The sequence below is a fragment of the Elgaria multicarinata genome, chromosome 20 (assembly GCF_023053635.1).
Source record: "Elgaria multicarinata webbii isolate HBS135686 ecotype San Diego chromosome 20, rElgMul1.1.pri, whole genome shotgun sequence".
NCBI classification, from domain to species: domain Eukaryota; kingdom Metazoa; phylum Chordata; class Lepidosauria; order Squamata; family Anguidae; genus Elgaria; species Elgaria multicarinata.
Genome location: NC_086190.1, coordinates 7545807 through 7617377, shown reverse-complemented (window position 1 = coordinate 7617377; position 71571 = coordinate 7545807). Strand labels below are relative to the sequence as shown.

General features: G+C 45.8%; 2 protein-coding genes across 2 annotated transcripts; one reads left to right on the top strand and one right to left on the bottom strand.

Annotated features, from left to right (window-relative positions):
• The first annotated feature begins 33736 nt into the window (after positions 1-33736).
• GUCA2A (guanylate cyclase activator 2A) lies at positions 33737-37428 on the top strand. Its single transcript, XM_063145378.1, has 3 exons — positions 33737-33813; positions 35815-36004; positions 37357-37428. Exons 1-3 carry the CDS (start codon positions 33742-33744, stop codon positions 37419-37421), a joined length of 327 nt encoding a protein of 108 aa, XP_063001448.1. The 5' UTR covers positions 33737-33741; the 3' UTR covers positions 37422-37428.
• A 5379-nt stretch (positions 37429-42807) lies between these two features.
• Positions 42808-49821, bottom strand: GUCA2B (guanylate cyclase activator 2B). The gene is made up of 3 exons (XM_063145304.1): positions 49628-49821; positions 47857-48049; positions 42808-43573 (listed from the first exon to the last, which is right to left on the bottom strand). Exons 1-3 carry the CDS (start codon positions 49703-49705, stop codon positions 43512-43514), a joined length of 333 nt encoding a protein of 110 aa, XP_063001374.1. The 5' UTR covers positions 49706-49821; the 3' UTR covers positions 42808-43511.
• Positions 49822-71571: the final 21750 nt, after the last annotated feature.

Sequence of the window (71571 nt, the reverse complement as noted above, 5' to 3'; positions counted from 1 at the left end):
ATTTCCGGACATGTCTGGGCAAATCCGGTCATGTGGTCACCGTACCTACAAGGCCATTGAGTCCAACCTCCTGCTCAATCCTACAAGTGCTGGAGTGCTTCCACACACAATCCACTTTCAGCACAACAGGTACAACGGGGTATAGCTCTTTCCCAGAATTTTTAATGGGGGGGATGGTTCTTCCCTGAGCTAGCTCAGTTTCTACTGATACTTCAGTGCACCGTACAGTGTGTTCAGGCAGCACCTGTGAAGTCATAAGAGACAGGAACCCAAGTTCACTTTAAGCTTTTAGGGCCCCACTTAGACATAGGTGAATGATTTGAACTCTACTTCATCGAATGTCTCTATGTCATTACTTGAATTTTTCTATGTACTCACACTGCTAGGGATGTATGAGAATTTCCTTCCTGATGGCAAATTGTGCAAACGTGTCCCATTCATGAAGCCGAATGCATTGCAAAGGCAAGCAGGAGCAAAATTTCCAGGAAATATTTCCAAACCTCGCATTCATGCTCAAAAGTGTACTTGTTCAACAGCACGCTTCCAAAACTGTGCATTCCCTCCCCACCCTCCACTCCTGCAGTTTCATGCTTCCAGCTGTTCGGAAAAGTGTGTATTTGGGATGAGTTCTTAGAAAAGTGCACATTTTTCATGTTTGAAAATGTGCATTTCCCCTGTTTTTTTTTTTTTAAATGAGGCTCGTGTTTGTGAGTGAGAATGAGGCAAGACAAGTCAAGGTTGAAAATGAAGAGGTTTAATGAACTTGACAAGTACTCATCCTCCCATCCTTACTCTGTGCCACTGAGCAAGCCCCAAATGTTGTCTTGAGATGCCTGGACCCCTCCTTGCCAAGGGCTGGCTTTCTCCATCTGGCACACTGCGTCCCACCGGGCCATCCTCCACTTTCACCTGTGGCATGCATCACGACTTGGATGTTGTGGGTTGATTGTGTGGAAGGTGTGGTGTTAGGTCAGGAATGTGGACAGGAGGGCCTTCTGCTCTTCCCAGCCCTCTGATCCCTTTGGGGTGGAGGTTGGTGAGGCTGCTACGTTACACCCATTAAAACTTTGCCCTGACTTCTACGAACATCAGAAGCTGCCTTATGCCCAATCAGTCTTTATCCCTGGGGCTTAAATGTGGCAGCTCTGGCTGGCAGCACCAACCCTCCAGGCTCTGGGGCGGAGAAAGTGCTTTCCCATCATCTGCACCTGCTCCCTGATCCTTTTGGATGGAGATGGTTGGAATAGAACTCAGGACACTCTGCATGCAGAGCAGGTGCTTCTGCCACTGTTAGGGTGACCATATGTCCGGATCTGCCTGGACATGTCCAGAAATGGGGGGGCAAATCTGGGTCCGGCCGGAAATCCCTTCCCCCCCCCTTTTGTCTGGGAAAAGGGTCTTTTTTTTAAAAAAAAAAAAAACTGTTTAAGGCTCTCCCAGCTTCTATCAGGACCTCTCCTTGGTCATCGTCACTATGGCAACCAAGGAGAGGCCCCGATAGAAGCTGGGATAGCCTTAAACTGCTCGTTTCTGAAACGCAGAAACGCCCGGCTTAAGTCACGCCGACCTTGTCCATCCAGGCCTCTCCTATGATGTCGATAGGAGAGGCCCAGATGGATGAGGTGGGCGTGACTTAAGCGTGACTTAGATTGTAAGCCTATGCGGCAGGGTCTTGCTATTTACTGTGTAATCTGTACAGCACCATGTACATTGATGGTGCTATATAAATAAATAAATAAATAAATAAATAATAATAATAATAATAATAATAATAATAATAATAATGGCTCTCCCGGCTTCTTCCCGGCCATAGTGATGACGACCAAGGAGAGGCCCCTATATAAGCCGGGAGAGCCTTAAATCACGCGTTTCCAAAACAGAAATGCCGGCTTAAGCCATGCCCACCTCATCCATCCGGGCCTCTCCAAGACACAGCGGGTGTGGGCGACGGAACAAGAGGCAGGGCTGCAAGGCGGCTGCAGGCCGGCGGTAGCTGCAGAAGACGCAGCGCCGCAGCAGAACAAGCGGCACAGCGGGGGCACGGCTGGGGTGGAACAAGGCGGGTGGGATGGCAGCAGCAAGGACAAGGTGGCGGGGCAAGGTGGCAAGGCAGGGGTCAGAAGGCAGAGGGGCAGCAACAGCGCAGGGACCGGAAGTGGAAGGAGGACACCAGCCGGCCGTGGACCAGGCAGCAGCTGGACACGAGGTGCAAAGGGAGGAGGCAGCTCCAACATGGGAAAAGGTAGGCCAAGGCAAGTCCACCATTCTCCTTAATTTGGCATGGGGTTGGTGAGGTGGAGGGGGGAGAGGCTGGGACGTAGGGGGGGATAGGGCTAGGGAAAGGTGGGGGTGGCTGGAGCTTGAGAGGGGGGGCTTCATTGCTAACCATAGGCTTTTCTTCAGCCACTTTAAAACTGGCTATTTGCAAGTTTTCAAAAGAGTCCCTGAAAAAAACTAACCTTGGTTACCAGGAGGTAAACGAAGGAGGAAAATGCCTCAGGTCAGGTGCAAACAAGTATGGGGAAGTAAAAAGAGCTGGTGATGATGATAATGGATGCTGATGGTAATATTAATAATGCTCCTTCAGTTGCTGGCGATAGTGATAATGGATGCTGATGATAATATTAATAATGCTCCTTCTCTTGCTGGTGATAATGATAATGGATGCTGATGTTAATATTAATAATGCTCCTTCTCTTGCTGGTGGTGGTGTTAAAGGATGCTGATGCTAATATTAATAAAGCCATGGTGGATCCCCTGGGTGGGTTACGCAGACCACCAATTGGGAACCACTGTTCTAATGTGTACTATGACTGTTGTGGTTGTTTATTATGTTATAAAAATAAAGAAATGGTTTTATGTAAGTGTTCTTTTTTAGTATTTAGTATATTATTATAGTAGTTGTGTGCCTTTGCTACTCATTGGTTGCTATCATTTACTTTCTGTGAACTGCCCAGAGAGCTTCGGCTATTGGGTAGTATAAAAATGTAATAAATAAATAAATGTGACCGAGGCCATGCCCCCTTGGGGGGCCGGACATGTTGAGTTGGCTCCACCTTGGGGGTGGGCATGTTGGGGTGGCCACGCCTCCTGAGGGCAGCCAATTTGTCCTCCTTTTTGGTTTCCAAAATATGGTCACCCTAGCCAAATATGGCTCCTTCTGTTTGGCCCCAGGCCAAGTTTCAACCAGGCGTATAGAGGCCCTCTTTCCCAATCCCACCCTCACCCCTTCCCAAAATTCTCATATAGTCCAGCAGTCCCCAATGTGGGCCCTTCCAGAAGTCCCGCCCACACCTGTGACCACTGGCCATGCTGGCCTGGGGCTGATGAGAATTGTAGGCCAAAACTTTTGGCGGAACCTGTGTTGGGCAAAGCTGCCGTAGGAGAAGGGAGGGGGCGGCAGCAGCTCCCTGGCTCTTTACTGGAGCCTCCAGCAGAGTGCAGAGGCCGGAGTGAAGCAAATCTTCTGCCTGCCATGGGTGCCTGTTTCCCTTGTCGGGAAGATGCTTTGCCCCGGCTGACCCGGCAGTTGCTTAGCTTGCTCCAACTTGCACCGCCTCAAAATGGACGTGATGCTGCAGAACGCTGGACTCTAACTGCGGTGACCTGAATCTCAATGTTTTATCCTTTGGATAAATGAAAATCATAGTCAGAGGCCAAATCCTACAGTCCAGGCATGTCAACCTCAGGGCTTTGGGGGAGATTAAGAGATGAGAGATAATATGATGGGAATGCAATTTCAAATCACAGGATTAAAAAGAAGTGGGGGGAGGGGAGAGGCATGATTATGAATCTGCACCCAGCAAGGATTACACAGTGATATGTGCAATAACACCCATAAACCTCCTGGGACAGAATCACCCACTCGTGTTCCAGAGCACTTTTATTTCTTTCTGTTTTTTGAAAATGACCCAATATAACCTTCTCATCTAGACGTAATGGCAAGACTTTTTACGACTTAGTAAATCACCCACTTTCTGCAGCTCAATCTGCATGAGGCCCTTTGGGCTCATGAGAAACTTTGGCTGAGCTCAGTTTCACACTGAGGTGTAAAGATGAATGAAACGTAAAAGCGTAAAGGTGTAAGTGCTCAGGCTTTCATACGCTATGGACACAAAGGCGGATAATTTGAGGGCAAACATGTAGGTGTGATTGAGCTCTGTAACATTATTCAGCAGTCAATAATGCTCAAGTTAGGTTTTGTTGTAGCAGGAGGAAGGCCTTTTCTGCTATGGCACCTTGGCTGTGGAATGAGCTCGCTGGAGTGGTTTGCCTAGCAACTGTACTCTTTCCAGTGCCAGGTGAACACCTTTTTATTTTCTCAGTATTTTAGCATACTACCATCCTAGTCTTTTAACTCTGCTGTTTTAAATCTGTACTTTAAATCTATGTTTTAAATCTCTGCATTGCTGCTCATTTTTATTCTGGCTGTACTTTTCTATTATGGGGTTTTATATTGTGGTTTTAAGCTTCCATATTTTATATTTTATATTTTCAGCTATAACTTATGGTTTTAATTTTTGTGAACCGCCCAGAGAGTGGCATAGAAATGAAATAAATGAATGCATTAAGTAATGAAATAAAACTCCTTTCAAAAAACTTGATTTATTTGGTTTTTGGTTCTTTTGGAAGCCTGGCCAAAAACTAACACACCTCACTTCTGTATTGTCAGAAAGGTGCTGAGCATCATGGAATGAGCTTAGATAAAATGGCCTGAAACACTTTCGCTAATCTCTATATGGATTATCACTAATCAGTCTTACTCTGTTCTCTCTTCAGCCAAAAGCCCAGTCTAAATGGGAATGAAGTGTTAGCAGGCTCCAATTCACCAAGAGACAAATAGGAAGAGGAAGTGAACAATTCAGGCCTTGTCCCTCAAAATACACATCCACGTATCAAGAGCCAGCCTTCTCACAAGGCAAGTACTGAGTCTTGGGAGAGGAGCACATTTCAGGAATACTTTTTCTCCCTGTATGAAGTGCCCTCTTTCAACCCTTTTTTTAGTGGGTAGAAGTGAATATTGGTGAAAGAGTTTGCCTCTTCAGAGTGAGGACACTACTTCCTGTCCTCACTGCAAACTGGCTTTGTGATATCATGGAACCAACTCTGACTGGCAACATGGCATTGTAGTGACAGGCTATTCAGAGTGAGGTTGGGAAGCAACAACTTCACTCTAAATTTCTTTCACGATGTAAATCTCATAGTAAATCTAAAAGGGTACATCACAGGGTGACTATCCAGTTGGGAAGCATTGCTCACACTCTGAATTGGCTTTGTGAGACTGTCAGATTTGGCTATGAACTGGGGTTGAGACTAGGTGATCTCCAAGATCCCATCCAACTCTATGAATCCAAGATTAAGGCATACCTTCATGACTCTTTAAGAAAATAGTGCTGAAGGAACTGTCTCTCAGGCAGAACAGCTATCAAATAAAGATGGAAGAGCTAAGCCACTATTTATTTATTTATTTGTTGCATTTCTATACCGCCCAATAGCCGGAGCTCTCTGGGCGGTTCACAAAAATTAAAAACATTCAAAGTATAAAACAACAGTATAAAACCATAATATAAAATACAATATAAAAGCTCAACCAGATAAAAACAGCAGCAATGCAAAATTACAAATTTAAAACACAAGTTAAAATTTATTTATAGACTGTTAAAATGCTGGGAGAATAAAAAGGTCTTCACTTGGTGTCTAAAAGCATTAGGGAGCTCATTCCACAGCCAGGGTGCCACAGCAGAGAAGGCTATCTATCCAACCTGATATCGGGCAGTTTCAATTTCCTATATTCCTAAACCTTCTATCCAGTAGAATCATAGAATCATATCATAGAATAGTAGAGTTGGAAGGGGCCTCTAAGGCCATCGAGTCCAACCCCCTGCTCAATGCAGGAACCCAAATTAAAGTCTACCTGACAGGTGGCTGTCCAGCTGCCTCTTGAAGGCCTCTGGTGTGGGAGAGCCCACCACCTCTGAAGGTCATGGGTTCCATTGTCATACTGCTCTAATGGTCGGGAAGTTTTTCCTGATGTCCAGCCGGAATCTGGCTTCCTGTAACTTCAGCCCATTATTCCGTGTCCTGCATTCTGGGTTGATCGAATAGAGATCCTGACCCTCCACTCTGTGACAACCTTTCAAGTATTTGAAGGGTGCTATCATGTCTGTGGGTTCTCATGTAAGAAAGGGACACACCTACCAACTCTCAGATGGTGCAAAGTGTCAACTCTTTGTGGTACAGAATGAACAGCACAAATAGGCTTCCTTGGAGCATCACTTGTTCCTGTTTCAGCAACTGAAACAGAGCCAGCAGGATTTTATCTGATGCATTAAGAGATTTAACATTTTAAATGCAGTTTAAGAACAGCTGTTGTTGCCTTCCTCGTGGCATGCGTGGAAGCAAATTAATTCCTGATGATCTGTTCGGGTTGGAGAAGGCCTTCCCTAGTGGCAACCAGCCCAGGATCCTGGCAACCCCTTGACAAAGCCCAACACCCATATTATCATGCTCCAAGCTGCCTGTCCCTTGAGAAACACATGTGTTGTCCAAATGCCAAGGGGAGAATTCTGGGAATTGCTGGTGCTCTCTCCAGTAATCTTGGGAGGTATACAATGGGAACCAGTAATGAGGTGTGTTGACTAGAGGCGTTTTATTTATTTAAAGTATATTTTTTATCCTGATCCTTAGCCAAAACATTCCTGGATCAGCTTGCTTACAATCCGCAAAACAAGACAGTCCCTACCCATCGGCTTACAATCTATTTTAAAAACAAAAACAGGGCACGCAAGGAAAAAGGAATGGGGATGGAAGAGGAAACCTAAGTCCTTCAGTAGGACTGGTAGAAAGGCCCAACTCTCATCTCCGTCAGTATAGTCTTCTGGAATAGCTGCTGGGGGTGAGCATGTTGCTTGTAGAGCAGTGGAAAGTGGGCACTTCTAGCCCTGTTGTGGGTGGAGAAACAGGGTTGTATCTTGAAAGATTCTTTGACTCAGGATGGTGAAAACACACGCAGCCAATGATGAGCTCCAAAAGGAACTCTCCAAATTGGCAACCAAAGTAGTTGGTTAATGATCCAGGATATCAAACTGCAGCTTGATCCTGGTTTGTTTTAACTAACCAGAATCAGAAGAAACCATAGTTTCCTGTGTCTACACGTAAAAGGAAACTGTGGTTTACTCAAAAGTGAAAGCATACTATTTCAAATGCTTCTTTTCACATATGGAGGAAGGGAAAGCAAGTAAAAGGCTGGTTTTTCCCACAACACGCTATTGTGTTGTCTGAAAACAGCCTGTTTTCCACATGGTGGCTTGTTAAACATGCAGTGTAGTTTATTTTTCTCGAACAAGCCAGTTTGAGAACCAATGGCTTACTTTGGGGTTGTTCAGGGTGTTTGACAAGCCACACTGCATGGTTCATGAGCAACCCTATGGAAAATATGCTTCATTCAGAGCACCGCCCAGAGAGCCTTGGCTATGGAGCGTTATACAAATGTAATAAATAATAATAACAACAAGAACAACAACAAGATAATCCACCCTGCGGAAAAATTCTTGTGTTCAGACAACACAATAATCCACCCTGCAGAAAAAGTGCTGCATTCAGACAACATGATAATCCACAGTTCAACAACAACCCACACTGGCCGGGTTAGCATGCTGTGTGAACCCCGCCAAAGAAACCATGACTTGTGATAAAGCTGAGCTGAAATTTCTCACCCAATATTTTTTTTTTTCTGAGAAAATGTCTGAGATTTTGTTCTTTTTCTCATCGCCCTAGAAAAAGAAGGCCACTTAGCAGAATCTTTCCGGTCATTTATTCCTTGACATTCTTTTTTCTGATGGCAACCCCCTTCCCCAACCCCAGAGAAACCACTGGAGAAATGTGCAATAGTCTCCCCCATTTCTCTGCCCACAATTTAGAATTCTGAGAATTTTGACAGGCTGTTTTCACACAGCTCCGGTTTGTTATTTTTGACTGGGCTGGGAAATACCAGTCCACTTCAGCTCAGCAATAAATCTCTTAGGCAGCCTCAGTCAGACCACCATATTTACCACATCCCCCACCCCTGCAGAATGAGAACAATAAACTGGCCTATGTTACAGGTTGGGTTGCCCAGATGTAGCCATTCTCCCCCAAGCAGCTGTTAAGGGCATAGTAACATGCATCTGGAAAGGGACCGGCAGCTTAGCTGTGCGGGGGGCGGGGGGGAGACGCAGAGAGAAAAGAAGGAAGGAAGGCACAGTGGAATTGCTAGTTTGTCAACCTGCTTCTCCAGCTGAGCCTTTAACAGCAGCTTAACTTGGAGCAGCTAGCAGGTGACCGTGATTATCTCCATAGAGTGAACAATTCCACCTGCCCATTCCTCCATCTCAGTAGCATGTCGTTGTTCGAGGCACAGCCACAAGGGCCAACTGTAAAATTGGCAACCCTAAGCATCACGATCGATGCAGCCCTGGGAGGAAAAGGGGATCTAGACGGGACAGGCTCCTTCTTCAAGAAGATTCCAGGCCCTTTCCTTCGCTTTCAACTTGCTTCAACAGTATATTTTAAAACGCTAGTCCTTTTATTTGCCAAAACATTTTTTTTTAAAAAAAAAAAAAGGCCAGCAGTTAGGATTAGACCCAATTACTCAGTAAGAGGTTAGGCCTTGCAGTCCATTTAAAGGCTCAGGGTAAATGACATGCACGATGGAGCACCCCAGAACTGTTGTTTTTAAATGGATGCTGTTGTTTTTATACTGCCGTTTTTATGTTTTTGGTGGTTTTAAATTTTGTATGCTTTTTAATGTTTACTGTTTTTAACTTTTGTAAACCACCCGGAGAGCTTCAGCTATGGGGCGGTATATAAATGTAATAAATAAATAAATAAATAAATAAATAAATAAATAAATATTAATATTTAGTATAATTAAAGAACTTTAAAGGTATTGGGTTTCTGTACTGTAATTAATGTTGCTTTGCCTTGATTTCCTCCCCCCCGCCCCATTACAGGCCCCATTCTCTGCACCCTTGCTGCACCTTGCCATGGTATTTCCATCTAGATCATACATCTGTTGTGGCATAGCTGGGTCTGTATTTGGCTGTTCCCAGGTACTTCTATGGCAACCTGAAAACCCAGTTTCCTTTAAGATTTGGAGGAGGAACTGCTGTTCTACCACCATTTCTTTCTTTGTGTTGTTGTGCCATCTGCTGGGGTGAGACTGTCAAGGCAGTGAGCGATTTATTGCATGCTCACGGAAGTTTGCAGGTCCCTTTTCATGATGTCCTCCTCCTCCGATGCCTTTCCCGGCGTTTTCAAGCCATTTCCACAGCTCCTGACCTTTAAGGCATTAATGCAGCTCAGGATATCACCACACTGCCAACTCTATGGTGAAATAACTCTGTTGGAATATTGTATAGATGTTGATGAGGTTTAAGATTCATTTGCCTTATTAATTTGTAGGAGTCATCCATACGACACTGCACAAAAATATCTCGGTGCAACCATATATACGATCATATCGGCATTGCTTGCTTTTTTTTTCTATTTTCTTTTACTGTGTTTTATTAATGCACATATACATAGGTACAGGTTGGGGAAGGCACAGATGCAGTCTCCAAACTGGGAGAAGAGGCATTTAAATGGCAAATGAGGCTCAATGTCAACTTGATTTTGTTCTGACTTTATACTGTTAGTTTTACCCTACCCAGTGCCTGTTTACCCTACCCTGTGCCTGTTTGCTTTCTCTTCCCCTCCTTATTGTTTTATCATGGTTTTATTAGAATGTAAGCCTATGCGGCAGGGTCTCGCTATTTACTGTTTTACTCTGTACAGCACCATGTACATTGATGGTGCTATATAAATAAATAATAATAATGTCAGCAAGTGCAAAGTGACTGGAGTTGGGGCAATAAATAAATAAATCCCAGTTTTAGATATGCATTGATGGGATATGAGCTAGCTGTGACTGACCAAGGAAAGGATCTTAGGGTTGTAGGGAATAGCTTGATAAAAGCACTGTGAAAAAGGCAAATTTCATATTGGGCATAATAAGAAAAGTTATTGAAAACAAAGCTGCCAATATTATACTGTTCTTAGACACATTTATGGTGCAACCACACTTGGGGTCCTTTGTAGAGTTCTGATCACCTCAGCTAAAAATAGGTCTGCTCTCTCTTCCATAATACTAGAATCCCATGAAGTTGATTAGTGAGAGGTTCAGGACAGATAAAAGGAGGACTTCTTCACACAGCGCAGAGTTATACTATGGAATTCACTATCACAAAATGTAGTGATGGCCACTGATTTGGATGGCTTTAAAAAGGGATTAGACAAATTCATGGTGGATAAGGCTATTAATGTCTACTAGTCATAATGGCTAGATTTATCCGCCAGTGTCAGAAGCAGTGTCAGAAGACCATTTGCTGGGGAACATGGGTGGGAGGGTGCTCTTGCACCGTCTCCTGCTTTTGGGTCCCTGGTCAACAGCTGATTGGCCACTGTGTGAACAGACCGCTGGGCTAGAGGGACCTTTGGTCTGACTTATGGTCTTACTTAACTGAAGGAATTGACAGCTGCAGCCAGCTGTGCACACTCTCTACAACTCCAAGTATTAATTTTAGAAATGTATTGCGTTAAACCAGAATTCAAGAGGTGTGGGATGGAGGGCAAAGCAAACCAGGGTAGTAATGAAGGAATAGAGGTGGATGGTGAGTGAGAACCTTCTCATCCCTCATCATAAACATTCCCTTCCTGGGCAAGGTGCTTGAGTGGCTAGTTGCAGGACAGCTCCAAGCACTCTTGAATGAAATGGATTATCTAGATCCATTTCAATCGGGCTTCAGTGGGAGTGAGACCCTGTTGATTATCTTGGACCTCTCAGCAGCTTTCGATACCATCGATCATGGTATCCTTCTGGATAAGTTGTCTGGGCTGGGAGTTGGAGGCACTGTGTTGCAGTGGTTCCGCTCCTACTTGGATGGCCGACTCCAGAAGGTGGTGATAGGGGATTATTGCTCTGTGCCATGGCACCTAGGCCATGGGGTTCCACAGGGCTCTATTTTATCCCCTATGCTGTTTAACATTTACATGAAACCACTGAGAGAGGTTATCCAGAGATGTGGGCTGAGGTGTCATCAATATGTGGATCATAGAATCATAGAATAGTAGAGTTGGAAGGGGCCTATAAGGCCATCGAGTCCAACACCCTGATGACCCCCCACTCTACCTTTCCTTTTCATCAAACCTAGGTAAGGCAATGGCTGTTCTGAAACAGTGTCTGAGCATGGTAATAGACAGGATGAGGGCCAACAAACTGAGACTCAATCCAGAAAGACGGAAGTACTGTTAGCAGGTGGTTCATCTGTCCAACAAGGTGATGTTCAACCTGTTCTGGAGGGGGTTGCACTCCCCCTAATGGATCACATTCATAGTTTGGGGGTGCTCTTGGATCTAGAACTGTCACTTGAGGTGCAGGTGGACTCAATGACAAGGAGCTCCTTTTATCAGCTTATGCTGATATACCAACTGTGCCATTATCTGGACAGATCTAGCCTAGCTATAGTTATCCTAGCTACAGTTACCTCTAGTCTGGATTACTGCAATGTGTTATACATGGGACTGCCTTTGAAAATGGTCTGGAAACATCCGCTGGTACAAAATGGGCCCGATTGAAAGTGTTGCTACTAATACTCAAAGCCCTAAACGGCTTGGGGCCAGGTTATCTTAAAGAACACCTCCTCCCATATGTACCTGCCTGGACCCTAAGGTCATCCTCAGGGGTCCTTCTCCGTGAGCCTCTGCCAAAGGAAGTGAGGCAGGTGGCTACCAGGAGGAGGGCCTTCTCTGCTGTGGCACCCTGGCTGTGGAATAAGCTCCCTAGAGAGGTTCGCCTGGCACCTACGTTATACTCTTTTCGATGCCAAGTGAAGACCTTTTCATTTTCTCAGTTTCTCACCTTAGTTTTTCAACTTTGCTGTTTTAAATCTGTATTTTAAATCTGTATTTGTCCTGGTTGTGCTTTTATCTTGTACTTTTATACCGTGTTTTTATACTGTTGTTTGTTTTATACTTTTGATAGTCTTCATGGTTTTAATTTTTGTGAACTGCCCAGACAGCTTCAGCTATTGGTAAAGAAATGTCATAAATAAATAAATAAAGTGAGTGTGATCAACTACATCACAGAAAAGGATGCCCCAGTTACAGAACTGGGTCATGAACATTTTTCAGTATACAAATGAACAAAAACAAACACCCATATAAAGTAAGTAGCCATTGTCCATACTGGCTGAACAAACTCTTTCCACACCCCCCTAGAAGGGTGGAGCCCAGAGATTTACAGGTATGTTTTTAGAACCATCCCATCCCCTTCCCTGGACATGTGTGTGAGGGGAGAGAGGCTGTTTTTTTAATTGATGTATCTGTTCATTTGACCGCTAAAGGGGAAACCACCATTTTAGCTACAACTCAGTTTTCCAGTCTTGTACAAGCTGGCAAAGAGAAGTTGGTTTCCATAGGAACAAAGGCCTGGCAGCGGGATGGCAAACCATCTGCATTGTTTGCTGATAAGTACTGGGGGGGGGGGGGGCTTTCAAAAGACTTTCTCCCCCCTCTCCCCCCTCTGGCAGCCCTGGATTCAGTTCACTGCTTGTCCCTGTGAACGTTGTCTTTTAGGAGCCATTGTAGTAGATAACCAACGTGCATCCAAAAATGTTTAGAAACGAGACGGTCCCCCATTGCATTCATGGATTGATTCTCTGCTCCACTGTGCCCTGCATTCCACTTGGAGCTGAGGTGAAATTTCTGAGGAGACATTTTATCTGAGAAAATGTCGTGAGAATTTTCTTTTTTCCCCTCACCCCCCCCCCCCACAAGAAAAAGAAGCCCACCTTGCCACATTTTCTGCAAATATTCTGCACCATTTTTTATTTTTGGTAGCAGCTGCAAAAAATAAAAAAATAAAAATCTCCCACAGAGCCCTAGAGTGGTGCATTGGTAAACTGATGTTGCAAAAAGAAAATGCAAAAAGAATCTTTGATAGATTCTTTGATGAGAGACTGAAAGAACTGGGCCTGTTTAGCCTGGAGAAGAGAAGATTGAGGGGAGACATGATAGCAGTCTTCAAATACTTCAAAGGTTGTCACACAGAGGAGGGCCAGGATCTCTTCTCGATCCTCCCAGAGTGCAGGACACGGAATAACGGGCTCAATTTAAAGGAAGCCAGATTCCAGCTGGACATCAGGAAAAACTTCCTGACTGTTAGAGCAGTGCGACGGTGGAATCAGCTACCTAGGGAGGTTGTGGGCTCTCCCACACTAGAGTCATTCAAGAGGCAGCTGGACAAGCATCTGTCAGGGATGCTTTAGGGTGGATTCCTGCATTGAGCAGGGGGTTGGACTCGATGGCCTTGTAGGCCCCTTCCAACTCAGCTATTCTATGACTCTATGATTCTATGATCTTGAGAGAACCGATTGCATTGAGATTCCTTCATGAGGTGTTTTATTGGCAATAATAGCACTCTCGAGTGCTGCTGAGCCCCTATTTTGTTTTACCCACAAGACTCCAGAGTGAGGGCAGGAATCATTATCCTCACTCTGATCTAGCTTAATGATGGCACCACTTGGGTATATGTGAAGCCAGCTCAGAGTGAGGGCGATGCTTTTTGTGCAGGTTTGCTGCACTGCCACCAGGAGGTTCACCTCATACTTTGCCCATTGCTAAAATGTGCCTCCCACCTTCAAAGCCAGCAAACACGATGGCAACACTGGAGGAAGGGAGTTCAGCTCAGTGCCAGTTACTTAACATGCGTTTTTCAGTGATGTTTTCATCAGAACTGCTCTGATCTCTGCGTGCGCATTGCCTCTTCAAGGCTGGAGAGCACCCTGCTGCTTGAAATTTCGGTCAGGGACTGTCAGTACAGGTGCTTTGACTGCACCAGAGTCTGATCGGATTATGCTTGCAAAGGAACTGACCCGCGGCATTGCTAACAAACCAAGCTCAAGTGCCGGATTAATTTTTCATGCCTCCGTGTAGCTCTGCATGTAACCTGCTGACCATGTTGAACAAGGCCTGATGGATGATGAACAGGGCTGCTTATTCAGCTGCCATTCTCATTTGTGTTTAACCCTGCAGAGGACTGATAGGGATGCCTGATGTTTTCCATCTTCACAAATTCTGTTATGAACTGGCCTGATCCACATCTTCCAGGCTAATGTAGGGATTGGATTTAAATGTCCATCAGCTTTTGAATGCCCCTATGTAGTTCTCAGTTCAAAAGCTGTGTCATAATGCAATTCATTTTGCGGGGTGGAGGATACATTTCGCATGGTGTTTACCCAGAAAATACATGTAGATGTGTGTATTGAAATGCAATATTTTGTGCGGATTTGGGGGAGGGGGATGTAAAATTATAAATTGATGCAGAAATGCATGAGACACCCAGGATTTACGGCTGAGGGCATGCAAAAGTGACACAGACTGGGGGAAATCTGTGGGGGTACCGCAGGGCTCAGTCCTGGGCCCAGTGCTCTTCAACATTTTTATTAATGATTTGGACGAGGAGGTGCAGGGAACGCTGATCAAATTTGCAGATGACACAAAATTGGGTGGGATAGCTAATACCCTGGAAGACAGAAACAAACTTCAAAGTGATCTTGATAGGCTGGAGTGCTGGGCTGAAAACAACAGAATGAAATTTAATAGGGATAAATGCCAAGTTCTACATTTAGGAAATAGAAACCAAAAGCGAAGTTACAAGATGGGGGATACTTGGCTCAGCAATACTACAAATGAGAAGGATCTTGGAATTGTTGTAGATCGCAAGCTGAATATGAGCCAACAGTGCAATATGGCTGCAAGAAAGGCCAATGCTATTTTGGGCTGCATTAATAGAAGTATAGCTTCCAAATCACGTGAGGTACTGGTTCCTCTCTATTCGGCCCTGGTTAGGCCTCATCTAGAGTATTGCGTCCAGTTCTGGGCTCCACAATTCAAGAAGGACGCAGACAAGCTGGAGCATGTTCAGAGGAGGGCAACCAGGATGATCAGGGGTCTGGAAACAAATCCCTATGAAGAGAGACTGAAAGAACTGGGCATGTTTAGCCTGGAGAAGAGAAGATTGAGGGGAGACATGAGAGCACTCTTCAAATACTTGAAAGGTTGTCACACAGAGGAGGGCCAGGATCTCTTCTCGTTCCTCCCAGAGTGCAGGACACAGAATAATGGACTCAAGTTAAAGGAAGCCAGATTCCAGCTGGACATCAGGAAAAACTTCCTGACTGTTAGAGCAGTGCGACAATGGAATCAGTTACCTAGGGAGGTTGTGGGCTCTCCTACACTAGAGGCCTTCAAGAGGCAGCTGGACAAGCATCTGTCGGGGATGCTTTAGGGTGGATTCCTGCATTGAGCAGGGGGTTGGACTCGATGGCCTTGTAGGCCCCTTCCAACTCTGCTATTCTATGATTCTAAAGTCATTTTCCCATCTCTAATTTCAGATTCAGCATGGAACCATCTGCTCTCTTCCACTTGCCTTTAATATATCCTAGGGGTATGTGCTGCCTTGGTCCTGAATTCAAAATCTGCATCAGGACCAGATTGGCTGCCTCAGCCCGATGGCCAGCCGCTGCCCCTACCTGCCTGTCTACCTGTAGAACTTGCCTTGGGTAGGCGAGCCGCCCATCCTCCAGGACAGCCATCATCTTTAAGGGAGATGGCAGCTCCGGACTGCTGTAGAACTACGGCGACTGGAAAAGGCCATTTCCAAAGTGAGCCGGGGGTGTTTCCAAGGCACCCTGAGTTGAATCCGAATCAGCCTCCGAGGCGAATCAGGGGAGCTGTTCACTCCCCTAATATATCAAAGCAAATGGGGGGAAAGGGTCCACTAGAACTAGCAGAGAACCCAAATAGCCTCATCCACTTGGTATAGGTAGGGATGGACAAGCCTATGTGTTTTGGTTTCTACAACTTCAAACTTTTTGAAGCACAAGTTCGTCCTATCCAAATTTTCATCAGAACTCCTAAAACGAAGTCCCAGGAAAGGTTGCTCTGAGCCACCGCAGCCGGGCAGAGAGATCCGTCACGCACTTGTCAGTCTCAGCCTACCACTACTGAGCTGACCCTATTACCACGACTTCAGGAAAGGTTAAGCCTCATGCCCAGGAGTCCCATCCTTCTGCTAAGGACTGGGAACTCCCTGCCACCTGAGTCCGGGCACGAACACAGAATCCACAGCATATGCAAGTCCAAGTCTATGAAAAGCCTCACTACTTTTCATGGCACAGTTCTTTGATATCCAAAGTCCAAATAGCAAAGTGTCCATGTGCAGAGTGCATTCAAAGTCCCAATCAGAGATGTAATCCAAAGCAGGAGGGAGGTCAGGTGTTGCGCCGAGAGATGAAACCTAGCCAAGCTTTTTCAGCTTTGCACCCGCATTTAAGGCCTATTCAAAGCCACTTGACAGACAGGTCCTCTGACTTGTAAACCACGCCCATGAGCCAAGAGGGCGGGATGTTACAACCCACTTTGAAGAGTGGCTCCCACCTTTTCCAAAACACTCTGAAGTTCCCAGAGAACCAGCCGCTTCAAGGCTGAAGCAAAGGAGTGAACCAGCTACTCCCATGGGAACTGCTTACAGATATAAGCTTGCAGAGAACATCTGGCATTCTCAAACCATTTCCTAATAAGTCTAACTACTAGGTACAAGGCCGGCCTTGTACCTATACCTGACATTAGGTTTCTTGCACAAGAGCTTCCCCAAACCCAGGATTATGCTGTACTAACAAAATGATTTATTATGTGAATGGAGGTCATAGCTGTTCCTATTATTCAACTCGGTTAATTTCATTTCCCCCTTGTGTCAACACGGAGGCCCTAAAAAGTGGTGCAATTTGACACAGGTGACACAGGTGACTCACAGGTGACAATGCGCCGTATGTTTAGAGATGGACTTTGGCTCTGTGATTCAGTTAGACTTGGGTGTGTTGGGTGATTTGGACTGGGACTGCATTTCTTGACACCCAGCCCCATTGTTTGTTTTCCATCACATGTTCCTGGACGGTCCCCTGTGTGTGCCGACCCACTTCCCAGGCATTGGGACGTGGCTCCAAGTGAGCATCTGGAGGCAAAGCCAGGAATTGGCCTCTAGGTAAAAGACGAGATCAGCGGAGGGGAGCTAGAGTTTCCAATTCCCCCTACCCATCACATTGAGCAGGGATTATACTAGTGAAAAACAAATGGGCTCTTTGCTCTTATGATGTTCTTATTTTTGTCAACGAGTTTAAACATTAGAGGACACGTCCCTGGTCTGGGAGCCAGAGGAGTGTCCCTCAAACATCCCAGATAGCTGGTTGGCAGCGTAACGCCCATATCTGTAGACATGCAGAGGAGTCACAGGAAGAAGAACTGTGGGCGGGGACCCCACCTCCGAGCCCAGTCAATGGACTATAGTGAACTATAAATACAATGAAGACCATCATGACCCTACATTATTAGGGTGTGGGCATCGGGTGGCAACCAAGGGAGAGGCTTTGGGTACCCCTCTCCAGGATTGCAAGCAGCCAGTCAAACCCTCTTCCAGGATATCACATCCGACCACCGGCACCACCTGTTTGCCATTCATAAAATCATAGAATCATATTCTTTCCTTCTCAGCCATCTAGCAGCATCCCACAACCACTCAACTCACTTAGGGCCTTGCTAGACCTACCTTATAATCCGTCTGGGAGTCGGGGCGACGGGGCGCTACAGCTAGCGGACGCCGTCGCCCTCTTCCAGACGTAACACACGATGGGGCAAAGGGAAGCCCCGTCGCGTTGGCCATTTTGGTTTGGATTTTAAAGGGGCCATGTGCGCTGGAGCACCGCGGAGAAGGTAAGTGGATTTTTTAAAAAATAATAATAAAGGCCCCCCCGCTCCCCCCACCCCTGATCCCCCCCACAATTCCTGATGCCCCCCTGCCTGCTCGCTTGCCCATCCTCCCCCCATGCCCAATGCCTTGTCCCCCGTCCTTCCCCCATCCTTCCCCCATGCCCAATGCCCTGTCCCCCGTCCTTCTTCCCCACCACTTGCCATCCCCGATGCCCAATGCCCACTCTTCCCCCGCTTGCCCCCGCTTGCCATCCCCGATGCCCGCTCTTCCCCCGCCCGCCCCCCTTGCCAGGCCCGATGCCCACTCTTCCCCCCCCCTCTCCTGCCGGGTCTGGCCTTCCCCCGTGGCCCCTATCTCCCCCCCAGGATCCCCCCCGGCCCGATGGGCACAGCGCTACTATGAGCGCTGTGCCCAGTCCATGGCTTCGCCCAGCTACTTGTGAGTAAGCGAGCAGCCACAAAAAGCCATGAACCCTGCTAGACATTCCACAGCCCCGGCCTGAGGCCGGGGCTGCGGAAAACCCGGGCCATAAGTGAATCCGCTTATGCCAGGTTAAGGAAGGTTTTAGCGCAGCCTGACCACGGATTCCCTGGTGCGTCATCTGGATGCACAGGAGGGAAACCTGACCTCATGCCTGGTCTAGCAACGGCCTTAGTTTGGGGATTTTGGTCCCACCTTAATGCCTTTTCTAAAGGGATGGGTTGTTTGGTACTTTGGGGTTCCCATGGATAGTGCCATTTTGGCTACATAAGGACCAGCGCTTGGAGGATGAGTTCAATATAAGTAGATAGGACACTCAGAGCTCCATCGCAACAGTGATTTATCACACTCTCGTTTTGCAGCACGGTACTCACATGACTTTGTCCTTGTCCTGCACTCATCTCACCTCTTCCCCCCTTTTTCTATCTTATTTTGGAGTGGGGAAAGTCCTATTTTTTCCTCCATGAGCAATAAAATGGCCAACAAACTGAAGCTGAATAATAATAATAATAATAATAATGATAATAATAATAATTTTGTTACCCGCCTCTCCCTCTGGATTGAGACAGGGTACAACACAAATGCAAACACCATAAAATACATATAATTGATTTAAACATATAAAACTAATACATTATTAAAAGCAGCACATTATTAAAAGGCATCTTAAAATTCAGCCGGGTAGGCCTGCCGGAAGAGATCAGTCTTTATGGCTTTCTTAAATTCCGGAAGACTGTTAAGTTGATGAATCTCTCCCGGCTGGCCATTCCACAATTTGGGAGTGGCAGAAGAAAAGGTCCTCTGGGTAATGGTTGTCAGCCTTGTTTTTGTTGACTGGGGTAAATTCTTCCCAAAGGACCTGAGTGTGTGGGAGAAAGCGATCCCACAGGTAACCTGGACTCAAACCATGTAGGACTTTAAAGGTAATAACCAACACTTTATACTTCACCTGGAAACTAATTGGCAGACAGTGGAGTGGTTTTAAAGTTGCTGTAATATGGTCACCCCTAGGTGTACTGTTGACCAACCTGGCTGCCATATTTTGAACTAGTTGAGGTTTCTGGACTAGGCACAAAGGTAGCTCTATGTAGAGTGCATTGCAGAAGTCGAGTAGGGTGACCATATGAAAAGGAGGACAGGGCTCCTGTATCTTTAACAGTTGCATAGAAAAAGGGAATTTCTGCAGGTGTCATTCGTATATATGGCAAACCTGGTGAAATTTCCTCTTCATCACAACAGTTAAAGGTGCAGGAGCCATACTAGAGTGACCAGATTTAAAAGAGGGCAGGGCACCTGCAGCTTTAACTGGTGTGATGAAGAGGGAATTTCGCCAGGTTCTCCATATATACAAATGGCACCTGCAGAAATTCCCTTTTCAATACAGCTGTTAAAGATACAGCAGCCCTGTCCTCCTTTTCATATGGTCAGCCTAAAGTCGAGCCTCAAAGTTACCAGCGCATGCACTACCAACTTTAGGTCTTCCAACTCTAGGAAGGGGCGCAGCTGGCATCCCTGTCTTATCCTGGCCCGATAAGACAGAGACCTTGTAGGTTGGTGGTTCTCAGGTCCAGGAATTGGGGTGTTTGCCTGTTCTGGATGGGGTTGCACTCCCTCCAAAGGAGCAGGTCCATAGTTTGGGGGTGCTCCTGGTTCCATCCCTGTCACTGGAAGCCCAGGTGATCTCAGTAGCCTGGAGCACCCATTATCAACTTTGGTTGGTTCACCAACTACGCCCGTTCCTTGATAGGGACTGCCTAGCCACGGTCATTCATAGAATCATAGAATCATAGAATCATAGAATAGCAGAGTTGGAAGGGGCCTACAAGGCCATCGAGTCCAACCCCCTGCTCAATGCAGGAATCCACCCTAAAGCATCCCTGACAGATGGTAACCTCACAATTAGACTACTGTAACATACCCTATGTGGGGCTACCCATGTGTGTGGTTCGGTAGCTGCACCTAGTGCAGAATGAAGCAGCTGAGATGCTCACGGGGACACCTAGCTCTGCTCATATAAAACCTGTATTAAAAGAACAGCACTGGCTGCCTATTAGCTACCGAGCCACATACAAGGTTATGTTATTATTCTATAAAGCCCTAAACAACTTGGGACCAGCATACCTAGCAGACCGCCTTCCCTTATATACACCCAGATGACAACTACAGCCCTCAGAAGAAGCCCTCCTGGACGTTCTGAGACGAACGGAATGCTGCCATGAAGAGTCTCGGAGGTGGGCCTTCTCTGTGGTGGCCCCCGCCCTCTGGAAAACTTCCCTCGTGTGGTTTGGGAGGCGGAAAACTTAACATCTTATAAATGCCTCGTGAAGGAATACCTTTTAACACAGGCTTCCCCTGGTTTTTTTAATGTAGCTGGTTTTATATTGCCTTTTTAACTGTTTAATGTTTTAAATTTATACTTGTTATATTTTATGGTTTTTAATTGTGCACTGCCCAGAGAGCTTCAGCTGATGGGCAGTATAAAAATGTAATAAATAAATAAATAAATAAATACATAAATAAATACATAAATAAATAAAATCACTCCTCTGTCTCCGTGTAAAGGTGTCCTCACATTATCAGTACATCAGTACATTTTTGTTGGGGGCATGTGTGTTGAAGGGTGGTCTCACTGACACCTGACACCTATCCGATGGCTCAGCCAGGAAGGGGGAGAGGGCGTGGGCACATGAACGACCCACACAGCTCAAATGGCAGAAAGAGGAGCCCCCAATAAAGCCCCCAATCGCCCATGCTGTCTCCCGTTAAAAAAATCCTTTCCGTTTATTGTGTGGTTTCCCCAAAGACATCCATCACGGATTGCTAACAACCCCCGTTGCACTGACATTGTTTAATACGATCCTACGTGAAAGCGTTGTGTGTTGTTCTTCTGTAATTGCGCAGTTTCAGGCTGCCGTGATTGCACACAGTTGTATTTATGCAGAAATCATAATAAAAAAAGGTTTCTGCCCACCAGGAGCCCGTTTGTGAGCAGCAGGGGTACCAAAAGATGCTGCACCCCATGCAGCTCAAAGGCTAGAAATGGCTGATAAAACCCCAGACCCCTTAAATGTTAGATGAAAAACCAGAATGAGGTGGGGGAGTGAGCCCACGTCCCTCAATGGCCCTCACAGCCACAACAAACTGCAGGGGGAAGGAGAAGGGAGGCAGCAGGGCGGGCGCAAAAAGGAGAGAAAACAAGTCAGAGGAGATTTCGCTGGAATAGTAGCGAGACGAGGAAGTGCAAAGCCAGCACAGGTGAAAAGTTGCACGAGCTGAAATAGTGCAACAACGTGCACTTGTGAAAGTGGCCAGCGCTTGGCGCGCGAATGAAATGAAGGCGGATAACGCGGGGGCAGACCAGGACAAAAACGTAGGTGTGGTGGAGCTCTCAGTTGTGAATGCAGGCCTTGTCCCTTCCCTCTCCCATCTCCGTGGGAATGTTAATGGTTGTTGATTTCACCTTTTAGCTAGTTTTTGTTGCACAATTTTGTCTCCTGGTGAGCCAGGAGCTTTCCACAGAGACGCAGAACTGGACTTTGCCAAGTTGGCAATCTCATGTCCTGTGTTCAAACACAGACTCTTAAGGATGTCTCCTTGCATTGCTGACTGGCGAGTCGAATGGTTCAGGGGACACCCGTGGCTTGCCAAAGCCTCCAGATACAGGAACAGGGTCCTGTTCATTGCTCCTGCAGGGTGGGGGGGATAGAGAAAAAGATGGAAGGCGGAATGGGGAGTGGAGTCACTCCACTCCTCTGTCTATTGGAGACTAGTCTCCAGTAGAGAGAAGGAGACCTCCAGGGTTTGACTTATGGGAGAAAGGATGTGGGGCTCCTCAGTGAAATCCTCACCCTGTCTCCCCACATAACTTTGTTTTTTTAACGCTATCGAAGTCATTGCAAAAGATAAGGGGGGGTCTTCTCCCTCTGGTCCTCTGTCATTAGAGGACTGGGGGCCTCCCCTTGAGTAATAGCCTACTCACGGGTGAGGGTGTATTCGTGAGCAAGGCAAAGGAAGGCAGGAAGCAGGCATATAAAGGATAGAGGAAGAAAAACGTGAAGGAGGTCTGATGCTGTGAATAATATTTTCTTCTGACTGATCCTTTCCTTATACTTGGGTAAAATTTTAGGGCAGCCGGATTAGCTTAATTTTATTCTTGGTGTGTGCAAAACCAATGCAAATTTAGTGTTGCCTGTGCACCCCAGGCATTGACAGGACCAGCAAAAACTCTTTGAGAGTAGTGATGTGAACAAACCTAAAAATCTAAGTGGAATCCTAGCATGCCGAGGCAAAAGCCTTAGGGCCCACTGCTTCACAGTGCTTCACTGGCCTCTCTTTAATAATTGAAAGCCTTATAGGGCTTCTACTGCTGGGAAGAGAAGCATCATGCTAGGTGGCTGCAGTTGCTGCCATCTTCATTACCTAGGATGACCCAAGGTATTTTGGAAACCCAAGAAGAGGATACCCCAACATGGCCTTGGTTACATGTCTGATTCTACAGCTCACAATTATTTGGCCCTCAACCCTTCCCACGCACATACAACTGGAGCAATTCTGCATCCCAGAAAATATGGAGATCTTTGGGCATTGGCTGAAGCCAAATACGACAGATGGACAGACAGACAAGAACATAAGAAGAGCAATGCTGGATCAGGCCAAGGGACCATCTAGTCCAGCACTCTGTTCACACAGTGGCCAACCAGCTGCTGACCAGGGACCCACAAGCAGGACACGGGGCAACAGCACCCTCTCACCCATGTTCCCCAGCAACTGGTGTATGTAGGCTTACTGCCTCTGATATAGACGGGACAAATAATATGAGATAACTTTGTAGGAAGATGGTAACAACTACTGTTGAAATTAGAGGCAGGGGTCCCACATTGTGATCATAAATGGGAGAGAGGAGAACCAGTTTTATTTATTTTTTATTACATTTATATACCACCCCGTAGCTGAAGCTCTCTGGGAGGTTTACAGAGATTTCTGGGTGGTTTACAAAGTTTTACAAAAGGAATAGCTTTGGTTTGGGCACAATGATATTCAAAGTTTGGTTAATGCTGTACTGTGCTGAGGGGCAGCTATTGCAAGCTGCAGTTTAGATAAGCATCTCATGGCTCTAGGTCCAAAGGGCATTTATAATCTTTTCAAGGACATCTTTATAATCTTGATAAACATTTACAATCTTCAAGGACATATTTGTTGGGGATACACAGATGGGGTGAATTTTATTTGGTTTGTATTTTGAAATACGCAGACAGCCAAATAAACAAACATGTACTGAATTTAGATCTAGTGGTTGACTAGATTTAATCTAGGGTAGTACATTTAACGTTTTTTTCCTTAACTGTACAGACAAAAATATAAGTGGAATCCATTGGTAGGTTTTCTTTGTGGTTCTTCATCATATCAAATTATACCTGGGGCTTGTCTATATTTGCGTTTTAGGTTACATGACGCAGCCGCCCATTCACAGCAGCACCAGGTTTTTAACCCGATAATGCGCATCTTCACATTCGCGATTTACCGCGACTTTTAGATCACGTCCGAGTTTGCACCGCATTATGGCCATGTGTCTTTAGGGGAGTTCAATCGGATTTTGACATGTGGGCTGAGCTTGATTGGCCAGTTTCCCACCAATCAGCTGCCTCCTTCCTTCGCATGTGAGGAGCGTTCAGGGCAAAGAGATCGAAGTGCAGCAATAGCAGTAGCGGTGGCAGCAGTGAGGCGGCCAGGGGCCCCCTCCAAGTTGCCCCGTCCATGCCGATCGCCATGCAGGTCCTCTGCTCTGGCGCTGTGGGGGGAGGCAGCCAGCAACGCAGAGCTCACTGGGGGCAGGGGAGCGCTCTGTCATGAGGGCAGCGGCTGGATCAGGGCATCCCCCGTGGGACCAGCAAGTGGGACAGTCAATGGAGTGGCGAGTCGGAGGCACCTCAGCTCAGCCAGGATTGGCTGGGGTGGGGTAGAGAGGGCGACCCGATGAGCTAGTTCTCCAGTCTCCCATTATGGCACCAGAGATGGAAAGGTGCCCACCCTCACCCCCTTCGATTGCTGTCGCTCCTGAGGGAAGCAGCTGGCAAGGCTAGAAGGGGTAGGGAAGCACAGCTCCTTTAGAGGAGGGGCGGAGCGTGGCTGGAGAGGCAGGGAGAGAAGGCGCGAGAGGTACTGGCCCATCAAGCTGCACTTGAGCTCGGGCAAGCAGGCGCGCACAGAGTGTCCCACTCCAGCAATGGTGAGGCACCCCAGTGTGGCTCTGCCCATGCGGGCGGGGGCAGTGGCCCTAGCGGTGCATGAATGGCTAGGGCTCGCCGTGCTTGTACATGGGCGTTACGTTGCCTCCCTGTGAGTAAAAAGATCCTACTTCTAGCATGTATGTACACACGTTACGGAGGAGGAAACACACTTTGACTAACTTTCTAGTCCCACCCCCCATCCCCTGTCATAACATGCACACTCCGCATTAAATTTATTATTATTATTATTATTATTATTATTATTATTATTATTATTATTTATATAGCACCATTAAGGTACATGGTGCTGTACAGAGTAAAACAATAAATAGCAAGACCCTGCCACATAGGCTTACATTCTAATAAAATCATAATAAAGCAATAAGGAGGGGAAGAGAATGCACCAAACAGGCAGTATAAAAGTCAGAGCAAAATCAAGTTTTAAAAGCTTTAGGAAAAAGAAAAGTTTTTAGTTGAGCTTTAAAAGCTGCGATTGAACTTGTAGTTCTCAAATGTTCTGGAAGAGCGTTCCAGGCGTAAGGGGCAGCCGAAGAAAATGGACGAAGCCGAGCAAGGGAAGTAGAGACCCTTGGGCAGGTGAGAAACATGGCATCAGAGGAGCGAAGAGCACGAGCGGGGCAATAGTGTGAGATGAGAGAGGAAAGATACGAAGGAGCTAGACCGTGAAAAGCTTTGTAGGTCAACAGGAGAAGTTTATATTGGATTCTGAAGTGAATTGGAAGGCAATGAAGAGATTTCAGCAGTGGAGTAACATGGTCAGAGAGGCGAGCCAGGAAGATGATCTTTGCAGCAGAGTGGTGAACAGAAACCAACGAACTGATGTGAGAAGAAGGAAGGCATAGCTTCATATCATTGTACATGTGCACGTGCGCATTTATAACTCTGTATAAAAAAAAACCAGGAAATAAATTACTGTTGCTGTTGCAGTGTGACACTCTTTACCTACATTTGAATCAACGAAAATTTGGGTTTATATTTAATGAGAAGCAATCCTGTTGTCATTAAGGCCTTAGCTAGACAGGGCTTTATCCCGGGGCGAATCCCGGGATCGTCCCTGTGCATCCACATGACGCACAGGGGATCCTGGGATCAGGGAGGGATCATCCCTCCCTTGCCCTGGGATATAGCCCACCCCTTGGCCCCCAGTTTTTCCACGGTCCCGGATTGAGCTTGAGACCACAGAACATGTGGCCAGGTTGACCCGGCTCCGCACGATTCCTTGCGAGGAGCTGGGAGCCGCGCACTGGGCGCTGCGCTTCTCAGGAGCACTGGACTCATCAGGAGTAGGGTGGGGGGAGTGGGGAAAATAATTTTAATTTTAAAAAGCTCTTACCTTTAGCGCATGAGTGTTTGTGTGTCACGTGTAGACAAAAGAGGGATCTCGTGTTAAACACAAGGCCCATTCTGCCATGCCCAGCAAAGCCTGGGCATGGGGAGGGTTTTGTGGGCAGCACAGGGAAGAGACGTGGCTATCCTGCATTGGCAGGATTTCCCGCCACTGGGGCTGGGAGGGGTTTTCGGCCTTTAAAAGCAGGTGTCTGACCCCTCCAAGCAGGTAGCAAAGGGGCATCCAGAGGGAATATAATGGCGAGCTTCCAAGGCACTGTTACAGTGATTGGTGACTCCCGAGGGCTCTCAGTGTTGAGCCTTGTGGCCAGGCTGGGGGATAAGGACCACCTTTGAGGCCAACCTCTCTCACCCACCTTGAGCCTGAGGAGCATGGGTTGGGGGTGACAAGGGAAGGTCTCCCTACCCCACGGAGGGGATGGACAGTCGGGCGGCGAAACTGAACGCCACCCGCGGGGCCAGGAAAGCTCGCCCCTTCACTTAGTAAGGCCTGAACGCAGGCCTGGCTGGATGCCCGATGGGAACCCTTTGCAGATCTTTAATAAATGTGGCCCAGTTTAATTCCAGCACTTGTGTCGTCTCTTATTTCTTGCGTCCGTCCCACAATGTGAGATCTTCCCTTCTCCGGCGCAGGATAGCAGGTAGGTCCAGCTAAGGCCATAGACAACACCTAGTCTCTTTTCCTTTGACAAATAGTACTGTTTCTGCCCCTGATTTTTGTAGGAATTAAAACCATGCCACATTTTATAAAAATCTGCCTTTAGCTAATTTCCATCAGTATGTCATTTCTTTGCCATGGCTATTTGCCACAGCTCTGTGTCCCAAGACATCACTGTTAGAAGTTCTGCTGCTTTCCAACTTTTAGCTACTATCCTGTGAGCTGCTGTCAGCAAAAACATGGTCAATTCCTTAGCTGTCACTTTTGCATTTTGTTCCTCCCAAATTGTTAATACAGCCAATGCAGATTTAAGGTATATCCTATGATGTTTAGTGTCTGCCATTTCTGAGAATATCATGTTCCAAAATTGTAATGCAAGAGGATGTGACTGACTACCACTTATGAAGATATACAGTAACAATTTATCCAACATTTTGTATTGCTTGTATCGCCATCCTTGCTAGATGCCAATATACCATTTGGTGTAACACTTTTTATGAATTCTACCCAAGGACTATTAATATAGTTTTCTTTGATGGGGTCATCTGTAATATATCTCAATTGTTTGGCTCCGTTGTTGTCCATATACCATCATCCCATATTCTTTTCAATCCATGTGCATTTTGAAGGGAACCAACCTAATGCCAACACACTTCCTGGACTAACATGCAGGTTGGAACACAGTTTTCCTTCAGACTGCAAATGTATAACCTGTATGCACTACTGGCGGTCCATTGTTTTGTTTTTGAGTGCATCATCATGCACATTGCCTGGGTATCAGTTAATTTGAATGCACAGGGGATCCTGGGGTCAAGGAGGAATGATCCTTCCATTTCCCCGGGATAACTAGGGCGGCTTTTAGACCGATTTTTCCTGCAGTCTCGGGATCATCCTGAGACCGCGGGAGGTGTGGGCGGACGTCCTGGCTTCGTCCCGCCTCCTTGTGAGTAAACACAATGAGGTGGGAACCAGTATGGGGCACGGAACTCTTTAGGTGCTCCATGCCCATTGGGGAAGGGGGGAAGCAGAGTTGGGTGGGGTGTGTGTGTGTGTGTTTTAAAAAAACTTATTATTGTGTTGGAGTGCGTGGCAGGCGCGACACCCCCTCGTTCCTCCCGGGATGTCGCATGCACCTCTGTCCAAAGGGGAGGATCTCGTGAGCAGAATGTCGCGAGATCCTCCCCCCACCCTCCCTTGGTCTAGATATGCCCTGTGTCATTCAGGGACTGGGACACAAGCTAGTTCCTCTTTCTGCTGATATATAGAAGGGAGCTGTGTCAGTCAGGCCTGGGGCCACATGAAAAAATGAGAACTATAAGTTTGTTTTGGAATGGTTATTATGAGTCAAAGTGACAATCCGACCTATGAACAGGTATGTCTGGAGGTTAGAAGAGAGAGAAGTTAACAGGCCCCCAGCAATTCTTATCTAAAGATCATTGTGCGTAAGAAAAAAAACCAGTTCAGCTTTCGGGCATCGGAACAGCGTCATTTTATATTGTTTATGGAGGTTTTGAATTTTGTTTTGTTCTATAGCTTTCAGAGTTACAGGGCAGTATCCCATGGTGCCTGTGTGCTTGCAGGAGCGACTCGGGGCTTTCGCACTTCTAAAAATGGTTCGGGAATGCAGCAGCTCAGCAGAACTTACAAAGGGAAGCTCCACTGATTTGTCCTGGTCAAGAAACGAGCATTTCAATGAAAATGTCAACTCAGTGTGCGGTCGCTGTGAAGAAGGCAAACTCCATGTTAAACATTATTAGAAAAATAATCGAGAATAAATCTGCCAGTATCCTACTGCCTTTATATAAATCTATGGTGTGACCACACTTAGAATAATGGGTACAGATTTGGTCACCGCAACTAAAAAAAGTTATTATAGAGCTGGAAAAAGTGCAGAAAAGGGCAACTCAAATGATGAAGGGGCTGGAGCATCTCCCCTATGAGGGAAGGTTACAACAGCTGGGATTGTTTAGCTTGGAAAAAGGGAGGCTGAGGGGAGACCTGATAGAGGTGTACAAAATCACGCCTGGGGTGGAGAATGTAGATAGGGGGACATTTTTCTCCCTCTCCTATAATACTAGAACCTGGGGTCATCCCATGAAGCTGATCGGTGGGAGATTCAGGACAAATAAAAGGAAGTGCTTCCTCGCATAGTGAAACTATGGAACTCACTACCACAAGATGTAGCGATGGCCACCAATTTGGATGGCTTTCAAAGGGGGTTGGATCAATTCCTCAAGGAGAAGGCTATCAATGTCTACCTCCAGGATCCAAGGCAGTAAGCCTATATGAACCCCTTGCTGAGGAACATGGGCGGGAGGGTGCTGTTGCACTCATGTTCTGCTTGTGCATCCCTGGTCAACAGCTGGTTGGCCCCTGTGTGACCAGAGTGCTGGACTAGATGGACCCTTGGTCTGATCCAGCAGAGCTCTTCTGATGTTCTTAAAGCTGACACTACAAATGTAGCAAACTAAACTTCTAGCAACCAAATTAACACCCTCGCTCTGATCCAGCATGGCACTTCCTATGATCTTATTTCCGCTCATTTCTGGGGTTATTCTTAGAAGTGTGAAAGCCTTGTTGTGCAAGTGGATGCTCGCACACGTGCAACGGAACCAGTAGAGGCAGTGCGGTCCCCTTGGATTTTGACCATGGTTTTTAACTGTTGCACACCTTCCTATTGTTGTAACTTCCGGTATTATGTGAAAGATATATATATGTGTGTGTGTGTGTGTGTTATTTACATATAATTTGCAAGTAAAGTTGCTCCTTTTATGAACATATGACATGATCAGTTGATTTAAAGGCAAAGTCTGCCCTCGAGACTGAAGTACAGCAGAACATGCAAAGGATGCTCAGTAGGGAAACGGGCCAAAATTTTGGAAACGCAAAATGGGGTATAACCTAATGCGCTCCCCATGCCACCCCAGAAAAATTGGCAACTTACTAATATTAGTAATATTAGCTACAATCCTGGGGCTTGTCCATACAGCTGTTTACACCACTGTAAAAGCGCACTTTAGAATTTCCAGACACATGACGTAGCCGCAAATGCAAAGCCATCCAGGGGTTTCCAGGCAAACCCTGGAAAATCCACTCCAAAAAAGTCAGGCATTTACCCCGACTTTTTCGGTAGTGGAGGCGGCTCCGTGACTGTAAAAAAGGCGAGGAAAAACCATAGAACGGGGGGGGGGGGGGAGAGGAGAGGAAACTTCCCTTCTCTCCAACTGCGAGTCCTGAACTGCAGTATTCCAGTCTGGTTGGATCCCTGAACCAGGAGCACTCTTCTAAGGGTCTAGAGAGACACCACAATATTTTACTACAGGTCCTTCACTTGTGTGTATCTATAAGGTATGTTAACTAAGAGTATAAGGTGAGCCCTGCTGGATCACCCCAAGGTTCCACCTAGTCCAGCATTCTGTCCGCACAGTGGCCCACCCGCTGTCAACCAGGGACCCATAAGCAGGGCACGAGTGCAACAGCACCCTCCCACCCGTGTTCCTCAGCAACTGGTGCACATGGGCTTACCAACATTTCTAATACCTTATTTCCTCCTGTAAAGGTTGATGGAAATTCCTTGGTTGGGGCCAACATCTCTCCAAAACGAAGAAGCAACTTTGGAACTGGCCTTCCCCAACTTGGCAGCTTCCACTACAACTCCCACCATCCTCAGCCAGCACAGTCAATGGCCACGCTGGCAGGGGATGTTGGGAGCTGCAGCCCAACACATGCCAGTTTGGGGAAGGCTGCTCTACATGTATCTACATGACCAGCCACAGCTTCGAACGTATTGACTTTCCAACCTGCATTTTTTGTTGGTTGTGTTGATGTTTGGGAAATGCTTCAATGGGCAGCATCCAAAGAGCTCAAGGTCTCAATTTTGTCCTTGTTTCAAGGTGCTGAAATGGAGACCCAAAGTGGGGCCTTGTTTTTTGGGAAAGGGAATAAAGGTGTTGAAATGTTTGGGGCACTGGGAGGCTTGAATTAGGGTGACCCTATGGAAAGGAGGACAGGGCTTCTGCATCACTAACAGTTGTATTGAAAAGGGAATTTCAGCAGGTGCCCTTTGTATGCATGCAGCACCTGGGGAAATTCCCACCTTATCACAACAGTTAAAGCTGCAGGAGCCCTGCCCACTTGAGCAGATACAAAAGAGGGCAGGGCTCCTGAAGCTTTAACTGTTGTGACGAAGAGGGAATTTCCCCAGGTACTGCCTGCATACAAAGGGCACCTGCTGAAATTCCCTTTTCAATACAACTGCTAAAGATACAGGAGCTCAGTCCTCCTTTCCACATGGTCACTCTACTTAATGTTTTTCTTGCTTCTTTTCTTTTAAATGGTTTGCTGCTGCCTTGCGTAGTGGCTGCTAGATGGCATTATTCTCGTCTGGAACATCACTAAATTGCAGCAATATTGCAGAACAGAATAATAGGGCGCGGTAGCCCAAATAGCTCTCTCCTTCCACTGAGCAAAAAGCTGAAAAAGAAAAGAAAAGGAGAAAGAACTGAGGGGAAGAGAGTTAGTAAATCGGGAGCCCGCCCCCTCTGAAACCTTTGTGCCCTCCTTAAAAATGGACGTAATTTCCCACCTATTTTGCCTCTGACAAATGGGTCTGTGAATTTGGTGTGTGTGTGGGGTTCCTCTAAAAGCCTAATAGGGGGGGGGGGAACCATATAAACTTGTTCATTCCTTAAAATCCGATCCCAGGGATGCTTGGATGGCATTGATGCTCTTGTCTTTTGGGATCCAGGTGAAGACGACTTTATTCTCCTAGACTTTTCATGGACCCAATTTCATTCTGGTTTTATCACTTCTTTAAACTTCCTTATGGACGTTATTGTCGGTATAATTTTAATAAGTTTTTTAATGTTAATTGTTCAATATTTACCCAAATGCCATGTTTGTATTATTTTATTGGCTGCCTTGGAAACTTCAACTAAAAAACATCCAAGAAATGTTTCTAATATAATCCATAAATTGCTGTAGCTTTTCCTTGAGCCAAGTTAAATACAAGTTATTGTAAAAGAGGACAGGATGGGTTGTTATATGTATCTTCTGAGAGTACCTAAACAGGAATGTCTATTATACGGCAAGCAGTTTTGCAACTTCCAGCAACTTGAAAACCAATTTTGTGTTTTGTTTCCAACAAGCAAAGAACATCTTGTTACATCCAAGGTACAATATGGTCAAATGAAAGGCATACAATCTGGTTTTGAGGAAGTCTGGGGTTCTCAGTGGATGGGTGGTGCTTTATGGGCATCTCACTGTTCTGTTGCGTAAGGTCAAAGATCTTAGGCTTCACTGGCCCATAAATGTTCCATCTTTAGGGAACATTTGTAGGACGTTGTTTTCTTCTTACTAAGGTAGTAAGCCTGTATTTAGGCCATACCACTTCAGACTGGAGGTGGGCACTCACAGGGCTAAATGCTCCATTAAGGAGCATTTGTGAAGTAGCAGCAATTGAAGTGAGTCTGTCTGCATGACTGTCTCCACGGTGCTGGAGGACAGCAGGTGCGTCCATTTCATTCCCTGCATTTCATTTCCATCCACGGACATGGCTGAGCAATCCGTGCTTCAGGATCGTACATCTTGATGAACCCACTTATTGTCCACTTGGATACTCACTGTATACATGGATACTGAAGGATCGTCATGTGTTGTTGCAACTGCATGGCTGCCAGTGCCATGTCATTGTGGCCGTTACAGTTGCACCGGTTGTTGTAAAGAATATGTAAACCGTCCTGTTGGAGAGTGGAGAGTTCATATTTAGAGGCAGGGCCCTTTGTCTCCTAGAGGAGTGTGAGCAGGGCCAGCAGAAGGACTCCTGAGGCAGGACAAGTGACCACCACCACCACGACACCACCCACCGCTGCTGGGAATGAGCATGACCCACCATGTGCTGCTGCTGAGGAAGAGCGTGAGCTGACATTGCTGTACACCTCCACCAGGGGTAGGGAAGGGTGAGCCAGGGCTGCATGCTGATGCCAGGGCTAGGCGGAACATGAGCTCAGTGCTGCAGTGGCGTGCCGCTGCCTTCCCCTCAGTACCTCACTCTGAGGGGCTCTTTTCCAGAGCCAGGCATTGGCAGGCAGGTGGCCCTGGAGAACGCCGGTGTTGTAGCAGTTCAGGGTCACCTCCCTGCCAATGCCTGCCTCTGGAAAAGGACCCCTCAGAGCCAGGCATTTGGGCTGGGTGGGCTTTGTGGGAGCGAGGCATAGGGTGGGCAGCGGGGACAGCTGCTGCTCTGATAGAGAGCCTCAACAGGTGGTTTCCTAGTGGCCAATGGGGCTCTCTGGAGTGCCCACCTGGCCCATGCCTCACTTTGAGTGGCATAGGGTGGTGGAAGCATCAGGACTCCCAGAAACGGGCAGGCTGGACCCACTGACCTTCCCAATCCATCACCCCAGGTAGGGGATTCACCCTGCTTTATTGGAGGGACAGCCTTGAGTGTGGGAAGAAGAAGACTCTTCTGACTGCTAAAATGGGTGTTGGACTTACTGGAGTTGGATGGTCAGAGCCTCAGTTGGGTTGCACCATAAAATACACAGTGCGGGTTTCTTTCATAAGCATCTGGAGTCTGTGGCTGAGCGGAAGCTGGAGAACATTTCTGAAATTCTGTTACAAAGTGGAGGATGCACACATAGATTTTATCATCCACAATGCCTGAAATTGTAAATGGACCAAAATGGGTGGCGGGGTGGCGTAGGCTCACCAGTTTTCATTGTCCTCTCCACACCAGTCCATGCAATCCAGAAAGCCTACTTAAGCAGGAATTGATCAACAGCCAACAGGGTTAGGCCTTGAGTGATTTCTCTGCTGTTGGGGTGTTGGGTGAATCCATCAACCACCTGCCATCGATCCCATCCCAGCTGGGATATAGCAAGTGACACTCATAAACTGAAGCACACCTCTGACGAGCCATTGTAAAAAAAATACAAGGACATCACTATCTTCTTGGTGGGGTCATTTCCCCCCCAGTGTTCACTTAGTCATCCGCGTTATTACTTTACAATCTGCCAAAGTGTCTATAAACTGTCCCAGCCAGTGCCATGATACCCTAGTTACACAATAACTAGAAGGTATCCTTTAAAAATCCCGCTTTGCTGCTGTCTAGCCAAAGTTCCCATTAGAGCTGACATTCCAAGTGAGACCCAGAGCCTTAGCTCACCATGAACGCTGTCCTGACGGTGACACTTTGCTTGTGTGCACTGGCATCCTTCTCAAGTGGGGTCACAGTCAAGGTAAGAATCCCGGCATCCTCCCAGAAAGATTCTGTTGTCTTATGCCATCACCTCTGGGGTGGGGAGGCTTAAGAGCACATGCTTTGCATGTAGAAGCTCCCATATTCAATCTTTGGCATCTCCAGGTGATATGGCTGGAATGACCCTTGCCTGAAACTCCAGAGAGCCACTTTGTAGATCAGAGGTGGACAATGTAATGTTCTCCAGAAGCTCTGGACTACAAGGAAACATGGGCATTGACCTACCCCTGGTGCAGACACTATGTGCTCGGGAAGAAGCTTTGTATTTATGTTTTCAGGTACAACTGGGCAAACACCAAGCCACATGCAGCCCTTGGAGGCAAAAAGCTTGTTCACCCCTGCCTTTAGAGAAGGGCTCTAGTCCAGTGGCAGAGCACAACGCTTTGCGTAGAGAAGGTCCCAGGTTCAATCCCCACCATCTCAAAGTAAGGCTGGAAAAGACCCATGTCTGAAATTCCTGGAGTTCCTCTGACAGCCAGCTTAGTACTGAGCAAGATGGACCCATGACCTGATTGCGTATAAGGCAGCATCCGGGTTCCCCCTTAGGCATTGAATGTGGATCGTTGGATCCTGCACATCTCCATGACAAGGAGAACTCCTCGGGTCAACTTACACTGCATGACAGATGTAGCATGCAATTCCCTATGTTTTCTTTACTCAGGAGTAAGTGTGGGACCTTACGCTCTGGGGGGAGCTGCATCCTCATGGCAGGCGGGGCCAAAGGGGCCAAAATACCCCCCCAAACCCTCCTGCATATTTTATTTTAAAGCTCTTCTGTCAGCAACGAAGCCTTAGGAGAGGACTTGCAACCATTTTGAACGCACAAAAGCCAGGAAACCAGCCGATGATTGGTAGCTGGGAGAAACAGGGCAGGGACAGGGCAAGCCGGATCGGGACCCCCATGTGGCTAGATCGGTCTTTTTCTGCAAAGCTGAACCTGAGAATTTCTGAGATTGAACTAGGCATTCTCCATGCAAAGCATAAGCTCAACTGCCAAGCTAATTTGGCAACATTGACCCATGCTCTGGTAACTGCCTTGAGTCCCAGTACTGCGAAAAGGGCAGGATATAAATAAATAAATAAATAAATAAATAAATAACAACAAGAACAAGACCAACAACAACCATCCGTTCAGATCACTGCAATATTTGTGGGGCTGCCCTTGGAGTCTGTTCAGAAGCTTCAATTGGTACAGAATGCAGTTGTCCATATTTTGACTGGTACATCCCAGTTCATGAGTATTACGCCAACTTAGCAAGAACTTCATCAGCTGCCTGTTCATTTCTGGGCCTACTTCAAAGTGCTGGTGCTTACATCTAAAACTCTAAATGGCTTGGGACCTAAATACCTGGAGAAGCACCTACTCCCATAGCAACCCGGCCAGGCTCTAAGATCTTCTGCTGGGTCTCTTCTATGTGTCCCTCTTCCAGAGGTTGTCTACCATGGACCCATGACAGAGAAGGCTTACTTCGCAGTGGTACCTCCATTATGAATGCCCTCTACAAAGAGACTCACCTGGTAGTGACATTGCCGACTTTGAAGGTGCCAGGCAAACACAATTCTTCATGTCTTTTTATTTTTAACCCAAGGCTTTCAACCTGTTCATACAGACAGCTTGTTTCTCAGGATCTTAGTTGCTGCTTGCATCATTGTTATTGTGCATATCAATGTTTTAATAAATAAACAATACTGGTCTACATGCCCCTCCCATATTTGAGGGTAGGACTTAAACAGTTTTTGCAAAGTGTCCGACTTGGACTTAAATCCAACACCGATTGCATACTGTTTCCCATTGTGAGAAAATAAGCAACATAGGTACTAGACTGAGAGGTATTCTTGGAGAGCCGCTTCGCACACACATCCCAGTTGTCCATTCAGGCTCCGCTCCTGTGGCTCTGATGGCCCATAATATGTCATGTGAACTGCTGTTAGCACGAGGGAACCAACCCTGGATAAGTGGGGGGGTTTTGTGCCTGTGCAGGTGGGCGACTTCTCATTCTCTTTGGCATCAGTGAAGCAATTGAAGAACCTCCTGGAGGAGATCCCCAAGGCTAAGATCGCACGCATGAGCAGTGATGTCTTGCTGTCTGTGTGTGAGAACGCGATGCTGCCTGCAGAGTTTAAACCTCTCTGTGCTAGCCCCAGAGCCGCTGCTCTGCTCCAAGAACTAGGTAAGTGGCTACAGCCTGGCTGTGTCTTGACCAAGAGAAGACTGCAGAATTCCTCTGCAGGGGCATGGCTAGTCAGGCCTCAAATCTATTTCTCATGGCCCAAAATCTATTTCTCATGACCCTAAACTTGCAGACTGTTTGGTGCTTGGTTTTTTTTACTTTTGGGGGAGGATTTGCGTACCGTATTTCTTCGATTCTAAGACGCACTTTTTCCCCTAAAGTAACAGCTTTAAAAATTGGGTGCGCCTTAGATTCGATGGCGCCTTAGAATCGAAGAAATACGGTAATTACATTTGTCGAGTCTGCAGCGGGACAGGCGGGGAAAGAGGGTAGGGGGTGAAGAGCGAGCGAGAGAGAAGGGAGTGGAGAGAGAAGCGGGGGGGGGAGAGGGGCAACGTCTCGGAGCATCTCAAACATTGCCACCGGGAGCCGGCTGGGAGCTCGGCCTCGCCTCTGTTAAGGAGATGGGAAGTGGAAGAATCACCTGAGCAGCGCTGGTTGGGCTCGCCCGCCCACCCCCTCCCGTCCGTGTGAATGGTGCAGACCAGCTTTTGAATGCATGTGTGGCTGTCCATTCCCAGGCAGGGGACGATTGGTTCCTGCTTCCCATTCATGTAACCTGCCTCTATGCGTGTGCGTGTGGGTGCGCGCGCGCGTGTCTGTGTCTTGCTCGCTCCCTGTTCCTCTCCCCCTCCGCTGCGTGTATGTACCGCAAAATTGCTTTGCTGGCTGATTGGAGAAATTTATTTTTTCTTCAAATCAAAGCTTTTTTTCCCTGTTGGTGGCACTGAAATTAGTGTGCGCCTTAGATTCGATGGCGTCTTACAATCGAAGAAATACGGTAAATTCAGACTTTTGCTTCACATCCTTGCACATCCCTAAAAAAAAAACCAATCCAATTCTGTTAATGAGTGGATGGCAGAATGAAAGACACCTGTCACCTAGCAATTCTTGAAACACAAATAGAAGGGATTTAACAAAAGCCAAACATCCCTGGCTCTTTTCCTTGACATGCTAGATTTCAATATGCAAGGATTTAAATTTATTTGGTATGGTGGACATTAAATCTTGTGAGCATGTCTCTGAAGCCTGAAGGTTCCAAACTAAGTCTGGTTTCCCACCTCATCCGCTGTTTGTGAGAATTAGGCTACAATCCTGAGCACAGAGACTCACCTCCAAAGAAACGTGGGTAGGGTTCTGCTGTGAGTCCCTCCTGGTACTTGGGATATGGAGGTGGAGATGGTGGCAGCATAGGCCAAGGGATGGCTGTGGAGCCTCAATGAGCCACTCTTGGGCTTCTTGACTCACAAAAGGAGTCACCGCTAAGGATCCGTTGTCTTTCTTGGCTTCAGAACCCATCACCCAAAATCCAGAGATCTGTGAGGCCTGTGGTAACATCGCCTGTTCCGGATGCTAATGAAAGATGCTGGATGCCGTTTTTGCTGGCTTCTTAAAAGGGCTCCGACGCCTGGTCCTTCCTGTTCCCACTGCCGTTGCTCCACCTGACCCAACGGAGGACGCCTCTGCTTCCCTGCTGCTGCTGCTGCTGCTCAACTCTAGGGTGACCATATTTTGGAAACCAAAAAGGAGGACAACATGGTCACCCCCAAGGGGGCGTGTCCAGTACCAAGGGGGCGTGCCCACCCAAACATAGCCTTGGTCACATGTCTGATTTTACAGCACACATTTAAGACAAATAACATAACATCTTAATGTTAAAATCACTGAAATAAAGAACAAGTGAGAGATTCAATGTATCTGAAATTAACTTCAATCACTCCTACTTTTATAGGTTTTGCTGTACTTTGAAGCTTTTGCTATACTCTGTGTGTTACATTCTCCCCTTCCCTCAAATATCTTTTCTGACCGTATCTTCACTCATTGCAAGCTGCTGTTGTTGTTAACAGGGTTTGCTACTGGCCCCAGATCTGTTTCAAATTTGGTATGGCTAAAGCTCTACCTAAAAGCTATCATGGTGCCAACTTTCAGCTCTTTATCTTTAAAAATGACAGTTTAAAAAATAATAATTTTAAAACCTCATTTTTAAAAAAAAATCTAAAAAATCAATGGATGAACGGATCTGTTTCAAATTTGGTGTGGCTAAAGCTCTACCTACGTCCTATCATGGTACAAAGTTTCATGTCTTTATATTTAAAAATGATGATTTGAAAAATAATAATTTTAAAACCTCAATTTTTAAAAAATTCCTAAAAAATCAATGGATGAACGGATCTGTTTCAAATTTGGTGTGGCTAAAGTTCTACCTAAATCCTTTCATAGTGCAAAGTTTTATCTCTTTATCTTTAAAAATGATGATTTGAAAAATAATAATTTTAAAACCTCAATTTTTAAAAAATTCCTAAAAAATCAATGGATGAACAGATCTGTTTCAAATTTGGTATGACTAAAGCCCTTCCTAAGAGCTACCATTGTGCCAAGTTTCATGTCTTCATCTTAAAAAATGACGGAGTTATAAGCATTTTTGTTAATTCCCATTAGATTTCTCCCTCCCGGATTTGCCATCAAAAACCCGGGCAAATCCGGGCAAATCCGGTCATATGGTCACCCTACAAGAATCAACACATCTTAAAAATACTTGATTACACATTCATCTGGGTCTGGGTAGGCCTGCCGGAAAAAGCTAGTTTTCAAAGGAATGATTTGGTCTGATCATCTGCTGAAGTCATCCAAGTTGGAAGCCATCACCAATTCTACCATTTGATTCAGCGTGGTGTAAATAAGTATTCCCTTTTCCCTGATCTGAATCTCCAACCTTTCAACTTCATTGGTCAAGCCCGAATCCAGGTGTTAGGAGAGATGAAGAAAAATGTGTCCCGCTCCACTTTCTTCACAATATTCATCATTCTGTACACTTCTTGCCTCTTTTTCTAAGCTAAAAGGCCCCAAATATTGTAACCCTTCCTCACAGGGGACTTGATCCTGCTAAATTGAACAAAGTAAATACAACTTAAAGTAAACACAGAGAATGGCTTACTCAAGAATGTCATTGAGTAAGCTGAGATTGTGATGTGCAAACACTGGACCCGAGATGGGAGGGGTGGTACTGGGCCAAGGCCATTGTGGGGAGGGGCCCCATTCAAGTGCAAACCCTGGAGAAGCCTTTGGAATTGCAAAAGGAGCATATATAAAACATGCTGGAGGGCAGCAGATGAACTTGCAAATCGAAGAATACAATGCCGAACACAATCCAATGCAACTCTCTTGCATTGCAAGTGAAATGGAACCTGGGGGTTCAAATAGAACCTGTTCTCCTTTGTGGAATATTTAGAAATGGAATTCCAGGGAGTTGTTAAAGTGGAGCTTAGAAACCTCCAGAAGCTGTTGGACTAGGAGTTCCATCAACCCCAGCCAGGCTGGCCAATGGTCAGGAATGATGGGAGTTGTTATCCAATGACATCTGGAGGGTTCCCCAGCCCTTGTTCCTTATCATCAATATGTAATTTGTACCTGGTCAAATAGGGCTTCTGTGGACGTCTGCTCTGCTGGCTTCCTCCTGGCTTGGTTCGGGAGCCCACTCCTCTCCATTCTGTTCCCCCTCACACATATCTACGGTGCGCCCACACTTCGATTACGATGTACGGTTCTGGTCACTACTCTTAAAAAAAGGATATTGCAGAGTTGGATAGTGCAGAAAAGGGCAACTGAAATGATCAATGGTCTGGAATAACTCCTCTATGAAGAAAGTTACAATGTCTGGGACTTATTAGCTTAGAACAAAGGTGAGTAAGGGGGACATGACAGAGTTGTACAGAGTTGTATCACCTGATCTAGCCATGCCCGGTGTTTCAAGGAGTGTAGTGCATCATTCTGTTAAGCAACACATACAGGATTGCATTGCAGAAGGAATATTCCCATAGCAGCACAGGGTGAATGAGTGGGTGAAATCAACAGAGGCACTAAGCCTATAAACACCAGTTGCTGGGGAACTTGGGCAGTAGGGTGCTGTTGCACTCAGATCCTGCTTGTGGGTTTCCCATGGACAGCTGGTTGGCCACTATTTGAATAGAATACTGGACTGGATGGACCCAGCTGGACAACCATCTATCAGGGATGCTTTAGAGTGGATTCCTGCATTGAGCAGGGGGGTGGACCCGGTGGCCTTGTAGGCCCCTTCCAACTCTGCTATTCTATGATTCTATGAAAATTAAACATGGTGTGGAGAAACCATGTTTTTTCTCGTAATAGTAGAACCTGGGGTCATCCCATGAAGCTGACTGGTGGGAGATTGAGGACAGATAAAAGGAAATACTTCCTCGCACAGCGCATAGTTAAACTATGGAATTCACTTCCACAAGATGTTGTGTCGGCCACCAATTTGGATGGCTTTAAAAGGTGATTAGACAAATTCCAGGAGGATACCGCTATCAATGGTTACTAGTTGTGATGGCGATATGCTACTTCCAATATCAGAGGAAGGGTGCCTATGTGCACCAGTTGCTGGGGAACATGGGTGGGAGGGTACTCTTGCACTCATGTCCTGCTTGTGGGCTCCCCATGGGCAGAGGGTTGGCTCCTGTGCGACCAGGATGCTGGAATAGATGGACCTTGGTCTGATCCAGCCTCAGGGCTCTTCTTAACTTCTTGCATTCTTATCCTCCAGTTCTTCAAAGCCTTCCTCTATAGCTAGGTCCTGATCCATGACACTGACCAACAAAGGATCAACCAGGGCAAACCAGAACACCAGCAGAGGGAATGTGTGGTGAGGTAAATAGGGTTACAGATCAAAGAACTTGAATACCCTTCTTAATGAATACCTTTTTCAAATTATAAGCACAAGGCCTGCAAGCCTTGTGCCTTTTCCAGATCTAGAATGACAGAATTGCAGACACTTACCCAGAATAACATTAATAAGGATAAAGCGACTTTAAAAGTGTGCTAATCCAATGGTAAAACCTGGGATAAAAAGGGGATATGGATAATGAAGGGCTCTGGGTATCCCCGATGAGTTGCTAAGATTCTCTGAACATCAGTTCACTGCTCCTCAATTTTTGCCCATATTTGCTATCGCTGTCCTAATGGGAAAACTATGAAGGCGAGTTCAGGAATTTTCAAACATTCCAGAGAAAGTGGAGATTGTGAAGGGGCATTTTTGAGTGATTCGTGAACTGAAACAAAATTCTCAGACCAATCTGAAACCTTCCCAGACCAGAACATGGATACTGTGTCATCCTGTTGCCCTCTGCTGGACATTCATGAAAAATAAAAACCACATCGAAGAAATATTTTATTTATATGCCATATCAACTAGGCCAAAAGACCATGAGAATTTGGGCCATCTGGGCGTCTCATTGCTGAAGAACAGAAAGGAAAGCCAGTTTTCCAACACTTTCCCCGCTCAGCATTTTAATTTCTGCTGTTGGGATTGTCATCATCATTGTTTATTTTTTATAAACATCACATAGGACCTGTTCAGTCAACATGCATAGCTTGTAACTTTATGTGTTCCTACCATTAGGCAAAACAGTGGAGGCTGGTGGCTCCAACATCAGTGGGGCGGAGAATTCCCTCTGGGTTTCGGACAGAACCAGTCAGAACTCAAAAGGATCTATCCAAGGTGCTTTGGACTGGTTTTGACTGAAATCCTGAGTGGATTTACCACCCCACTGACATCAGAGTCACCAGCGTCCACTGAGACAGAGTGAGGTAATACTTCTTTGTTGCTGATCTGGGCTGTCCCTTTCCCCAAACTGCCCTCTCCTGGAGGAGGGCTAACGTTGTCCCTATCTTCAAAAAGGGCAAAAAGGAGGAACCTGGGAACTACAGACCGGTCAGTCTGACATCCATCCCTGGGAAAATTCTGGAGCAGATTGCAGAAGTCAATCTGCAAACACCTTGAAAATAATGCAGTGATTACTAGAAGCCAACATGGATTTGTCAGAAACAAATCCTGTCAGACTAATCTGATCTCATTTTTTGAGTGTGTAACCTCCCTTGTGGACTGTGGGAATGCTGTGGACATAATATACCTTGACTTCAGCAAACCTTTTGACAAAGTGCCCCATGATATTCTGATTAACAAATTAGCTAAAAGTGGGCTAGATGGAACAACTATTAGATGGATCCACAGTTGGCTACAGAATCGGACTCAAAGTGTGCTTATCAATGGTACCTTCTCAAACTGGTGTGGGGGGGAGGTAATGAGTGGGGTACAGCAGGGCTCAGTCCTGGGCCCAGTGCTCTTCAACATTGTTATTAATGATTTGAATGAGGTACTGGTTCCCCTCTATTCGGCACTGTTTAGGCCTCATCTTGTGAATTGCATCCAGTTCTGGGCACCACACTTCAAGAAGGATGCAGACAAGCTGGAGCGTGATCAGAGGAGGGCAACTAGGATAATCAGGGGTCTGGAAACAAAGCCCTATGAAGAGAGACTGAAACAACTGGGCAGTTTTAGCCTGGAGAAGAGAAGACTGAGGGAGACATGAGAGCACTCTTCAAATACTTAAAAGGTTGTCACACAGAGGAGGGCCAGGATCTCTTCTCAATCATCCCAGAGTACAGGACATGGAATAATGGGCTCAAGTTACAGGAAGCCAGATTCCGGCTGGACATCCTGATTGTTAGAGCAGTGTGACAATGGAACTAATTACTTAGGGAGGTCATGGGCTCTCGCACACTAGAGGCCTTCAAGAGGCAGCTGGACAACCATCTGTCAGGGATCCTTTCTTTCTTTCTTTCTTTCTTTCTTTCTTTCTTTCTTTCTTTATTATTGCATTTATATCCCACCTTTTTTCCTCCAAGGAACCCAAGGCGGTGTACATAATCCTCCTCCTCTCCATTTTATCGCCACAACAACAACAACCCTGTGAGGTAGGTTGGGCTGAGAGTCTGTGACTGGCCCAAAGTCACCCAGTGGGCTTCCATGGCCGAGTGGGGACTAGAACCGGGATCTCCCAGCTACCAGTCCAACACTTTAGCCACTACACTACACTGGCTTTAAGGTGGATTCCTGTACTTAGCAGGGGTTTGGACCTGATGGCCTTGTAGGCATCTTCCAAGTCTACTATTCTATGATTCTGCGGTGTGCGCAGCCCTAGCAAACAGCTGCAGCACCTTTCTTTCTTCTTATTTTTGAGCTGCAATCTATAATCAGGGAACATCCTTCCAGGCACCTGCATGGTTACAGATGCTCATTTTCAGGCATCTAGAAGCACTTGTCAAAACATGGAACCATGGCAGGAGAGGGGAAGAGAAAAGCTAGTTGTGTGTTTCGCACCTGAAATGGCCTAAGCCCAGGGCCTAAAATTACCTAAAATCATACTGGACCCAGTTTTCTAGCTGTTTCTTCTCCAGAGTAGCTCTGAGTGGCTTGTCTAGAACTGCTGCGTCTGAAGAATTGACCTGAAGTTTCAGGGTAGCACAGTGGAAAAGAATGACTCCTTGACCCAGTAAGAAGGAGAGAACAAGACACAGAGACGATCAGCGATCTGAGCTTGCTGTGGTTTGTGCCAAAGGATCCATCCATCAAGTGCATCCTCCATTGTTGCTAACAGCCACTGCAGGCAATATTGGCACACAATTCACACGGATCGTCTCGCACAGTAAGATCTGTTCAAGAAACAAAAGACACCAGGTTGGCTGTTTTAAAAATGATTATTTCAGTGGCCAAAATGAGACCACTGAGAAACAAGAGGGAGGTATCACCATGTCTGGGAGGACTACAGGGTTTGCAGAAATGCATACATAGGGCGACCAGATACAAAAGAGGGCAGGGCTCCTGCTGCTTTAACTGTTGTGATGAAGAGGGAATTTCACCAGGTCCTGCGTACATACAAATGACACCTGCTGAAATTCCATTTTCTATGCCACTGTTAAGGATACAGGAGCCCTGCCCTCCTTTTCATATGGTCACCCTATGCATGCATATTAAAAAAGATAGCCCAATGGGACTCAGTAGCCATGGACAGTCAAATGTCAGTTGGAAATGGGAAATTAGGGTGGGAGTGGGGGTGTAGAATGCCCTGCTTGGAAGGGATGGATGGAAACCTGAACAGGAGCACTCCGTTTAGTACAAGTCAGAACTGCAACACTTTGTTGCAGCTCCCACTTGTACATATGCATCAAATCAACGCTGGGTGTGTAGGAAGTCAGGCTTAGGAGCTGGACTTGCCAAAAATGTGGGCCCAGACCCCCAAGGAATGGGTTGCCCTACTATTTGCTAGTTAATTAATAGCTCAACTGCTACAGCCAGTGTCTGCCACTAATTGGATATTCCACTTTTGGGCGGATCCGCACGTCGGCCCCAGAGCGCATTTATGCGACTCTAGGGCACCCCAGAAATGATAGTCTGTACTTGCCTGTAAAAAGAAACTAGGAAGAGAAGGAGACGCCGACGACGCCAACGACGCCCAGCTCTCCCCGGCCGGCTCCTCGACCGGGACGGAGAGCTCGGTGGAAGAAGGTTGGGTGGACAGCGGAAGAAGCTCTCTACCCCCGCCTTCTTCAAAAAGAGCTCTCTGAGCCGGCTGGGGAGAGCTGGGTGGCGTCGTCGGCGTCTCCGTCTCTTCCTAGTTTCTTTTTACAGGCAAGTACAGACTATCATTTCTGGAGTGCCCTAGAGTCGCATAAATGCGCTCTGGGGCCGACGTGCGGATCCGCCCTTAGTCCCACTTATGACTCATCTGTCATATTCTCTTGCTCTGAGCAATTGTCTGGGTTGATGTTTCACTGGTACACTCTTTTATGGGCCCAAGGGTTCGCTCACACTCACACACACACACACCACACTGTCAACATCACCAAAAAAAAGAAAAGAAATAAGCATGTACCAAAGATTAAAAGAGGTAAGATATGTGGGTTAAAGTAAATAAAACAAGTAAAACAAAGGGCTATTCAACAGTCTCAGTAGACCCCCTGTCTTCATTTAGATTAGATTTTACAACTAGAAGGAGATAGGGAGGGACGCTACGGGCCCATGGCAAACGTTCAAGGGCAAACGCTAGGGAGGTAATTTTGAATTGCGACAACAGGATTGTATACGAAACACAGTGGAGGGCAGCAAATGAACTTGAACAGTCGAGAATGCAAACTCTCTGGGAATTCCAACCGGCAAGACCCCCTGCAAACTCCGCAAAGGGTACTTCCTCCAATTTTCTTCCCACCCGGGGGACCAATGCAATCCCTTGAGCCGCCTCCATTTTCCAGTTCACTGACAATGGCCAGGGTCACATGAACAGCACAGTCCACCATGGTTTGTTTAAGCCACAGAGAGCTGCAATGTGTACTGGCTCGTGCCTGGTGGGTTTTGAATATTCAAGCTGTGAATATTGAAGATGGACAGGACTGGGTGTGGATGACAGGACAAGCCAGAGCTGCAGCGTGAATATTCCAAATGCACTTCCCCTCCCCCACACACGCATACTGCAACACACACTCCAGCCCACCACAGCTAAAAAAAGACCACGGAGGCTTGTTTGACAATGCGAACCAATGAAATTATTTCAGGTAGCAAAGGATGGGAAAGATTTTAATCTTTGGAGAGTCAAAGTTGACAGTGCTGGGCTAGAAGAACCAGTTATCCATGGACCAAACTAGAGGTGACCCTTAACACATCACTTGCGGTTGCATTGTTGTTTATTTGTTTGTTGTTAATATTTATTTATTTATTTATTTATTTATTTATTTATTTATTTATTACATTTCTATACCGCCCAATAGCTGGAGCTCTCTCTCACACACACAGAGATATAATATCATTATTATTATTATTATTATTATTATTATTATTATTTATTTATATAGCACCATCAGTGTACATGGTGCTGTACAGATTACACAGTAAATAGCAAGACCCTGCCGCATAGGCTTACAATCTAATAAAGTTGTAGTAAACAATAAAGAGGGAAGGAGAATGCAAACAGGCACAGGGAAGTGTAAACAGGCACCGGGTAGGGTGAAGCTAACAGTATAGAGTCAGAACAAACTCAATATTTGAAGGCTATAGGGAAAAGAAAAGTTTTTAGCTGAGTTTTAAAAGCAGTGATTGAGTTTGTAGTTCTCAAGTGTTCTGGAAGAGCGTTCCAGGCATAAGGGGCAGCAGAAGAAAAAGGACGAAGCCGACACACAGAGAGCTAGAATCACAGAATAGTAGAGTTGGAAGGGGGCTATAAAGCCATCAAGTCCAACCCCCTTCTCAATGTTTGTTTGTTTTTAAATACATTTATATCTTGCTTTCCTTTTATCATGGAATGCAAAGCAGCATATATGGGGTTCCTTCCCATGTAGCCTCCCATCCAGGCACTAACCAGCCCCACACCTGCTTAGCTTCAGCAAACTGGCTGCAGCCTTACCAAATGCCTAGCTCAGAAAGAGCTCTCTGGTGCAAATAGAAATTTCCCTTTCTCTGATAAAAGCCTTGGGGGTGGGATAGGGTGGGTCAATTTCATTAGGACCATGCTGCAGGAGAAAATATACTACTACTACTAATTATTATTATTATTATTATTATTATTATTATTATTATTTATTTATTTATTTATTACCCACCTCTCCCTCTGGATCGAGGCGGGGGGAACAACACTGAATACAAAAATACTATAAAACACATAAAACTGATTAAAAATATATAAAAATAACACATTATTAAAATAACAGTCAGACATCTTAAAATAGTTTCTGGATGGGGTTGCTCTGCCTCTGAAAGAACAGGTTCGTAGTTTGGGGGTACTCTTAGACCCATTTCTGTCGTTGGAGGCTCAAGTAGCCGCCACGGCTCGGAGTGCCTTTTACCATATTCGGTTGGTTTGCCACCTACGGCCTCTCCTGGACAGGGATAGCTTGACCACGGTGGTACAGGCATTGGTAACCTCAAGATTGGATTACTGCAATGCGCTCTATGTGGGGCTGCCCTTGAAGCTGCTCCGGAAGCTGGAGCTAGTGCAGAATGCTGCAGCTCGGCTGTTGTCTGGAGCTGCCCCTTTCCAGCATGTAACTCCTCTGCTGAGGGAACTGCACTGGCTGCCTATTCGCTACCAGGCCAGGTTGAAGGTTCTGGTACTTGTGTACAAAGCCCTAAACAACTTGGGACCAGGATACCTGAGAGAGCGCCTTCTCCCTTACCAACCTGCCCGGTCACTGAGGTCATCCAAGGGCCTGCTCCTGGTGGTTCCACCTAGATCCATCCTCCGATTGGAATCCACCAGGGGAAGAGCCTTCAGCGTGGTGGCCCCCCTCCTGTAGAACTCCCTGCCTCTGGAGGTCAGACAGGCGCCAACCCTGTACTCCTTTCGGCGCCTCCTGAAAACAACTTTATTCCAAGAAGCCTTTCCTTAATATGCAGCCTTGAATCTCTGTTTTTGCTTCTTTTAAATTTTGTTTTAACTGTTTTATTCTGTTTTTATTTTCATTTTATCTTGTACGCTGCTCTGAAATTTTTCAGTGGGGAGAGGTATATAAATATTCTAAATAAATAAATAAATAAACAAACAAACAGTAAAATGCACACAGCACTGATGTCATTAGTTTGGCATCACATCTGGTTTGGCCTTCAGACCATTGATCCACCTACTGTCTACTTGGACTCCTCAAGGATTAAGACGGAGTTCCTTCCCAGTCCTGCTCCGTGAGATCCTTTCAAGTGGAATTGTGGGGAACTGATAAAGCCAACTACACGTGACATCCTTAATCAGTATTATAACCGTGAGTTCATAAAGTTGTTCGGCCTGGTGGCAATCCAGACCTTTCGAGGCCAATAGCCAACTCAAAAACTCAAAAGAAAGAAAGAAAGAAAGAAAGAAAGAAAGAAAGAAAGAAAGAAAGAAAGAAAGACACCCCGATTCCTCCTTCCTAAAAGAGACTTTCGTGTAATGGGGTCAGACATTCTCACAACTTACCGAGCCTCTTGAAAACGAGGGGGGCGTCTTTCCTTTCACACACAGGCTGGAATTCCTTTGGCAGGTCCGGGTTTGCACAGGCAGTAAAGAAGGTGAGATGGCTTCTCATGCGGGGGTGAGCTGATGCTGCGTCCGTTCCTAAGAGCTCCTGCAGCCTCTTCACAGACTCCAGTGGGAATGTCATTCCATCAACCTGCTCAAGGGCAACCAAGTTGCAAGTAAAGAACAGGATCAGTCCAGTCCAGGTGGCCCCCAACCCAGCCTCTGCCCCTCGCCTGGATTGCCTTGGGAGGTGGCGGGTTCTCTTTCATGGGAGGTGTTTAAGCAGCAGCTAAATAAGTTGTACCTGCATCCTGCATTGCAGATCTTGCACTAAGCAGGGAACTGGATTCGATCAGTTCAAAAATGGGTTGTGATGTATAAAAAGTAGGGATGTGCTCCGCTTCTAATCGGACCGGCGAATTAGAAGCGGAGCGGGGGGCTTCGCCTGCCCTTAAGGCGGAGGCGAAGAGGATTGGGGGGCCGGCAGAGTGTGGCGAAGAGGATCGAGGTGAAGGCGTGGCGAAGAGGATCGAGGTGAAGTGGGGTTTACCGGGCCCTGCCGCTGTCGCTGTCGCCCATGCGGTAACCCCCCCGCCCTCCTCTCCCTTACCTGCCTCCGTCGGCGGTCCGTCGGCGTCTTCAATTGAGCCCACGGTTCAACCAGGAAGTCTGGGCCGCCGCGGGCTCAATTGAAGACGCCGACGGACCGCCGACGGAGGCAGGTAAGGCCCCCCTCCCCCTTGGTCCCTTACCGGGCTCTGCCGCCGTCGCCGCACAGGCGGCGATGGAGGCAGGGCCCGGTAAACCTCCCACCCTCCTCTCCCGGCCTTACCTGGCGCCACTCCCCTTTACTGCGGCGCTCCGATTCGGAGCTGGAGCTCAGCGGCGAAGAGGAGCGGAGTATGGGCGGAGCGGCGCAGAGCGGGCCGATCCGAAATTTTTGGATCGGCCCGCAGGGCGGAGCGGGGGGTCTGTGCACACCCCTAATAAAAAGGCTATTACAAAACCTCTTTTTTTAAAGCACACTTTTCTTAAAGTTAGGTAAGCATCTTCCAGGTCTTTGATTCTCTGTATCAAGCAATGTCTAGGATTCCCTTGGCTCTAACTTCTCCTGAATTTGAGTTTTATACAACGAATGTCTGAAAGCGATTTTGGAATTAGACAATGCAGAGGTGACCACAGCTTTCCCTTCATTTGTATCTCCGACCACCTCAGTGCTGCTCACACACACATGCATTGATTAAACGCTGCCATAAAGCAATTTTGATGGGGTTGTACATACGATTGCAAAGAAATCTGTTTTGTGTGGTGTTTCGCTGATGCTGTACCACCTTACGCTCCTGCATATTGGTAAAACACCACATGAAGAAGAACCTTGATACAGCTGCATGCACATTCCCATCAAGTTTTCTTTTTTTGGGGGGGTGTTTTATTGATGCACACAAGTGTACCTGAGCATCCTGAAAACACCACACAAGAAAAATCCACATGAAAAATCACATCAAGATGGCCTCTCTTTTTTTCTTTTTTGCAGTGTTTTATCAATGCATACATGTATAATTACATCAGTAATGGACGGGGACAGGAAGACACAAATGAAGTGGAAGTTACTTCGGGGTGGGTGGGGGGAAGACCAGGTGATTTGAAACTTGAAGATCTCAGGAGGAGGAAATCTTGATAAAGAATATTTGAGAAGCATCCTTAAAAATAGGGGGAGCAGAGACCTCACCTGGACCTGGACAGCAGCCTGGCATCTCTGGACCATCATCAAAAGCATGAAGATCACTGGGGCAACAATAGCGGCCATGATTTTTCTTTCTGTGTCCTTCTGGAGCAGTCGTGCTTCCTGTCTTCTGTATCTGTCCTCTTCCAACAGAGATATGTCTGTGTGCCCTCTTTTGCTGTCTCTGGGGCTGAACACTGACTCAGTTCTGCTTCCTGGGGAGTATTTTCCCCAGGGATAGGCACTGCCTTATAAAGCCTTCACACAGAAGAATGCTCTTGGTAATTCATTAATCAGGGCATGTTTAATTGAGCACACACACTGGCATCCAACAATACAATGAAAGAGGGGAGTTCTAGCTGTGGGGAGGGCCCTGCCCCACCTCAGTTCATGTTGCTGGGAAAATACATATAAGACAAGGATCTATTAAATGACAAACCATGGCCAATGATGGAGGCGTGGCCCAGCTCTGAAATAAAGTCTCACACGTAGGGCAGGGTTGGGTCACTTGTGGACGTCCTGATGTTGTTGGACTGCAATTCCCATCAGCCTTAGCTAGCATAGCCAGTGGATGGGAGCTGCAGTCCAGCAACATCTGGAGGGCCCTAAGTTGCCCACCCCTGTCTTCGGGCCATTGTATATTCAAGTGGGTGATACTTCAAGGGTTATCTGTTGTGGGCTGTATGTGGGCAGTGGGTGGGATCAGAGCAAACAGTGGGCTTCCCTTTCCTCTCTCTCTCTCTCTCTCTCTCTCTTTCTGACACCCCTTTTCTCCCTCTCCTTCTTCTCCTTCTCTCCTTCCACCCCAAGTGGGTGCCAGGAGAGAAAGTAGGCTGCAGGTTGTCCAGTAGGGTGACCATATTTTGGAAACCAAAAAGGAGGACATCATGGTTGGCCCCCAAGGGGGAGTGCCCACCAACATGTCCAGCCCCAGGGGAATGTCCAGCAGGAGTGGTGGACCTACCAGGAGTGGTGAGGCCAGGCTTCTGGCAGACCCAGCTAGGCAACCTGTTCAGTAGCCTTCAGGAGCACCTGCCTCATAAATCAAATGGACACATGAAAACTTATTATGGTCTGGCATAATAACCTCTTCAGAAGGGGAAATAGTGTCATGTCATGAGGTGATTACATAGGAAGGAGCACATGCCATCCAAATTGGTGGCCAGCACAACATTTTGTGATACTAAATTCTGTAGTTAACTATGCGCTGTGTGAAGAACATATTTTTAGTTGTCCTGAATCTTCATGATCATGGGATCAGCTTCATGGGATGAACCTGGGAATCCCACACCATGCATAATTTTATGCACCACTATCATGTCTAGGTCGGTTTGAAAAGGCTGAGGCCCTGCATTATTTTCAAATGGGAGTGACACCCTCTATCACATAACTGTGGGAATTGTAAAGTCAGCCCAATTAAATCTCCAGGGAGCATACACCAGCCCGCATTGGCCACTGACGAAGACTTCGTGCTGAAATGCGTTTGGCCTTTTTATTCTACATCGTTTCTGCTAGACATTTGTTTTTGTGCAATATGCACGTGCACTTTTAATGCAACACTATTGTTAATCTTAACTTTATTCTTGTACATTAAATACTATTGTTCTACTGTATATATATCCTTAACTTTTTGTTTAGTATTACATGGTTTTTTGTTAAGGACTTCACTTTTCCTTGCTCTTCCTTCTGCTCAGCTTGGAGTCAGGAATCAGAATTAAATTCCTTGGCTGCTGACAGCAATGAAGCCACACCTCTTCAGGCCCTGCAGTAATTGCTGAGAGCAATGAGGCCACACCCCTTGAGCAATGAGGCCACACCCCTTCAGACCCAGTAACAGGCCGCCAGGGCTACACAGGCCGCCAGCTTCCGTCTGGGCCTCTGCTTGGTTGATGTCACTACGTTGACCAAACAGAAGCCCGGTCGGAAGCCTGTGAGGACCTTAAAGCGCACGTTGCCGAAATGCACACTTTAAGGTCCGCTCACACATCCATATGGGCCTCTGCTTGGTCGGCGCAGTGATGTAAAATAAGCAGAGGCCCGGATGGACACGTGGGCGGACCTTAAAGCGTGCGTTTTGGCAATGTGCGCTTTAAGGCCCTCGTAGGCTTCTGTCCGGGCCTCTGCTTAGACAACGTCACTGCGTCGACCAAACAGAGGCCCGGACAGAAGCCTGCGAGGGCCAGCACCCATTTCCCAGACAATTTTGAGGGAAATGGGATTTCCCCCCCGGACCCCGTTTGCCCCCCCCATTTCTGGACCTGTCCGGTCCAAACCTAAATTAAGGGGAAAGCTCAGTCTAGGCACATGGAATCATTAACTCCAGTTTTTATGAACAGCAGCACCCTATAACACAAGAAATATGGAATAACCATACACAAATACAGGAAAGTCATAAGAACTAGAAAGATAATAAGGCAAAGTACAAGAGATTTAACAGAAAGGGAAAAATTCATAGATAATTATGAATTAGGAGATTAGGGTACAATAACACAAAGACATAGAATCGTAATAAAGCAAGAGATAAAACAGATATTGAGACATTGAAGAGGAGATGGGAGGATGGAGAATGGGGATTTTTGTTTTGATAGATTCCCCTTTCAAAAAATATCTACAAGAGTAAAAATAGTTCAGAAGTGGTATTTTACACCCGTGAAGTTGGCAAAAATGTTCTATCACCTTTGCGTTGGAGAGGATGTGAAACTAATGGAACCCAGATTCATATGTGGTGGAAATGTAGGAAGGTTAGGAAGTTCTGGGATAAGATTTTTCAAGAAATAGAAAAAATTACCAATCAAGAGATTTGCAAAACATCAGTGTTTAGTTTTATTGGATATGTTTATTAAAGAAAATAGAGAGATAAAAGAAAAATATTAATTGGATATTAATTGCTGCGAGGTTATTAATCGCAAGCAACTGGAAGACAGCTCGGATGTTGACAGTATCTATGTGGAAAAAGAAAATTTGGGATAGAGCAATAAACGAAAAGCTGACACAGAAGTTAAGAGTACATAGAAGAATAAAGAAATGAGACACTTTTCTGAAGAACTGGCAAAAAAATACATAGACTATAGGAAAAACAATTGAATCAAATAACTTTGGCTGAAGCTTACAGAAATTTGTGGGAGTCGTGAAAAGAAGATTATATGTAAATAAATGAAGTAGAAAAAAATAATATACCACCCTGGAATAGAAAAAAAAAAAGGAAGATGGAAGATTTTTTTAAAAAATTGATCAAGCTTGGGGAGGGATTCTGAATTAGTATTAATGTGGTTTGGTTTTGCTTTCACTGTATGTTGTTTTTAAAAAAAACACTCAATAATAATAATTTTAAAAAAACTCCAGTTCTAGACAGGAGTTGAAGATTCGGGCAGAGGGAGTTACAGTGGTTGAGGGGCAGCAGATGAGAGAAGGTTTAAGCACTCCCCACCCCACCCCAATCCCGCTCATCACTTCTTTAGTCCAAATTGCCCTCTCTGGAAACTGGGATTTCCCTAGAAAAAGGCAGTGGTGCTTTGCTTTGTAACATTGAGAGCGCAATCCTATCGCTCGGAAGCACCCAAACTCAGGGCCACTGTGATATGCTGGCCTAATGAAAAGTTTGGTGGTGCTTTCGTGTTACCCTGCCTTAAGTTACTGTTGAAATAATACGGTTACAACCTATTGTGATGTAGAAGAACCACTAGATAGATACAGGAGAACCTTGCATAAATGTGCAATTCGCTATACCACAGCGCCATCCAGTGGTTGTATAATGAAACATATCAGGAAAACAGAGGGGTTTTTTTAAACTCTTTGAAAAATGCACATGTAAAGGAGCTGATCTTAATCCAGCCAAGAACCAAGAAGTGCAGGAAGGGATCTACACTACTGCTTTTAAAGCACTTTAAAGCACTTTGAAAACGTTTTGAAAACTGTATATGCTGTGTGTCCTGGGCCTCAACAGTTGTCAAAACTGTTATAAAGCGCTTTAAAGCGCTTTAAAGCAGTAGTGTAGATCCTGCCCAGGATAAAAGCCTTGTGTAGAAATCCCCTAGGTGATCTGTGAGCCTTGCTCAGTCTGCTGTCCAGGGGCAAACTACTGATGGGCAACCTCAAGACCCCTGCTGTACCTCCTTGTGGAGGGTGACCCTATGGAATGGAGGACCGGGCTCCTGCATCTTTAACAGTGGCATAGAAACAGGGATTTCAGCAGGTGTCATTTGTATATATGCAGAACCTAGTGAAATTCCCTCTTCATCACAACAGTTAAAGCTGCAGGAGCCCTGCCCTCTTGACGAGATACGAAAGAGGACAGGGCACCTGCAGCTTTATGTGTTATGATTAAGAGGGAATTTTATCAGTTTCTGCATGCATACAAATGACACCTGCTGAAATTCCCTTTTCTATGCCACTGTTAAAGAAGCAGGAAACCTGTCCTCCTTTCCATATGGGCATCCTACCTTATGTTTCTTTGACTTTACATCAGACTGACCAGTGCACCAAATAGAGAACACCCTCAAATAGAGTACTGTCCTCTGTAAGGCAGGCCACCCAGCCACAATATGAGTACACCAGAGTTATGCAAAGGGCAGCTGGACAAGCATGCTCAGTGCTAGATCCATAGTTTTGAAAGTTTCCTCCTTACAAGAAACCTACCCAGTCTAGGTAAGTATTCAGTGTCTCTGGAAACTCTCTGGAACTGCAACTTCTTCCATTACACTTATCAATGGGAGTGCAGGGGAGGGGGGCAATCAATGTGCATCTCTGCTTGTGGACAGAGATGAGCAAACATCATTCAGGATTAGACTGGGAATCATAGAATAGTAGAGTTGGAAGGGGCCTACAAGGCCACTGAGTCCAACCCTCTGCTCATTGCAGGAATCTACCTTAAAGCAGCCCTGATAGATGGCTGTCCAGCTGCCTCTTGAAGGCCTCTAGGGTGGGAGAGTCCACCACCTCCCTAGGTCATTGATCCCATTGTGGAACTGCTCTAACAGTCAGGAAGTTTTTCTTGCTGTCCAGCCAGAATCTGTCTTCCTGTAACTTCAGCCCATTAGTCCATGTCCTGCACACTGGAATGATCGAGAAGAGATCCTGGCCCTCCTCTGTGTGACAACCTTTCAAGTATTTGAAGAGTGCTGTCATGTCTTCCCTCATGCCAGAACTAAACCAAGCAAGATATAACACTATGAAAGCAGTATGAAAGCGGTATATGGCATGTGTCAATGGACTCCAACAGTTGTCAATGCACTTCAATACCACTGTAAAGCAGTACTGTAGCTCTTGCCTCTTATATACGGTTTTCATACCACTTTCACAGTGCTATACCTTGCTTAGGCCAGGCCAGGGGAGGGAACACCTCAGGCTTCTGTGATGCACTTTGTTTTCCACTAGAACCTCAAGGTCCACCAACTGAAGCCAGGCACGAAATGGTGGCTCAGGAGGCAGAACCATTTAGCCTAATGAGCCTCCCAAGCTAGATACTGGGATGACCTGTATAGACAACCACAAATACACATCTAAGTTACTACGGATCAGGGATTCAGCCTCATTTAGACCTAAACAATAGGATTGTTAAACAAGTGGGAGTCAGTCAGCCAGCAATTTTACCGCACCTAACCAAAGGTTCTTACAATTTTATCAGAAGAAGACTGAACACGCAAATCAAATCAATTCATCAAGTACCCAGTGAATTGTAGCAGTTTTTAGGGCCTCTGCTCTAATCTTCTTCTTTTTTTAGCAGCAAGAGCAAATAAAGCTACTTGGTTACATAAAGATCCATATCTAAGATCACATTTACACAGCCAAAGTGCAATATTTGCACATTGCTCAAAACAAATCTGCAAGAAATCCTTTCCTAGAACTAGCATACAATTCACAGAAGAACAGATACTATCCTTCTCTTTGTGTTTCCCGGCGTGTGCAAAGATGTTGAAAAATGCGAACATTTGCATGTCTCCCATCCAAATATGAGGAAGGCATAGTCAGAAGATTCCATTCATGCCTTCCTTAGCTTGAGTTAAAGAATTAAAATAATGGGAGAAAAATTGCTTACCCTTATAAAGATGGTACTGCCAACTAAATCCCATTTGTTGGATGGTTTCCACATCTTCTTTTAGTAATGAGAGCGAGAAAATGAGCCAGTCTTTCAAAACAGGAAAAAGGCCAACCTGTTTTTCTGTTCTAATTAGCAAAGTTTAGCCAAATGGTGGTCTGGCATGTCAAATCGCCTTGTTCATTCTGACAGTAATTGGTGGTAATTGATGGTAACCTCGATTCAGCATGAAGAAGGGCAACAGAGTACTACGAGGAAGGGCTAGAATGAATTGTAAACATTTATTCTGCATAGCCTCCGGATAATCCTTTTTTCCCAACCCCCACATGTCTGCACCGTAAAGAATTTGTGCTCAAATCTTCTCTTCAAATATTTTTAGTGCTAGTTCCACCAGCTGATTCACCCGGCTCTGAGTCCCTTGATTCAGAACCCCTTGCTGATCTACTACAAACCACCCAGATTTACCGTTGATTCTGACCTACCTTTTGCCTAGGTATGGCAAATAATAAAATCATAGAATAGTAGAGTTGGAAGGGGCCTATAAGGCCATCAAGTCCAACCCCCTGCTCAATGCAGGAATCCACACCATCCCCCTTACTTTTGCATATGTTGTACATGATGAAGTCTCATCTTGTGTTTGTGTCAATATGGTAGACTATGGAGGTTTCTCCCTCCATCTGCCAGACTCGTGATTGGATTTTAAAGGTCACAGTTACGTTATGTGTGTCCTGTCATTGGGCCATGTTTGACCCAGCCAAATGTCAGGGATCAAGAGCCATCACTGTTTTAAGCAGCTCTAGTCCTTTTCAGCAATCCAGGGCAGTTTCACAAAAAAAGAGTATGGTTTTAAAACCAGGGCCCCCCAAACATCTTGGCTTAGCAGGCACATTTGGAATGTTGAGAGTCTCTCTCACAAAATGGCTGCCATGGGAAGGGCTTGCCCATTCATAAAATGACTTCCATGGTGGGCATGACCAGTCACAAACACCCATGTTCAAGAAGGCAAAGTGGTAATACTAAAAGAAAAGTAACTTGTCCAAGAACCTAAGTCAAGACAGAGGGGTGGGATGACGGTACTAGAAGGCAACCCTTTGCTTTGCATCGTGTCAGCTACCTGGTTTTTATTTCTATTATTAATTTTTTTAAAAATCTTTTGGAATAAAATAAAAATCGGAAGGCACAGGAAGCCTTGTGGGTGCGAAGAGTTTTGTGGGTGCAATATCCATGGGTATATTGATACCCGGGGGGGGGGGCAAATTAGAGATCCCAGAGGTGGGCAGTTTCTGAGAAGTAGCCATCAGCAGGGTATTTTGTCTCATGAATGCTGACCATACACAAGATTGGAACAGAAACATCTAGTTTTCAATTCCAAATGGATGAAGAATTTTAAGTCAGAGACACTCACTTTGGAATATTGCAAACTACATTGTCGTGTATCCTGTGCCTGCTGTTTTTGAACTTAAGGTGACATTACTACTTGTGGAATTTAACTGAGCAGGCTCACGGATGTTGAGGAAAGCTTTCAATTGTTTACATATAAGTTACAGGAAGCCAGATTCCGGCTCAACATCAGGAAAAACTTCCTGACTGTTAGAGCAGTACAACAATGGAACCAGTTACATAAGGAGGTCGTGGGCTCTCCCACACTAGAGGCCTTCAAGAGGCAGCTGGACAACCATCTGTCAGGGATGCTTTAAGGTGGACTCCTGCATTGAGCAGGGGGTTGGACTTGATAGCCTTATAAGCCCCTTCCTATTCTTTGATTCTAGGGTTTCTTTTAGATCTGCTGCTATTCTTTCAGGGTTATTAAGAGATTTTGGTTCAAAAGAACCGCAGTCCCAGATGAGCAACGGCTACAACTTTGGGAGGTTTTAAAGCTGAAAAACAGGTGAATGAGGGGGGACATTATAACAGATAATATTGCTAGAACTCAGGATCATCTAATAAAACTGAGTAGTGAGTGATTCAGGCCGAATAAATTACTTCTTCACCCAGCACATAGAGTTAAACTATGTAATGAGGACCACTAATTTGGATGGCTTTAAAAGGGGATTGCAGCAGTTGATGGAGGATACGGCTATCAAAGGCTACTAGTTGTGATATATAGGATATATGTATGTGTATATCAGGGGCAGTATGCCTGTCAGTGGCGGCTGCTGGGGATCATGAGTGGGAACATGCTGTTGCACTCATGTCCTGCTTGTGGAGCATGGGCATCCAACTGGCCACTGTGGGAACAGAATTCTGGACTAGAGAAGTCTTTGATCTGGTGCAGCATGGCTCTTTCACTGTTCTTTTTCTCTTATGAGTTGTGTTATAGGATCACCTGGACACAGTGTCAAGAATGGAATGGGAAGGTCTCACTTACGCCTCAGGAGAGCCGGACCCACAGATGGATGGAGGTCCATTGTTATTATTATTATTATTATTTATTTATTTATTTATTTATATAGCACCATCAATGTACATGGTGCTGTACAGAGTAAAACAGTAAATAGCAAGACCCTGCCGCATAGGCTTACAATCTAATAAAGTCATAGTAAAACAATAAGGAGGGGAAGAGAATGCCAACAGGCACAGGGTAGGGTAAGCAGGCACAGGGTAGGGTAAAACTAACAGTATAAAGTCCGCACAACATCAAGTTTTAAAAGCTTTAGGAAAAAGAAAAGTTTTTAGTTGAGCTTTAAAAGCTGCGATTGAACTTGTAGTTCTCAAATGTTCTGGAAGAGCGTTCCAGGCGTAAGGGGCAGCAGAAGAGAAGGGACGAAGCCGAGCAAGGGAAGTAGAGGCCCTTGGGCAGGCGAGAAACATGGCATCAGAGGAGCGAAGAGCACAAGCGGGGCAATAGTGTGAGATGAGAGAGGAGAGATAGGCAGGAGCTAGACCGTGAAAAGCTTTGAAGGTTAACAGGAGAAGTTTATATTGGATTCTGAAGTGAATTGGAAGCCAATGAAGAGATTTCAGAAGTGGAGTAACATGGTCAGAGCGACGAGCCAAGAAGATGATCTTTGCGGCAGAGTGGTGAACAGAAACCAACGGACCAATTGTGCATGAATTGTGTGAAGGTGTACTGAACTCTTCTTTCCAGGATGTGATGCAACAGTCACTGTAGCCACAGAAGAGGTAAAAGCGGCTAATGCTGGTGTGCAGAGGGGCAGCTGCCGAACCAGTTCAGCTTGCAAAGCCTGTGAGTGTAATTCTCTTCTGCTCATAATGGGCAAATATTCCAGGGTCCTATGGGTAACACACCTCTCACTGGCGACGCTTTAAAAAAAAATCAGAAGGATTTCTCCCCAAACGTTGGAGTTTTGAATTAATTAGCCTAGTTTCTGAAGCACAGGCGATGCATTTTTTTAAAAAAATCAATGATTCCATTCCCCCCACAAATTCTATAATGGCCAAAGTGATGTGCATAATCATGTGTATTTGTGTGCATTGATAATTCAAACACACACACACACACACACGTTGATAGTATTGTACTTACTTGTGTATCAAAACAGTTTTGTGTGATGTCTTATCAATATACACCGATGCATGTGTACATCAGCAAAAGAAATGCACAAAAAATATTGATGAGATCATACATGACAGCCCAACATGACTGGTTTTTGTAGCGTTTCATCAATGTGCAAGCGCACGGAAGTAAGCGGAGGCAACAGGGAGGTGAGAGATTGAAATCAGAGCTGAACAAACATCAATCAGATGATATGTGTCTGAGAATATTTCTTCTTCTTCCTGCCCAACTCCCAAGAAAAAAGAAGCCACTTTGCCCAAGAACAAAACTAAAAACCTCTTAGGAAAGAAAAGAAGGTGTGTTTCTGCCACAGCGAATGGTGATGAAACTAGAGAAGGGTGAATGAGCGATGTTCAAGGTCACTTCTTCGTACATCAGCTTGTCATGTGACTCGTGCCTGATTCCCATTGCATTTGTGATCACTGCTTGCTCTGTGCAAATGGGAACATTTTGTGAATCCAGCAGCAAATTTGATGTCACAAATTTGCCCAGATTTCTTCAATAGACTAAAGTGGAGCTGATTCAATCTATGGTGGAAATCTGTGCAAATAAGGACATTTGCAAAAATCAGACATGGAAGGTTGTGCAAACTGAGCGCAAGCGTTGCTCTCCTTTGCCTGCCCATGAGAGCAATTAGGTGGGTGATCACCCACAAGAGGACCTTCTCTGCAGTGGCCCCACACCTTTGGAACAAACTCCTATCGGAGTTCCACCATGCACCATCCTTGCAGGCTTTTGAGAAGGCCTTGAAAACATTGCTTTCATGTGGCCTTCTCGTGATGTGAGTACTGTTGCTGCTGCTATTGCCATTGCTGGCTTGATTGCAGGTTTTTATTGTTTTGATTGCTATTTTATTGTGCTTATTTTTATCGCTTTTAATATTTTCAAGTTTTTATGTATTTTATTGTTGTCAACCACCTTGCGAGGGCTTCTGCCCTGGACGGCAGCCAAGGAATGTTTTAAATAAAATAAAGCACACGTTCAGCAATTTATGGACATTTTTGGCAGGCACACGCTTATGTTTGTGTTCAGAGTTGCCAACACAACAGGCTCATGAGCAAAAATGAAATTTCCATACAGCCCTAAGTGAGCCCTACCCCCAAGAAACCTTTGGGATTATTTCCCCTCACCCTGGAGAAATTCAATAAAATAGTCTCCCAATTTCTCGGCTGCCTGGTCACCTCTTCTTAGGGTTACTGCAATGTGTTCTACATGGGGCTGCCTTTGAAAATGGTCTGGAAATTTCGACTGGTTCAAAACAGGAGAGTGACATTGTTAACTGGGAGTGGGCAATATGATCATAATGAACTGGTGCTTTATGATCTGCACTGACTTCCAGTCTGTTTCTGGGCCCAGTTCGATCCTGGAATCACTTGAGGCCAGATTACTTGAAGGGTCATCTCCTCATATATATATATATATATATATATCCTAAAATCACCTTCAGAGCCCCCCACCCCATCAGAGTGCATCCACCATTCATTCTGTTAGAGCAGTACGACAGTGGAACCCATGACCTAGGGAGGCCATGGGCTCTCCCACACTAGAGGCCTTCAAGAGGCAGCTGGACAGCCATCGGTCAGGGATGCTTTAAGGTGGATTCCTGCATTGAGCAGGGGGTTGGACTCCATGGCCTTGTAGGCCCCTTCCAACTCTACTGTTCTATGGTTTTATGATACTTTTCTGGTCTTAGGTTGTGTTATTTTCCTTTCCATTCTTTTCAAAATTAAAATGGCTGCCTTGAAAGGCCGTATTTGTGGGAAGTTGGGGACAGATGTTCCTAATGAAATGTATGCATTATTTTCAAAGGCGCAGTAGACATATGGGAGGAGGTCTTGGCTAAGCGCATGCATTAGCATGACTGGAGGCCTGCGTCACAGCCTTCACACTTGACGTGACCCCCCTTGGGTACCTTGATGTCAAGGTAGCAGATGTGCCTGAGATCCTGTAGGTGGGAGATGCCCGCAAGGCAGTGAGTGGTTCTTACTCACAGAAGATAAGAGGCTATTATTATCTGGCAAGAGGAAGGGCCCCAGGAATACTTACATCCTGGTTCCTGCCCCCTTATGTAAACTAGAAACACATTCTAGACTTCCATAACTGATAGACAGTGGGTGGGTGGGTGTGAGAGAGAAAGAGAGAGAGAGAGAGAGAGAGAGAGAGAGAGAGAGAGAGAGAGTATTCTGCAGGCAACACATTTTGTGACTGACTGAAACACAAGTCCTTGTCCATATGTTCTGACTGTGTCCAAGTATTTTGAGGGACGTATCTCCCCTTCACACTTTGACATATTGCCCACAGGACGCACTGTTAAGGAAGACAGGGTGGGGCGGGTGGAAACGCCTCAATTAATAAAGGTTATTCAATGTATTTAAACCTAACCAAGCTTTATCTAAACCACCTGAAATCCAGTCTTTTTCTCTCTATGTCCTTTCATAGGAAAGGAGCCCTGGGGCCTAAAGGTGAGGCCGCCTGAAAACCGCTCTCTCTGTATACCTGCCTCTCTTTCAATGGAGCCGTGAAACAACATTGCAACAGGTGACATGCTGGTATTTGGATTTTGACCTTCATGCAGAGGCTCGAGTCAGAAGCTTACCAGGAAGGCAGTCCTCAGGAAGGAAGAGTCACGGAAAGGGAACGTTGCCTGCCATTCTGAGTCAATTTTCATCTCTTGCTCTGAAATCCAAGACAAAGGACCAATTGGAAAACAAGCAAACAGAACATCAAATTGGCCATTCAGCTTTATAGTGCGAGAGGGGGACGGAGGGAGGGAGGAGGATTTGCTTGCTAGCTCTGTCCCCTCAACGCCCATCGCCCTCCATCTTCAATGGGGTGCCCTTTCTATCCATGTAGTTTCCCCATACAATTTAGGACCCCGAGTCCTACCACAAAAGCTCACCCTGAAGATATGTAGTGAAACACAGGAGGGCAGAGCCAGCCTGCTTATCCTTGCTCTCCCCTCTCACATCTTCATTGTACTCTAAAGGTGAACGCCTGAATGGGGATTGTGTCAGCTGAAATACTTGGATGCTTGTCAGGTGCATTAGAATCAGTGAGAAGGAGTTAAAAGAGGATGTGGCCTGCCGTTCCCTGGCAATGGGTTCAGGGTGCTCCAGAGTTCGAGGAAGTGCCCATTGCGCTAGCTTCTGACGAGGTCATCCATGTGAGTAACATTGGGGCACCCTGTAGTCACCCATCTGTGCTGCCTCTGGAATATCTCTCAAATCCAAGGGAGCAAAGCATTCCAGAATATATGAGGATTTCAGTGCATTAACAATGCAAGGAGAAGTTCTTGCTCAACATCTTCATCCACCCTGCCCCAACTGGGGGTCGCCCTGACCTTGTTTTCAAAAGATCTCCCAGAAAGTGAGCCCAAGGTCCCTCATAAAGGGAACAATATAACAAGTAGTGCACTATATCTTCTACTTCTCCAGTGCCATATATACACAACCATTTCACAATTGCTAGGGGTGGAAAGAGAGTCTCTTTATACTTTCCTTCCAAATATGCTGAGGGCGTTGTTTGAAAACTTAGGAAGCTGCCTTATACTGAGTCAGGCCTTTGGTCCATCTAACCCGGTATTGTCGACACTGACTGGCAGCAGCTCTCCAGGGTTTCAGGCAGGATTCTTTCCTCACCCTACCTGGGGAAAGTGGGGATCGAACCCGGGACCTTGGGGGAATCCGCACGTCGTTCCGAGATTGCTTCTAAGCGACCCCAGCGCGGCGTGAAAGCGATCGTGGACCTGGCCTTTGGAAGAGTCGACAAAGAGACATCTTTCCACTCGCTGCTGCCGCCGCCGCCACCCGCAGACCTCCACGCCGACCGGCGAGGAGAGCTCGGCTGAAGAAGGCGGGGTTGAGAATGGAAGAAGCTCTCTACCCCGCCTTCTTACCCCAAGCTCTCCGTCCCAGCCGGTGAGGAGGTCTGCGGGGGGCGGCGGGAAGGACGTCTCTTCGTCGGCTCTTCCAAAGGACAGGTACACGATCGCTTTCACGCCGCACTGGGGTCGCTTAGAAGCGATCTCAGAACGACGTGCGGATTCCCCCCTTCTGCATGCCAAGCAGGGGCTTCCATCACACTGAGCTATGGCCCCTCCGAAAGGCAGTCAACACCTTTCTAAAGGCAACCAAAGTCAATTCTTGAAGGCCGTGTGGAAAGTATTGTCCTCTCTTAAACAGACTGAACCATGGGGAATTGAATTTCTTTCAACTTCAAGTTCTTTCCATCCCATTCATGAAGAAATTTGTAGATTTTGATACATTCTTATTTTTTTAAAAAAACAAAAAACCAAAAAACAGCATCACAGCAACAAGTGAAATTCTCCCTAGTTGACCTTTGAGCTTGTGTGCTCTACATCCCTAGAGGTGATTGTGGGGAAACAGAAGCACAAGATGGATGGGGTCAGCCGGAAAAGCTCCCTTTTCGCTAAATGTCAACAGGGCAGAAATGCAGCCCAACAGGAAATGCAGAAGTTCAGCTTACTCATGGCAGCAGCTGCTCATAGCCAATAAAACCCGCGTACCCTAGAAGTGGACACACTACTGCTACTACAGGGATGGCAGGCATGAGGGGACTCCAAAACGTGGTAAGAATTCTCCCTTCATTTTCTAAGTCAAAAAATAGCTGATCTTGTTTTCCGGTATCACCTGACTTTTTTTAGGGAAAAAACCCAGCAATGTATTATGATGTTTTAAATGATCTATGGCCGTAACGATAAATAATAGAGGTGAAAGAGAATGATTCAAACAAAAATTCAAGCAAAATCTTAGTGGCTGAGGGAGGGACAAAGGATGGCTCCTCCTGTTGGGTGAGACAAAATTATTGGGAAGAAAAGAGGTCCCTCAATGTTAAATTATAGCCCTGGGAGTGAGGTGGCTCCCTCAGGGAGTGGATGCTGGCATATGGTGCCAGCAATGGTAGTTTATACACCCCCCCATCCTGGCCGTACACCCTAAGCCCCTTGTCTGTTCCTTCTGCTAGAGAACAGCTCTGTGTGTACCGTTTTGCCTGCTCTGTGCCCTCTAAGCTAGCTTGCTGCCCTCAGGTGCCATGGAGGACATGGACATGTCTTCAGTGTTCAAGAAGACGTGAACTTCCCATTCATTTGGTTCCTGTGTATGAAATGGCGGTGGGGATCTTTTCATTCAGCTGAAACAGCAAAATATCTTGGGACAGTGCCTGTTCCCAGCATTCACAATTTTGGACCTTGGGATTTGTTGAAAAGTCAAACTTCTGCTTTCAGGAAGATAAGGAAGAAGACAGGGGGAAAACGTTGCTACCATTTTTCTGCCTGAGGAAAAGGACAAGATGTTGAATTGAATCTTACGGATTCATACCTACGGGTGTTGAATTGGATCTTACTTCAACACTGGAGTTTCCTCCACCTCACCTGAGGGCAGAAGCTAGATTAGGGAGAGTCGGGCAAGCCATGTGGAACACAGAGCTGTGTCCTCCCTGAGATCCCAGTGATATAGGGCGAGATACAAATGTTTTAATGAATAAAAAGAAATAAATATGGGAAGATACAATTAGTGGACAAAACCCGCAAGGAGCTGAAATCAATGAGAATGTAATTCCGAATGTGTAATGTAGACCTCTAAATTCTACAATACAAATTGTAGATGGTCTACATACGATGATTGTAGAGAGAGGAAGTTATGCATTAGAGAGCAAGTTATGCATGTCCTTGCTGGGAACCTTGAATATGCGAGCTGGATATTGCTCCTGAAATTATTTGTGTGATTCTGAAAACTTGTTGAAAAAGACCATCCAAAACAGGACTGTACCGAATACAGTCGGTAGGGGCCGAATACAGTCGGTAGGGGCTGCCTGTACACTCTGGAATCCCCAGGGTGGCTCCAAATACGCACTGCATCGCTTATATGACACATCTGATGCATCGCTTACAGTCGGTAGGGGCCGAATACAGTCGGTAGGGGCTGCCTGTACACTCTGGAATCCCCAGGGTGGCTCCAAATACGCACTGCATCGCTTATATGACACAGCTGCTGCATCGCTTACAGTCGGTAGGGGCCGACAGCTGCATCGCTTACAGTCGGTAGGGGCCGAATACAGTCGGTAGGGGCTGCCTGTACACTCTGGAATCCCCAGGGATTATACGCACTGCATCGCTTATATGACACAGCTGCTGATTCGGAGCCAACTTTTCCTGCCCAAGTGAGGTCAGCACAGCTCTTCCCCATCTGTCCTTGTTTGGGCGCTGCACCAGGGGGCATTCCCGGGCAGAAGGTGACCTCTCATTTGTCGCCAAAAGCCATGAGGGAGGGAGGGGCAGGCCCGGCGAGCATAATGTCTGCTGGAAAGACTGCACTTCCTCTCTCATTGTAAAGAACTTGCCACCAACCTTCACCAGCGATACCGGGGGGGGGGAAGGTTGGCGGGGGCGGCGGCATTAACTCGGCACCATGAAAACAGCCCTCACGTTTCTGTGAACCCTGATTTCTTTGCAATTCTGCTTTCCTATATCGTTGTATTGTAGACCACGATAATTTGTATTCTTCTAGAATTTCGGGTCTACATGTATACATTTTGAATTACATTCTCATTGATATTATCAGATGCTTGTGCATTTTGTCCGCAAACATCTGATAAAGTTGAAAAAGCAAATGTTGAAAAATCAAAGTGACTTGAAATTGGCTTTCAATTTTTTAAAAATATTTTGCCTATGAGAAATGGGGGGGAAATACACCTTAAAATAATGTTGAGGTTTGCTTGTTTTCATTGTGAGTCTTACTATTTCAAGGCAGTAGATACACCCCCAAAGTTGTATGCGCCTTTCAAACACAAAGGCTTTGAATACCACCATGGCTTAAATAACTTTTATATTTCTTGGTCCTGGGAGTGATTCATCGTTCTGAGAAATGGATGGACCAGGGATTATCAGGCCTTCAACATCTGGACATATGGCATAGTCTGTGGATTAGTCCATTATAGGGTGACCATATTTGGGAAACCAAAAAGGAGGACACCTAGTGTGTGTGTGGGGAAGCAGCTTTCTGAGTCCTGCAGAAAGTACGTTATTCCCCCGCCACCTTAAAGAACCTGATTTAAGTGGAGGAGGGGAAAGGATTTCATTCTGCACCACCACCATCCACTCCAATTGGGGCCTTTTCTATAATGTCCACGAATGACCCACTTTCCCCTTTAAGACCTCAATTGGAGCTCGGGGTGGGGGAATGATGTGCCTCAAGAAAGCATGTCACTCCCTTCTGCCATGCTAATGGCAGCCTTAAAGAGGAAGGTGTGTCATTCCAGGACATTATTGCAAATGATAGAAAATCACCCCTGACACCATGGAAAGAACAAAAACCAGGACAAATCCGGGGAAATCCTGACAGTTGGTCACCCTAGTCCATTATGACTGTGGTTTATGTCTTTCTATGAACCTGTCCAGTTATTAATATCTGCAGGAGAGGCCACCATTCCTGAGGCCATCATTTTTCACAGGGGCCCATTTTGAGGGCATGTGCGAAAGGTCTTTCTCCCGTGTTACTCCCAAACTGTGGAATGAGCTCCCTCAAGAACTGCGATGGCTTCTCCCGCCTCCCCCTTGGCTTTTAGGCAGTGTGTGGACACATCTTTTCAATTTAGCCTTTAAAAGGAGGTCATTGTTTTAAAGCTTAAAACTTGTACTGTTCTCAGTGGTTTTATTGTGTTAAGGTTTTATGGTTGTAAATTGTTGTGCACCACCGCAATGGCTTTTTAGCAAACAAGGTGGTATATAAATGTTAAAACGATATAAATAATAAATAGTAAAGGAGGCCAGGTACCTTTAGCCCCCCTCCTCCCCCCCCCCGGCATCCCATATAAACAAGTAATTATTGCTACAGGCAAAAGCGCAGTCCAAAAATGGCTGTTTTTCTTGGCCACAAACATATTTGTGGCACCTTCAAATCAGACAGTAGGGAAGCTTCCAAAATTCTCATCACATTTCTCCCTGGATTTTGAATTTCCAAATTAACTAGTCTTAGGCTGTATTAACAGAAGCATAGCGTCTAGATCATGAGAAATAATAGTTCCACTCTATTCTGTGCTGTTCAGACCAATTCTGGTGTATTGCGTCCATTACTGGGTGCTGCATTTTAAGATATTAGAAAACTAGAGTGCATTTAGAGGAGGGTGACCCAATTGGTGAGAAGTCTGGAAACCAAATCTTGTGAGGAAAAATGAAAGAGCTGGGTATGGTTAGCCTGAAGGAGAGAAGTTTAGGGGAAGCCATGTTATTATTTATTGATTCAAACGTTTTAAAACTTCCCTTCACCTGGTGTGATGGCATGGGATGCTGCAACCTTGATGAAGCTAAGCGAGTCTAGGCCTGGTCAGTTTATGGAAGGGCGACTACTGGGGAACCCCATGTACATTGATTCCTGCATTGAGCAGGGGTTTGTCTCAATGGCCTTATTAGGACCCTTCCAACTCTATGATTCTATTCTATTCTATTCTATTCTATTCTATTCTATTCTATTCTATGAAGTGGCCGATGGACAAGGATGATTAAAACAACATGTTATACAATAAAAACATTAAAAACAGTATCATGTAGAAATAGAGAACTAATGTGAAAATTGATTCATAGATGGTATCTGATGCCAAGGAAAATATCGAAGATGAGCCCAGGGACATCCCCAGAATGTTGGAGGGGATGCACAGGAATTGGGAGATAGATAGATATATGTGTGGTGGTCATGCCCAAAGGCGAATGTTTTTTCCTCTCCTTTATTCCTCATATCGCTCTCCTTTATTCCTCATATCGAGGCAGTAGCTAAATCCTGTCGTTTCTTCCTGTATAATATTGCCAGGATTCGACCATTTTTGTCTGTCTCTTCTGCCAAGACTCTCGTTCACGCACTGGTTATCTCTCAGTTGGACTACTGCAACCTTCTTCTCTCTGGCCTTCCTTCGTCTCACATCAGTCCGCTGGTCTCTGTCCACCACTCTGCCGCTAAGATCATCTTCTTGGCCCGCCGCTCTGACCATGTCACTCCACTTCTGAAATCTCTTCATTGGCTTCCAATTCACTCCAGAATCCAATATAAACTTCTCCTGTTGACCTTCAAAGCTTTTCACCGTCTAGCTCCTGCCTATCTCTCCTCTCTCATCTCACACTATTGCCCCGCTCGTGCTCTCCGCTCCTCTGATGCCATGCTTCTCGCCTGCCCACGGGTCTCTCCTTCCCTTGCTCGGCTTCGTCCTTTTTCTTCTGCTGCCCCTTACGCCTGGAACGCACTTCCAGAACACTTGAGAACTACAAACTCAATCACAGCTTTTAAAACTCAGCTAAAAACTTTTCTTTTCCCTATAGCTTTTAAATATTGAGTTTGTTCTGACTCTATACTGTTAGCTTCACCCTACCCGGTGCCTGTTTACACTTCCCTGTGCCTGTTTGCATTCTCTTTCCCTCCTCATTGTTTACTACAACTTTATTAGATTGTAAGCCTATGCGGCAGGGTCTTGCTATTTACTGTGTAATCTGTACAGCACCATGTACATTGATGGTGCTATATAAATAAATAAATAAATAAATAATAATAATAATAATAATGATAATAATAATAATAATGTGTTCCAGGAGATTAGCTCAATAACTGGACAATGGGTTCATTCATCCTCCCACCTTGCACTGTTAAATTTATATAAAGGATTGGATATCAAGCTGTTAGACGAGGATTTAGTAAGCCACCTACTACTGGTGGCAAGATGGCTGATTGCCAAGCACTGGAAGGATGGCAAAAAGCTTCATATTGATCATTGGTATCAAAGGGTTTGGCAGATTGCTCTTTTAGAAAAATTGACAGAAAAAATGAGGAAAGCGCGAGAGGACAATTAAGCGAGGACAAATTTGAGAGGGTATGGAGGAAGTTTATTGACTTTGTGAACAAAGAAGAAGATGGGAGAACACCCCCGTTGATATATGCAGACTTTTGAAGTGGATAGGAGGATGGTAATAATAGAAGATTAACTTCCAATCCAGGCAGAAACTTGTAATTTGTATCTGAATTGATACGGAATGTATAGATATATTATATATAAATGATGTAACACTCAACTTATGTAACCAGAACTACCCCCAAAAAAACCCACATCATTAAAATCACATCAAGATCAACATCATGAAAACAGAGAAGGAAGCAAATACAACCGAACAGACAAAACCAAATGCCCAATTAAACAAGGAGAGTTTGAGCTGGTGCTAAAAACAACTGCAATGTTGGCGCCAGTCATACCTCCAGAGGAAGTGAATTCCATAGTTGAGACACCACAATTGAGAACATTTACCCTCTGTAGACATGTAATGTACCCAAGGTACTTGGAGAAGAGCCTCCATGATACCTCTCTTTAAATATCTGAAGGGCTGTGATACAAAAGGTGGATGGAGCAGACTTCACTATACCTACCGACATTTTGGCATGGAAACAACCTTAGTCGCCCTGTATGATGACCTATGTCGTGAGGAAGACAGGGAGAATGTGACTCTGTTGATTCTCCTTGATCTCTATTATTTATTTATTTACTGCATTTTTATACCGCCCAATAGCCGAAGCTCCCTGGGCGGTTCATAACAATATGACACCTTGGAGAACATTTTATGTGCGTGGCACAAACACTGTTTCCTTCTTGACTCAATCCCACTTTCTATATCACTGATGCTCATATACTCACTGACAAAGCAGCACCCCACCTTCCCAAAAAAAACCCTCAACTTGATGTAAATAAACATACTGAGGTTCTTTTTGGTGTGATGTTTTACCAATGCACAGAGACATATGTACGGTCATATGTAGGATCATATTGTGGTTGCTTTTTCTGCAAGTTGCTTTTTTCTGGGTTTTTTAATCCCTCCTTTCACAGCAATTGTTTAACTCTTCTTATGTGTTCTCCTTTCAGCTCCTTGGGATGCTCTTTACTCTCTCCCTCATTGGTAAGTGCCCACAGCCTCCTTTCATTCTATCCTTGCCCCCAAAGTAGGAAGTGAACAAATAGGCAAGGCTGCAAGAAGTTGGAGCAGATAAAAATTGCACCTCCAGCTTGACAGGGGCGTCCAAGGACTCAGTTCTTCTGGTATTGAATGAGTACCATTCACCCTTATTTTTTAACGTTGCTCCAGAAAGCACAGGCAAAATGTATCTCTGGTTCTATTAATTGTGGGTTTAAGGGGAGAAGAGGTACAGAAGAAAGGAACAGATGTTCAAACTCAGGGCTTACTGAAAAAGAAGACCTTCAGGTCTATGCCATATGTTTATGACCTCTTTATGGAATCTTTAATCATATGTCAAGAGGCATTTTTCCTTCCTTGCTCATGAGGCCCTAAGAGTCAGATGATTGGTCACCTACATGGGCCTTTGTACACGAGGGCTTCCAACATGCAGACTGTCAGGATGAGGCTTGGACTTCTTGTTGTGGCTTCCGAATCAGATTCAGAGGCTGAAGTAGAAGAAAGCCAGCTAAGCCAGGGAGCAGGGGAAGAAATTCTCCAAGATGGTCCAGGAGTCAAGGAAGAATCTTCCCAGGAGCTTATCAAACGGGAGGCCCAGAAATCATCTTCTGCCTTCTCCCCCTCCCTGGGAACTGAGTCTTTGTCAGAGAGGAGGGAGCATCAGAATTGACAGATCCCAGAGTCCACTGCTGAATCAAGCAGGAAGAGTTGGGAGGTGGGATGCGGTCTGTGTGTGTGTGTGTGTGTGTGTGTGTGTGTGTGCGTATATATATATATATATATATATATATATATGTACAACTGTAAGTACAACTCATTTACAATGTTGGAGTCCCAGGGTCACGTGACGCTATGCGTCACAGTAACCCATTCAAAGCGTTAGAATAACACCAGTGTAGATTCCCACCTAGTCATGACACAGAGAGGCTGTGGAGGGAAGGACAGTAGGGTGTACTGGTTACAGTCTTGGGCTTAATCTAGCGAGGTCCAGCCTCAAAGCACTACTCAGCCACGGAGCTCACTGGGCCTGTCAGTATCTCTTTGCCTTAGGAATATAGGAAGTTGCCCGTTGGACAATATTGGGCCCAACGGACCAATGATCTGCTTTCATATAAGATGGCTTTGGATGTGAGGCTTTGCAAGTATGAGCTGACTCCATTCTCTTTCTAAGTATGCACTGGGTCCATTTTTTATTCTCAGATATGACACCATTCATGCAATTGTTAATTGTGTAAATGACCTTAAAAGAAAAGAAAAGTAAAAACATAAAATTGCAGGTGCAAATCCCAACCTGGATTGGGACCACAGTGGGGAACAAACAGCTGCCGCCGCTCTACTCCACTCCCCTGTGCCAGGGTCCCAATCCTTTCGGTTTTTACACCATCAGTTTACTTTAAGATAAACCTTTTGCGCAAGTCTGAATAAGCTCTTGCCAGGTTTTC

What these genes read in the sequence shown, in the direction of transcription:
- GUCA2A (XM_063145378.1), top strand. Translation starts at nt 33,742, where the DNA reads ATGAACGCTGTCCTGACGGTGACACTTTGCTTGTGTGCACTGGCATCC. An exon ending in CAAGTGGGGTCACAGTCAAG is followed by an intron (nt 33,814 to 35,814) that starts GTAAGAATCCCG and finishes GTGCCTGTGCAG; the next exon opens with GTGGGCGACTTCTCATTCTC. An exon ending in TGCTCTGCTCCAAGAACTAG is followed by an intron (nt 36,005 to 37,356) that starts GTAAGTGGCTAC and finishes TCTTGGCTTCAG; the next exon opens with AACCCATCACCCAAAATCCA.
- GUCA2B (XM_063145304.1), bottom strand. Translation starts at nt 49,705, where the DNA reads ATGGCCGCTATTGTTGCCCCAGTGATCTTCATGCTTTTGATGATGGTC. An exon ending in AGGCTGCTGTCCAGGTCCAG is followed by an intron (nt 48,050 to 49,627) that starts GTGAGGTCTCTG and finishes GCCCTTGAGCAG; the next exon opens with GTTGATGGAATGACATTCCC. An exon ending in CCTCGTTTTCAAGAGGCTCG is followed by an intron (nt 43,574 to 47,856) that starts GTAAGTTGTGAG and finishes TTTCTTGAACAG; the next exon opens with ATCTTACTGTGCGAGACGAT.